The 72,089-nt window shown below is 35.0% G+C and overlaps 1 long non-coding RNA gene across 1 annotated transcript; it reads right to left on the bottom strand.

The window, feature by feature from the left end:
* Nucleotides 1-599: 599 nt before the first annotated feature.
* LOC149071753 (uncharacterized) lies at nucleotides 600-41,869 on the bottom strand. The gene is made up of 3 exons (XR_016194585.1): nucleotides 41,482-41,869; nucleotides 3,543-3,611; nucleotides 600-1,019 (listed from the first exon to the last, which is right to left on the bottom strand). It is a non-coding gene; the product is annotated as an uncharacterized LOC149071753 (long non-coding RNA).
* Nucleotides 41,870-72,089: the final 30,220 nt, after the last annotated feature.

Consider the following 72,089-nt stretch of genomic DNA (forward strand, 5'->3'; position numbering starts at 1 on the left):
CGCTGCAGATCTGAAGATGTGCTACAAACTAGTCCACCGAATTGTTTATCTACCATCGAGAGAGCCTTTCTTTGAGATCATAGACAGGCGAGTTAACCTACGTAGGCATCGCTTCCAAATAAGAATACCAACGGCTAGAAGGGATTGCTTTTTCCACGGATATAGATGTCGTGTGGCAAGAATATGGAACAGTCTTCCATCAGAACTTGTATGTGCCTCCTACGCAAGATTTGCTTCCACTATTGGGGATTTCGACCTGACTCCGTATGCGAAGTGCTTCCCGTACTGACTATTATTATTATTATTTTCTTCCAGTTTAAGTGCATTTCATGCCTTCTGGGGTTATTGTAAATAAATAAATAAAATATAGAAGAAAGAATATCTTGAACCTTTTTTTTTTAATTCAGATACAAAAAATATCAAGGTTTTAAACTATACAGTGAAACTTCGGCTAACGAGTGATTTGCATAACGAGTAAAAATTTTGAACAAATTTCAACTCGGTTAACGAGCGATGACTCACATTACGAACACAATTTTTTTGCGTTTTGTTTATTTATTTCCACGTTATCACAACTGAGCTGATTGATTTTCCGCTTTCATCCACACATGTACTGTGGAATTTTGGGTAATATTCTCCCCTAAAAATAACATCTCCCGAAAAAACCCTCATTCAGCATGCTTCACCCAGAAAATGAATACACGTGCGAGCATGACTCTATACGAAACTAGAAGTAGCATTGTAACCATACGTATGTGAGGTTGAAGTTTTCTTTTTTAGTTCTGCGTGGAGGAAACTGTGGGCAAATTCCATTATTGAACGTAACTTTGAGGCGCCAGCTCATGAACAAGAGTCATCATTTGTCGAAGGGATTGAGTCCTTGGGGGAAGACATGGCATTGGAGGTGAATGAGAACGACATTCAAGAACCAGTGCAGGAACATCGTCAGGAGTTGACCGTAGATGAAGTGGTGGATCTTCTTTGGACGCAACAGCAAAAGTTTATGGACGATATCCTGTCTGAGGAAGAGACAAGTCCCTCACTTCAAATGATATTTTTAAAAAAATGTATAGAATGTGGGAATCTGTGCAAAATTTTGCAGATAAAGAAGAACCAATCAAATAAAGTTGTAACAAAGCGATCAATAAATCTTTTCAACGACACACACAATGCAACCCATTTCTGAAAATTCTAGAAAGGATTCAAAAGCAAGTTTTTCATTGGAATTGCATTATATATTATATTATTATCGTGTTGTATTATTGATTGGGGCCGTGTATGTTGTTGTTGTTTTCAATCATGTGAATGAACTACTTAATTATGTATGAGTAATGAATTATCCGAGTTTTTATCGTTTCCTACAGAAGAAATTGATTCGAATAGCGAGCGATTCGGGTAACGTCCACGTTGGTGGAACGAATTAAGCTTGTTATCCGAAATTCCAATAGTAGAATTACCTTTATCTTAGAAATGAGGAAATTATTAGCCTGAACGTCATAAAATCTAAGCATACAAACTAAATATTCATCGGGATCATTTTTACTCACATTTCAACGAAAAAAAAATTTTCTGAAACTTTAATAAATGATTTTTATTTTCCCAAATCGATTAAAATTCCTGGCTCCTAGGTGATAAATATTCTGGTAATCGCGAGGAGATTTCTTTTCCAGCTGTTTTATTCATATATTTTTGCGTTTTCTTTCAGTTCATTGTTTCGTTACTACACATGAATGGGGGGGGGGGGGTGAAAAAACACGTATTTTCATTTTCCTGTTTTGGCTGTTTTCTTAGCAATACTGAACTCTACGGACGTTTGCGAAGCCCTTCAGAAACAGCAACGATTACTTACGAGATGTTCGGGTGAAGTCGTTTGAACCTACTTAGCAAGAAACGTGTCCGGAATCCAAAAATTTCGTTCAGTCCATTTACTGAATCGTAAATCGTCAGGTTTTTAACCGTATACGGGGTTAAAATATCTTAAGTTTTTCAACCTGATGCTCCGAATAAGGTTAAGAATAAAAACACAAAATATCTGAAATATTTTCGCGTGTATTTTTTAAAAGAATTTTTCTGAACGTTTAATAAATAATAGTTGTTTTTTCAGATCGGTTAAAATTCCATGTTTCTAGATGATAAATATTTTGGTAATGACGAGGAGATTTCTTTCGATATTTAGTCATTTTTTTTTCCATTTTCTTTGAGTTTGTTGTTACGATAAAACACATGAATGGAAAAAAAATCATTTTACTTCTGTGGTTAATCTAATCGCTAAGTTCTATTTAATCTCCCTCTAAATGTAATTATTATAAGGAGTAGTAAACTCTTGTCAACTTTTCCGATTATTCCTATTCGAAACATGGTAGAGAAACCTGAACCTGTATTTCTATAAAATTTGGTTTCTTTACGTTGCATTAACGAGTGTGTTGTATTTACTAATTCTAATTGTTAATTCGAATTGTTCAACAACAAGCTTTAATGAGACTATGACAACGGAAAATGAACGTTTCATTGCACTTTTGTGGTTAATCTATGATGTAGTGTGGTAAGTATGATGTGGTGGGGTCATAGTTAATTTATATAACAATCACAAATGCAATCTTTCCATTCTGCCTCAATCTAGCCTAGGCGGATTCACAGAGAACAGGGTATACATTATTTCTAGGCCTTTCTTCTTTGTGAAGAGATATTCTATCCAAATTCAGATAATTCTTCTACGTTGTAGTAAAACTTGCCAACTACCCAAAATTTCTGTAGTTTCTACGGATTTCTGCCGTAAAGTACGGAAATACGGCAAATCGTGAAAAACGAATAGTACCATAACACAATTTTTTTCCTGCATAAAAGTCCGAAATACTTTTTCTTTTGTTTCTTGAAGAGTTTGTATAGTTATTAAAATAAAAAAATAACTTTTTATAGTTCCCGTGTGCCTCGAAACCCAATTAGAAAATTGTTGCCCTGTCTCTCCCGATGTCAACAAAAATATTCACTGAGTAAGTACAATATTCACTGAGATATCCGAATTCGAAAGACAAAAAAGAGAAAAATTAGGGAAAAACACAGTATTAAAATGCGGTTACAATAGTTTTCCATTACCTGATAAAGTAAAAAAAATAATAAAAATGCATCGGTAGACACTTATTGAATATACAAAGCCTTTTCGGGACCTGAACTTTGAAAATTTAAAATACACACGTAAATATGTTGTGTTTGGTCAGAACATAACTCCAAAATCACATTTTTAGGATATAAACATTTTCCCTGTCATTTAAAAATCAAAAATAAAGCATACACACAAATATCAATGAAAGTATCATACATCAGCATGTTTGGCGGTATACACGTAGTTGCGAATTAATCTCACTTCGAATTAGTTATAATTAGCTACTTTCAGATAGAAAAGCTGTTTTTTTGTAGATGTTATGTCCTGAACTAACCCCACAAAAATATGGATTTATGTTCCTCAAGATTTCTAAATTCGGAGATGAAATGTTGAAACTCTTAACTATACCTTATTTTTATAAAAAAATTTAAAACATTATTACCTTTCTTTGTGTGTGTGTGTGTCTCTCTCTCTCTCCATGTTGGCGAGCCTCACAATATCACAACCCCAGCTATAGGGGAATTAAAAAACAAGCTATAAGTCGCTTAAATGATTGACACAAAGTAGAGGAACAATTAAAAATTCGTAATACACACAATACGTATTTTTTTAACATTATTTTTTTCCAAGAGATTAACAGCAACACAACACGCCAAAAAATAAACATATTTTTTCATCTACAAAATGAATTTAATCCAGAAGAAAAAAAATTACCTGATCAATAAGCCCTGTATCTAAAAATCGGTTTAAGTTATAAAATACAGAAATTAAGAACTAAAATTAATACAATAGCTCTTTTTCTCTCTGAGAAATTCTTATAAATATTAAAAATGAATCTTGAGACAGAAAAAATAATTATATATGAAAGAGAAAAAAAGAAAAACAAATCCTAGGTAATTAAGGGGATGAAAAAAAAAAAAGATCACGTAAAATATTAAAAATAAAATAAGAATCAGTGTTCTTTCAAAGAACTTACATCATTAATCACCGTTTGCTTGCTACAGTGCTTTGAGCTACACTCTAGAAAATATTGCTGTAAGATGTAAGAAAAGCTGCTTCTCTGGATCCCCCGCCTTACACCTTCAAGAGGCTAATTAAAGCTTTAAAAAAACACTTTTCTCTCTCGAAAAAAAGAAACACTTTCCTTTATTCTTTTTGTAATCTCAGAAACAAAAACAGAGATTTTTTGTTAAAGAGTTCCTTGAATGAGAACAATTTTTCTTACGAGGAAATAGCCAGTCGTTGTAGTACGTAATTGAGAATCTCAGGCATACACCCACACATAATTTGTTTTAAGTCCTTTCGAGTGAACCATGTGCTTATTTTACTGTGTTTATGTTAGATAGAAAATCGCATTATTAGTTTTAGTTGGCTTTTGTCTTAAGGGGATATTTATGAATATCTTGTTTCAAGATATCACGGGAACAATAAAAGTCTTTCGGTAAGTTATCAGTGAAAATAAGTTCCAATTTAGTACATGTATAATAGCGCATATTCCTGTATATTGACAAGATATTATTATTTTGGAAGTAAATTACTTTTTTTTTTTTTCTTTTATAATTACTTTTTGAAAAATAGATTGTTCGCTGGAAGAGATTTATAAATAATTCAGGAGTTTAGAAACAGGGGTGTTCCCCTAAAAAAACAAAAACTATGTTCGAATATTTTCATTAAAAATATATTTTTAATCATTGGTTTGCATAAAATTTGGTGCAGATATTTTGTATTTTCTTATTATATCATATACTATGCTTCTGGTTTCAACCGTGTTGCCCACGCAGAGCAGGGGAAGATTCTATTTTTATAGCCCTTCTCTTGCAAGAAGAAATTGGCAAGAACTTGGGATGCTGTCCATTTGACGAATCGGCAATAAATATAGTAACCATGTCGGAACTCAACCGCACGTTACAATTGGTCAAATTTGCCAAAAACGTTTCCATTATGTCAGAGCATAAAACAAATTATATCGGTTTTCTCGATCAGGAGAAATTAAACTTTTTGTTTGCAATACATCAAGAAAATCGGCCTTTGTCGTGAGCGTAATCAGCGTTTCATAAATTTTACTGATTTGGTCTAGGATTTAGCACTTGGTGGTTGGACCGCAACTTTTGATCCGTTTGACGCTCGTTTTTCTGGTGACTGTTTTCTGGCGTGAACATATTTCCTGGTGACGATTAATAAAATATATACTTAATTTTACGAAAAGCCGGCAACCACGATTGGAGAACTGGTCAGCGTAAGGGAAAAATAGTACCGAAGGTTGAGGGTTCGTTTTCCACTCAAACCTCTGGCTCCCTCTTTCTTCCCTCACTTCCATCTTCGTTTCTTGATGAACTAAAATTTATATTTATTTCATTTTCTAATATTAATAAAATTCAATTTTTATTACATTTATTACAATTTTTTCGAAGTCCTTCATAATATTATATTTACCAGCAATCCCCAGATGCACAAGGTAACGGGGTTGTTTCCAAACAGTTTACGTATCAAGACGGGGATACGAAAGTTGAAGCCACTGTAGGGAGCCGACCAATCCCATAGTTATAATGAAAATAGATTCATTCGGAAACGAAACATTGAATTTGCGTTGCGTCGACCCGCTGAATTTATTGCAAGTCAATATTAATATTTTTATATTATGCAATTATTATCATGACCATTATATTATTATTAAATCATATATCATTGTAATATTATCACGAGAAACGCCATGACAAAATAAAAGAGGAATCGTTAAAGAACCCTAGTGTTCCGCGATAAGTTGCCAAACGAAACAGCCGGAGACACACTTTACTCGAAGAAATTGCCTCCTCTGATATTGCGCAAGCGCGTGAGTCTAGATCAAAAGTTGCGGTCTCGGCGGCTAAAGTCTTTTGTTGGCTAGAAAGGACTATGGAATTGACGATCAAAAATGGTGTCAACAACTCGATTTTGAACCTCGCCAATCTTTCAGCGCTTGTAGCTCACCAATATATTCAGATATCTCTATGGAGATGATGTCACTCTTCATAAGATTTTTTCTGCTCAGTTTGCGTGTAGATCTCCCAAAAACTTCGCGAATTTGAGTCTTGTCAGACTTTTTTTCCATAATCAGTTATAGACCATAATTCGAAAACGGTTCGAGATAGGACAGGGTTGGTAGGAAGCGTCACGCTCCACTCAGGTTTGTCTGTCATCCCCTTTCGTTTGGCAGCAGAGGACACGTTCAGCCTGTATATGTAAAATTTGGCGACCGTCGATCTAAAATTGTAGATTTGTATAAGGAACACACACACACACACACACACACACACACACACACAGAAGATCAATTTTATATCTGTAGATTTATATCTCCTTAGAACGCATGGAATTTGTGTATAAATTTATTTATACTCGCAGTCCCATTCATTTTGCAGAGCTGAAACATCTGATATTCATTCAAACAAATGAAAACTATTCATACTACATGCGTCAGACATCGATCTAATCCAATATGACAAAATCACGTTCCATTCACTTTGATTAGATTCCAGGGACTTGTTCGAATATAGGATTCATCTCTCATTTCTCTCTCCACAGAATATGGGGGAAAAAGAAGAAAAGAAACTATGAGAGAGTCGAATATTCCGGATCCAAATGTCTATCTGCATTCTTCATTATACCTGAGCGATATTGTATTATTCCTTTTCCTATTTTTCCATGTCACAATTGTAAAAGGAATGTCATGGATACATGATAGACAAATATGCCGTACAGTCATCACACGTTACCGGCACACCCGTCATAAAAATGAAATGAAAAAAGCTCTAACAAATCAAATACGAATACCCTCCAACACATAAAAGAAAGAAATCATCGAACAGCCTTGAATAAATGTTCTTCTATCCCTAGAGAATACAAAAAAAATAAAGAGTAGAAAAAAACGGCATGCAAAAATGCGATGCAAAACAAACGCTGATATAAGAGTAGATGTAGGCGAAAAGCATCGTGTTTTGGCACTGGTGAAATAGCTCTAGGAATAATGGTATTGCCTGTGGTCACGCGAACAGGCTTAACATACATAAATCTTTCTGGAGCAATGATTACCTTTTGCGCAAACTATCCCAGGTTCGAGGATTTTCAAGATAAATTGGAGTGGAATTCTAGAAACAAAAAACGCGTGACTTGTTGCAAAGTAGTTCTCGAATAAAATTTCCAGACATTCGTCAATATGTAATGCGGTCATAATCAGAGCATTTATTCCGCGAATACATGAAATCATGTATAAAACCCATATTTCTTCACAGAAATAGTGTACGCACTTTAGATTTAAAGTGTTGATGTTTGGTTTCTCCATTCGAACAGGCATTATTTAACTTTATTGGTTGATAATTCAGTTTACAATATTTCTAAGCATTATTTAATTCTCGAAAAGCTTCAACCGATGATGAACTCTCTGAATCCAATACATATTTTAAAATTTATTCGAAATTCCGTCTGGTTAAAATTGTTTGGAAGACATCGAAAAAATTAGGAAAATTCGAAGTTCGTAACAAATTTAGAAAAAATAATAAATAATCAACAAATTTACACATAAGAGTTCGGTTATCAGTAACATGTTTGAAATAGAGTCTTGAAATTCAAGAAAAAATTCCTGCAGAAGCTCAGTTTAGTAGTGGACATAGGATTTTCTGGAGTGGGGGCGGCGGCCTTGTGTTTTTTTGTTACTACTACTACTATTTGTGTGTAGTGCTTCTTATATGCAGTGCTGATAAGTTCCACCAATATTTCTAACTATAAGCGAAGCGTAATGTTTGAATAATTGTACCGTTGTAGGCCTGTTGCTCTCTGCGGAAAGGCTTTTTAACTGAGAGATCGACTCGCATTTGCACCTCAAAGTTGGGAATCACAGAGTACCAACTTCAGCCGACCACCAGTATGGCGCGACAGTGGGGTTCGACATGAGTCTTCATGATGCGAGTCCGTCATGTTATTTTATTGCAAACACACACCATAATCTCAAAGGTGGAAGGCGTTTAACCTCCCCCTCCTTCCCGTGTATGCTTATTGTTGGGCTTAACATCATTATACTCTGATTTTTTTTTTATGAACACGTGCTATGTTGGGGAAAAAAATTGTTTTTTTTAAAAAAGTGAAAATAATCGCTGTTTAGGAGCACACTAACTGCAAAATACCCTATGATTATTAGAGTACGTCCTAAAAAATTCCCCTAGATTCATTTACTGCCCCCCCCCCCACTCCACCCGGTCAATATGCACACAATGTGACACCGCACGACCATTTTTGCTATGAGAAATGATGCAGGATGAGAAGTTTACAAAGAAAACGAACTTCACAATACAGCTGAAGAGAATGAAGAACACAATTTAAGAAATCGTACCTAAAACCCGAGAAAAAATATATTATTGCTATCTCATAACATGCCGGAGTGGGTACCAGCTCACGTCACCACACTGACAGAGCCTGTTAACTGCCACTGGTTACCCTTGTATTTGAAGGTCGCGTTTTAGTTAAAAGGTATTAGAGCAGTGACGTCACACACCTGAGATTTGGGACCATGCCTACTGAGCCAAAGCGGAAAGAACAACTCCAAAGGGATGAGACAATCCTTACTATATAGCTCTTGTCTTTCCCACGTGCGTACTTGAATCCAAGCTTTAATGTTTGGTTCTGCTGAGTTAATATTTCTTCCAGGTTTCCTGCTTATTATTATTATTATTGAAACTTCTATAGCGACATAGAAGTGAAATTTCGTTAGGGAAAGGAAACCATTACAAAAAGAGAAACTTTTTTTTTTCCACAAAACCTACTCCATAGAATAGGGAATGGAAATACAATAAGAAATAGAATTGTGTGATGAAGTTCCAAGAAGCAGATTGGTTGTGATAGTGGTGGAGGGCGGTCGGTAGACATTCGGTCATGTAAGAAGATAAAGTTGGTGGAGGGAGGAGTCTGTTGGACAGTTTGCGTCGTACAAAGACAGTTTATTACGTTCCTTGCCCGAGTGGCGCAGTGGTAAAGATGCTCGTCTTCCACTGTGAAGGTTGCCATCAAGGTCCATGGGTTCGAATCCGGGCATAGAACATCAGAAGCAAGTTCGAGCCTGGGGCGACCACCGATGGATGAAGCCTGCATTTCCCTCCCAACTCCAATGGTGGGAAATTACCGTATGGCGATATATGGCCGGAGTTGGTGTGCGGTGAAGTAGTAGTTTGTTACCTTCCCTCACCCCCGCGACGCCGTACCCCTTGGCCACAGGAGAGTATGTTTCGCACGCGAATACAAGTTTTGTGACGTCACAGTGAAAGCTTCTAATTGGCTGTTCGGTCATAACATTGTATATCCAGAGCACTTCACTTTTTTTTTATTTTTCCTCTTTTCTCTTACTCTTCACTCGTGCACTAGACCCCTGCACTAGACTTCAGTCAGATCGCGAAAAATTTTTAGTGAACAAATTCGCCACACGTAGGCTTTATTATGAGATTAATATGGGATTTCATTAAATTTAAGATTTTTAAATTCATTTTTAAGTAACTAAAATTACGTTTAATGGAGGTGAATCTAGTCATGTGAATTCTAGAAGTATCTCTTCTATCGCGCGAGATTCTCATGCAGATTTTTATCTTTCTTTTTGTCCATCTCTTTTGGATTGTTCTCAAACTGAGCATCGTGTTTCCGTGCATGACCAAATGAATCGTAAAAAGTCTTCACCTAAGCAAACGTTAACCCAGTGCTGATGAAAGTGGAATGAAATCTAAAGAGATAATCGCGTATTTGAACTTTATTTCCTTATCAGCAGAATAACCCGGAAATAACAAGCATTTGCCTCACATGCCCACTACAAAACACAAACAAATATACAAAAGAAAATACTATAAAAAAAAGTAAACGTAATAGTCGGGAATAGTGCCGCAACAATTTCCAATTATTGCTATATGAGGCGTAATATAGTGGGAGAGAAGAAACACAACAGAGAAGGAAAGAGCGCTTTTCAGGATTAATGTCAAGCAATCGCGACTGGAATTCGGAACTCATGAGAAATTGTGTTGTTTCCTTACAGAATTTTTAAACGAATAAGCAGGAGAAACTGCTGGTTCCGCAAAGTCAAGCTGGGACATAAATAGATACAGTGGAAACACTTTAGGCGATTTCAAGCCATCAAACATATTGGGCATAGCAATATGGTGGATCCGACATTTCACCCCCGACATTTAGCACCTAGAAATACCGTCTGGACATTTGGCCTGCCCTGACCGCATGACTGATCATTGACTGGGTGAGTGACCGTATGAGTGACCATATATGTAAGTGGCTGACCGTATGTGAGAGTGAATGGCTGTATGAGTGACCATATATGCAGGTGACTGACCGTATGTGTGAGTGAATGACTGTATGAGTGACCGGCTGAGTGACTGTCTTTCACTTGGTAACTCGTACTGTAAGGGCAGACGAAAATAGTGAATGAATGTCTAACTCAATCACTGATACGGTTTCTCACTTTCGCTACTGCCGCCATCTGGGGGAAATTTTCTGAAGTTATTGGTATGGGAGGCTACTGAGCTTCTGCTTCAGCGCATTACGCCACAGTGAGTAAATATGAGAGTAATGGCCGTGGCTCTCCCGTGGTGTATATGATCAGCGCGCCTGTCCGGTTTGCTTGAGAGCTGGGTTCCTTTTCCGGCGGAGACCAATAGACTTTTCTTTCCGAGTTCATCTCGGCATAATATCCAGAAAATAGCCTTTCAAAATCAAAAATCATCTTACTCTCGCTTTTCGATCTATGTTTAATTTCAATTTTCCACTGGCAGAGAGATTGCGGATATTTCCCTGTTTTAACAGAACATTTTAACTATTCAGTGATTTATGAAAAAATAAATTATTTTCCAAGTTAACCGTATAAGACAGAAAAAAAATGCATATGGAATTTGAATTTCTTTCTAGAACATAGCCCCGATGACATTTATTCCGGTTCAAAGTTCCAACGGCAGCATTGACCAAGTGACAGACTGATTTACTCTAATGGAGTTGAGGAGGGATTTCAAACCGGATCTGTTCCTGTGGATTCTTTTTCCTCTATATTCTCCTTAACGTATAAAAATATCCACTGACCGAACAGGAGAAAGGGATTCCGGAGTTGTCTGTTAAGTTGAGGGCAGATCCAAGTTTGGCAATCAATCAACTGCCAAAAGAAACCATAAATCCTCTTCCTCCTACTTTCACATTTTCGTAATCCTTCCCTTCGTATCAGCCATTCTTATTTAAACCTGGACCTTCACTATCTTCAACGTTTCCTCTTCTATTTTGTTCCAGATAGGCAAAATAAAAAGTCTCAAACACACGTGATTTCTTGTCATTCATTATGCATGGGAATAATATGAGTATGAATAATTTTATAGCTATGAATATTTTCCACCTAACAGAAAACATGACCTGGAGTGGGAGACACGTTGCTTTATAACGTCATTATGGAAAAGAAATACCTTTCTGGCCTCGTTTCTTCCAGGACCCCGAAGGCTTCGTGATATTATTTTTCACATCTCTTTGATAACGTGAAAAACACTCCATCAATAAACATTAATATTGCATTATGTATTTCATATATTGCGATTTCCTAACCTGTGGCGTCGATGCGAATGAATTATGGTGTCTTCCATTACCTTATCCAAGTATACATGGCGTATTTCGAAACACATAATACGTACGTCAATCATTGATGCATCTCTTAATGCATTTTCTTTTCCTGTGATTGATAAATATAATATGCTATTATATTGGTTCCATGAAACATGAAATAATGGAATCATTGCAGCGTATATATTGCGTGACTAAGATGAGTGAAATGATTTTTCTTAGAAAATATTTTGGGTGTTGAATTCAAATATAAATGTAAGAAAGTCTCCATCACGTAGTGTTTTTCTCTACGCATGATAGACATTTTTTTAATAAATGTGTTACGGTGAATGTGATAAATCCGAACATTATATATAATAACCGATCATTATTCATAATTGTCGGGCATTTTGGTACGTTTGACAAATTTCCCTAGATTAATCATTTTACCGGTGTTTATGCATAGTACCAGAGCATCGTTGTGTGGTAAATTCAATAAGTACTAAAAAAATTATCACTTTCACTGGTGATTATGCATAATACCAAAGCATCGCGTAGTATAATTATTTTCTTCATACACATGCATACAATATCTAGTGTACCCATGTGTATACACAAAACTGAAATAATATGCATTTTTCTAGTATTTTCTAAAAATAATTCCTTTTTCTTCTCTTATGAATCGCGTTGTTGTCTTCTTTCTGCGAAAACCAACAGTGATAAGTCATCATTGGAGGGTCCCCTTCTGCCTCTTCCACGGTTTGAATCTTTGTGTTGGTGGAACCTTTCTCATTGTTCATCACGGACAGGTTGGCAGAGAAGAAAATCGAATTTTTTTGGAGACATTAGATATCCAATATTTCTTTCTAACAGCGGAGAAGATCTTGAAAAAGCTGTTAGTAATTTTCCTCTTTTTGGTTTCTTAAGAAAAATCTTTCATCACACACTTGAATGATTATCATGCAGCGAGTTACTTTATACTCAGAACATCTGTGAAATCAGGCCTTCATGATATTTTCCCATCAGTCCCAGCGGCGTACGCAGGAACGGCTTAATAGTAACATAATGGTTTTGGAGATGATGGTGGTCATGTGTAACACAAAACTTCTGTAATAAACGATTTGGAGGCATTCTGTTCGTTATTTTCGTACCTTTTCTTCCAATTGTGTCCGTCAGCGCCACCTATCGGCGGTTCTTGGAGTTATTTTTTTCCTGTCTTACAAAAAATCCCCGTGACATAGTGACGCTAACCCTGCAAACCGTTTTTTATTTCGGTTATTTTTCCGGTTTTTATGAAGTTTTAAAGTTTCTACGCGGACTTTTTGCCCACTCTGTACTATAAGGAGAAACCGTCTTTGAAATAGATAAATCTAGTATGAAGACACTTTTTCACGTAATCCTTTCAAGTGATTTCTCTAATTTAGTTTCTTTTTTTGCCTGTTCATTCTAGATAAATAGACATTGATGAACACTTCCGTCAATATTTGAACTAGATACTTGTTTGAAGCGTCCATTTCATTGATCCCTGACATCGTCTTTTTACGAGATTCTCTATGAAGAGAGAAAAATCAAAACAACGATTCTTCCTTTAAATCCTTATCGGCTAATTTGTTTCCAATAGTTCAAATTTTATTACGTAATTTTCATGTACAGTTTGCTTACTTACTGTCTCAATCATTCATGAACAAAATATTTTTCGTTTCCCAAGGTGCTATATGAAATTTTGTTTCTTTAGATGGTTTTACATATAATTACCAATGATAGTAATATTTTGCAATCATTTTGGATGTTGTCAAGTGACTGTCTGTCAGTCTGCCGATAATTCTTGGATTGTACTCATAAATTACCAATGAAACATGACCCGTTTTAGACCGCTCTCCCAATTCGAGATTTTATTTTATATAGGGTGTCCTGTAAGTGTTAATGTCGCTTATCCCATCAACCGTCCGTCGTAGAGTAGGGATTTCAATTTAACAAAAATATGTTCAAAAGGTGATCAAAATTACCCTGTACCAGTTTTGAGAGTGAAAATACAGTTTGTCACAAGCAAAAGAAAAATTTTTTTTTTTACTGTTCCCCTGTTCTCTAACTTCGGACCAGACATTTTTTACCCTGCCTCTCCAGAGGCCAACAAAAAAAAATTCAAGTTTTGATAAATGGAGGAAAGTTGGGAAATTACAGCATAAATGAGGGAAAGGAGCGGTGCCCGTTAGTTTTTGCTGAACTTTGATAACTTTTCTCTGATATCTGAATTAAAATATCTTAGCGAATATTGCACTTCTCTTTCCATGTAGGAATCTCTCTCTCTGCTTGTAGGAATCTCTCTCTCTGCTTGTAGGAATCTCTCTCTTTGCTTGTAGGAATCTCTCTCTCTGCTTGTAGGAATCTCTCTCTCTTCTTGTAGGAATTTCTGTCTCTCTCCTTGTAGGAATCTCTGTCTCTCTCCTTGTAGGAATCTCTGTCTCTCTCCTTGTAGAAATCTCTCTTTCTCCTTGTAGATATTTTATTTCCCCATCCAAAATTATTTTCATCCATTTTTCTTAGCTCTTGAAAATCATAGATACGTAACTGCAAACAATTACTAATCGCTTTAATATATATATATATTTTTTTTTCATTTTTGACTCTCAAACAACTACGTAGCTTCAATTATTGAAGCAACTGATTATGTTTTTGCCCTTGAAATTCACAAAAATTAACTCCCACACGATAACATCACCACAACAAACGTCTGAATCTAGCTGAAGTTTGATAAATGCGCTTTAAAAATATGTTTCGGAAGTTAGATTCACGGGAATATAAACTTTCTTTATTTTCTTGTTTCTTCCCGATAAGGTTTTCCGCAAACAAAATAGGATTTAAGAGGAAAAAAGAAAATTGAAGCAAAAGAGAATTTCATACACACAGTAGTACTCAAAACGCTCTACTTTCAGCGGGAGTAAGTGGGCGTTATTAGCTGAATTCGCACCTTGGAGAAAAGTGAATTTACCGATAAGAAGATTTAAATAAGATTACAAAGAAATTCGTGTTTCGAAACCGGTTGAAAATTCCTTACATGCATAACATAACGCAACATGATTTATTTGTCCCCAATCTATTACGATTAAACTATAAAAATAGAGTTTACAATCACAAGAGAGAACTAAATTATATTTGAATTGACACGGTAGAACAGTTAATTGATAATGTGATGAAGAAAGCTGGGACAGGGAAGAGAGCAGTACGAAAGTTTTTAACAACTGGCTGTTGCGAAGATGAATTTTGGGAAGGGAGAAAATTCAACTACATTTGCGGGAAATCAAACCCACGTCCTTTCACTTTCCGCGTGGACGCCCTAGACTACAAAGGCAACGAATCTCTCAATCTTTCTTCTGAGCTCGTGTGCACTGAAAAGGACCGTACGCGGACGAACGGACCTTACTCAGGCCAAGCTCACAACTGCTGACGCTGCTTGATTCGGTGCCTTTGTAGTCTAGTGGTTCAGGGCGTTCACCCGGAAAGCTAAAAGACGTGGGTTCGATTCCCCGCAAAGGCAGTTTAATGTTTTCTCTTTGCAAACTTCATCTTCGCAACAGCCAGTTGTTAAAAACCTTTATAGCAGAGAGTGACGTCATACTTTCAAGACAGCAGTAGCAAAATGCTTTCGAACCTATGACGACATCTCTGTACTTGTGATACACATAGATTTTCGTATTTCTTTTGACCTGATTAAAAAATACAAAGAACGAAGTATATATCTATCTCTCGGCCCATTACGTGTAAATATATTTATTAATTAAATTAAAAAGTGAGTTATATAACAACTAAAAGCTCATATAATAGAATTTTATAATATAGATTTTTTTTTAACATTAATTCAATGAAAATTGTTAATAATATAGAAGAAAGAAGAAAAACTAGACAAAAGTAAAAATTAAAATAAACTGAATCTACACGTGATATTAACTCTCTGAATAAGCAAATCGAGTTATTGTTTCCATTTTAATTTGCCTGTCTATTCATTTATTATTTGATATAGCAATTAGATATCAGGTTAAATTAATTCTTTATTTCGTAGTATTTGTTTAAATTTTATTTATTTTCTTTTTATTCATTAATTTGTTATTGTGACATTGCTATTGCAGTACCTCACTAACTGTAGTTAATGAAACAAAAGGGAAGTTTCCTTCACAGTCAAAGGAGTTTAATCTGATATATATATATATATATATATATATATATGTACATTTGTTAACAATGACCGAGTAGGTCACTTCACAAGGCGTGTTGATGGGGGAGGTGGGAATAAAAAGGTATGGAACCTATAGGGTTACTTATGAGAGCACAAACGGAAGACATCATGCCGTTTTAAGACTTGGGGGATAATGGGGTGAAGGAAAAGAAAACCTCTTATCAGTGGTGACACAAGTGCTTTTGTATATAGATAGCAACATCGACACCAAAATAGTCAGAAACACACTCGTTTCACAAATTTATAGATTCGGACACATTTGTAATAATAAACAGGAATTCAGTACATCACTCCCCAATCTTTTCAAAGCTTCATCTGGCAACAGTATTCCAACCGCCTTCTTCAACGACATTTTTAAAAATTCTCCTCTGAACAATCTTTGTAAAATATTCCCTGTAATTATTGTATTCCTGTAACTTTGTGTATATTTTTCTGATGCTTCTTTGAGCTTATATTCTGAAGCTCTGTATATATTTTCCAAATATTGTATTCTTTTAACATTTTTTCATTGTCTTTTTTTCGTCCAACATATTTTAGAGAAGGCAGGCGTCGGGGAACAAGAGTTGGCATTTTTAATGCAATTACTCATAGCCATCCTTCAGAAACGCCTATACTTTTCGAACCATGCATGGGGTTCCCCCGATGACGATCCACTGTATAGGTTCCATTTCACTCTCATAAAATTCATTTTTGTGTTTTTCCTTTGTCTTAAAATAATACTTTTTTTGCATATTTATATTTTTGAAAGAACAAGTGAGCAGCACTAGCGCTTTTGTCATTCAAAAAGATACTTTTTTACAACCTCTTCATTTTTTTATCTTCATTTCTCTTGTATTTTATCCTTTATTACGAAGTCATTTCGCGGGTTTCTTGGAGTTCGTTATAACGGGATTCGACTGTATTGCAATTTCTGACTAATACATGCTAATTAATTACTCATAACTTTTTCCATTATTTTGAACGATATTAAACAAGCGATCTTCCACACTGAAATAATTAAACTTTGTAGAAGTTGTGAGTTCAAATTATACTATTCAGTTTCTGTGGCGTTCACTGAGCTGAACTGTCACTCATTGAAGTAGACTTAATGAATACACTGCTGAGAGATCAGTACTCTATGGTGACGAGTCCCTAGAGTCATATTTTTTTATTTTGAAATAAGTTGCACATATGGAATGGAACACTTTCTTGCTGAAAATAAGAAAAAACTTCCGAAACCAAAAATTCAACCAAAACGAATGAAATGATTTTCTAATGTCTCTATGTATTGCATTCTGCCTCCTATCCAGAATAGCTAATGATGCGCGTCCATTGAATGTGGAGGTCGCCCATACCACCGCGCAGGCTCCACCCTGATGTATGCCAAAGTATGAGCGTACCTTATCAGATGGTGATATATTGTATATGCATCATTCATCTAAGTTAAATTTTTTTCCGTCATTTACATCGGTATCTCTCCATAAGTAACGTGGTTTTGAGTCCAATGTAACCTCTCAAAACTTGCGGCGTTGTGTGTATCACACATACTATTCCAAATGAGTCTAAAAATGTGTGATGAATAGAGTCGGGCCCCTCATTATAACAATAGCAAAGTTCACGATCGTACGCCGATGTAATGGTATAATACATGTTTGAATTACCATTACGATTTAGATTGTTTAACAACGACGCGGCACTTGGGTATTACGCATTATCGCCGGTTAAAGTGATAATTTTTTAGTACTTATTAAATTCACGAACAACGCTTGGGTACTATACATAATTGCCTGTACAAATGATGAAATGTAGAGAAATTTATCAAACTTACCTCAATGCAATGCAATTACGCATAACAACCAGACATTATGCATAATACTGAATTTATCATATTTATCGCTACATATGCAAATACGACAACAGGAAAAATGTGTGTCAAATGCAATTTGTATGGCTCAATTGATTTTGCCGGTAAAATGTAATAATCTGACAAGCTATATAATTTTGAAATCATTGAAGAGAATTATTATTACGCCATTCTATTTCATTTCACTTATTCAATAAAAGACAATAGAATTCAAACATCTTCAAGGAAGTAAATTAGAATTTTTTTTTTTCCTCCCTTCGTGATCATCCAACAGGAACATCCAACTCTATTGAATTATTTATGACATCTTTCTGGAATTTCCATTCCTATCAAGGATTCCAAAAAAAAAAAAAAACAAACCTTTCCCTTGTAGGTTTTTCAGCAACATCAATGAGGATTGTCATGGCTTGCCTTCCTTTCAAATACTATTGAAAAAAAAGAAGACACGGGACTTTTCTTGAAACGTCTGTTTCAATAGTATATTTGACGATTTTATTTCCGTCTCAATATTTATAACTTATTCTGAGCGATTTCCATTACATTCTGATTCAACTGTTGGACAGAGCCTTGTTTTATGTGTGCTCTTTTATGATGTACGCCCTGTGTTAAAATAGTGTTTCACGAGGTAAAAAGATCATTCCTGCCTCGTAAAAGGAAACGTAGGAAATTCAAGGACAACATCTGTTGAGCTTAAAAAAAATCCTGGTTGGTTACATACCTGCAGTATTTTGTGCGTGTATATGTTGCAGTAAATACGATAAACCGTATGTTTTACTTCTAATGCATACCAATCAATCACCTTGGTAATTTCCATAAATTTATCACTTTTAACGGTGAATATGCGTAACACCCAAGCATCGTTGGTAAATTTGATAGATAACGAAACAATTTCCACTTTTACCGGCGATCATGCATAATACCCTAGTGTGATTGGTGAATTATGATAAATATGAAAAAAATTCCAAATGTGTTTGCTGAACATAGTAGGCCCCGATATAATGATAATGAATTTTACAATCACACCTCGATTTAACGTCAAATTAGAAAGTTATTGCCTTCGCTTTCCTTGATGACCAACAAAAAAAAAATCCCACGTTTCCAGTGCAATATTCGCTGAGATATCTGAATTCAAAAATATGAGGCAAGTTGAGAAAGATCAGGATAAACAACGGACAACGTCTCTATTCTTCTATAATGCTGTTTTTCCCAACTCATCTCAGATTTTTGCATAGTTATTAAAATTGAAAAAATAGCCTCTTTTATCTTCTATACGGAAACCCTGTCCTCAGAAACCCAGTTAGAAAATCGTTGCCCTTTTCCTCCTGCGAGAGGCGAACGAAAGGAATTCCACGTTTCGGAAATACTTCAATTAAAAAAATAGAGGAAAATTGGAGAAAAACTTCCTCGCATTTTCCGTTAATTTATGTCACTTTGTTTTTCCGAATTCATCTCCATTTTTTGAATTCGAATATCTCAATGAATATTCCACTTAGAAACACAAAGTTTTCCGGTCTTTCGTAATTGCTCCAACGGTTTCAAGTTCAGCTCGCTGTGCTAGAATACAAGAAACAGCCGAAAAATTAGATATGATTTAAGAATCAGGAATGTGAAAAATCGACCATCGCCGCTCACTGTTGGCAAGAGGGACAAATTTCAAGAAGCGAGACTTTTCCACGAAATTAAGTTCACAACTGATTTAGATTTCTACGAGGGCACATATATTCGCTCCTTTAAAAGTACAGGGTGGACAAAAAGTTCATAGAAACTTTAAAAATCCATAATAACCGGGAAAATAGCCAAAATAAAAAACGGCTTGCAGTATTAGCATCACTAGGTCACGAGAATTTGGGAAAAATAACAAAAAAACAGCCGATAGGTGGCGCTGACTTATACAAGTCAAAGAACGTAAATAACGAACAGAATGCCTCTAAATCTTTTATTACAGCAGGATGTGTTCCACCAGATCACAGGGGATAACATATTTCAGGCGAGACACAAATTCCGCAACGGCAGAGTGCAGCAGGTCCACATACATGGTTTACAACGGTGAACTGATTGTGGATTAGAAGCGCAAGTTCTTATAACCGCCTCATTTGTGTATTTCCACCGTTGCTCGTACTAGCGCAACCTATCGGCTGTGTTTTAGTTTTTTTCCTGTCTTAAAAACATTTCCGTCACCTAGCGATGCTAACCCTGCAAACCGTTTTCTATTTCGGTTATTTTTCCGGTTTTTATGAATTTTTAAAGTTTCTACTGACCCTGCATATTAGTAAACTACGATAAATAAACATCATCGATCACACCGCCATGACATAGATTCATTACGAGCGGAAATTCTAAGAAAATCCGGATACACCAATCAGGTAGCTCCATTTCACAAGCGTCCAATCAGGACGATGCATTAGTCTTACACGCAGGCTCTCAGGTTCATTTTGACCACAACGTTTGAAGTGAACAGACGTACTTTTTTTCCGCTGAGCAACCGAATATCAATACTTTGAATGCAATCTAATTGGAATCCTCGGTCAGCATATATAATGAATGATTAAATATTTTTTCCTCTGGACGACACCAATTGTTTCTCGATATGCATTAGGTGTTTATGAATTTTTCGTGTATTTGCCTTATTCGTTGGTGACTTTTTAATATTCTTGGACAAAGTTGATCCACTGTTCCATATACGTTCCCTTACAATATGAATAAAGTATCTAAGGCCCACACGTTATTTGGATACTTTTTCTAATTAGAAGTATGCCTCTAGGATCAACGGTCACTTCACAAGGATCAAATGTCAAACACCCTATTACCTATGCACCCTGAATATAGTAACTTAAAAATAAAAAAAATTAAAGTAAATTACATTTTCATCCCATTTATGTCTTCATTTAGTTCAGTCAACGTCAAAATTCTGTAAGCACCGTACTATATGAACTTTGGGCTACCCGAGTTAGGTCCGTTCCTCATTAGTTTGGATTGTCAGGCTTGTATTGTATACTCTTTAATTTCGATAATAAAACTCGGGCATTCAAAAATAAAACAAAATTCGAAGTTCTGATATTCAATTTTACAAGGCCAAGAAAAAAACCTCCCAAAAAATATCAGCAACCTATCACAATGACTTCCAATTGAAGCAGAGGATAGCAGTAATCTTAATATCGCCTTGAAAACTGCTTTGCTTCGGTGTTTTCTGGGTAAAAATAAAAGCTATGGTATTATTTTCCTGTACATGCCACCTGGTTCTGGGGAAGGAAAACGAAGAATTAATAACACTCACTGTCTCTTCTGTGCGTCGTGGGGGAAATATTTTCTTATTTCCATGTTCTTTTTTTCTTTCCTGTCTTCTTCTTTGCTTCTGCTTTACGGATCCGAGAAATGAAATCTCAATTACTGGGATTCCGGAAAAAAGCTGCATAAATTGCACTTTGAGAGATGGTAAATGTTCGGTTTTCCCTAGAAGTTGGTAAGCAATTTCGCAAACACACTCTCTCTATATATATATAAATATAGATACGCCCACTTTTATACCTCGCTAAGATTGAGGGATAAGAAAATTAAAATGAAATCGAGAAACGTAACCGTCAGAAAATGATGAAATTTTGATAGAAAATTATAATCGAAGAAATTTTTGGAGTTGTGTTTCAAGAAGCGCTTTCCTAAATTAAACAGTATGAAATTTTGGTTCCAATTATAGTGTATATTCAAATGGTCGAGTATTTTAGAATGGATGCGACAATTCAGTACTAAATTGTTCATTGATATTAGCAGCAAATTTCGAATTGTTAGAAGTTTATGGACTATAAGAGTGTGACAACCCCCTCCGTCCCTGAAGTCGATTGCTGAAAAATGACTTAAAAAAATAAATCATTCAATTACCAATCAAATGCGAAAAATTTCGTGCCAATCGGCTAATTTGCTCTGCTTTTTTTAATAAAATGGAATAGTAATTGATTACAGTGTGCAAGAGAAAAAAAAATTGATCGAGATTTCCTCATATTGCAGTTTTTGAGCTGATTCGTAAGATTAAATAAAATAAAAAAACTATTTTTTTTGTTAAAAAAATCTGAATTCTTCTAGAAATGAAATGTTTATTCGACATGTGTTAGTAAAGTGTTCCTCTAACTTGGATATCTAGTCGTTAGAGTTTTATGAATTTCTAAAACTTGAAAACATTCATTAAATTTCAAATTTTTTTTAATACTTTCCATTGGTCAATTGCAATATCGGAGTTTAATTTTACTAGAACATGTTGAATTAAACATTTTTGCAATATTTTCAAATTTTTTTTGAGGTACTTTCTTTTTCTAATTTTTAATGTTACGGGTGAGCTCAAAAACTGCAATCTGGGAAAATCGCATTCAAAGTGTGTGTGTGTTTTTTTTTTCCTTCTTTTGTATACATTTACACTATCATTCATTACTAGGGCTCAGATTTTTATGGACTAAAGGTGAAATGCCGTTGCTGATCGGTTAAAACGCATCAGCAAAGATGTTTCATTCTAAGGAAATAAAAATCCGAGCCCTATTCATTAGTATTGAATTTTATTTCAAAAGAGAAAATTTACCGTTTGACACGAACTTTTTTTCAATTGGATTTGCAATGGAATAGAATATTTTATGAAGTCATTATGAAAAATCGATTTCAAGCATCACGACAAACCTTGAATATTTTCATCTCTTTTAACATTTAATCTAGTAGAGGAATTCATCGATCAGGTAGACCAAATTGATATGACATCCACCAAAATAGAAAATAACGTTTCAAGCCTCTTTGAATGTGTAAATTAACCTGATAATGCAGTTAAATTTTAAAATTACTGAGTGATATACTTTTTTTCACGAAATCATAACTCACATTCGATTTCTCAAGTTATATCGAATAAATATTGATTAATATGAGTTTTGTTCGTCCGTATATGCAACTTTTGATGTTGCATCACAGTCCGTGCTCTCAAATTTCCATGTTGAAATCGGAAATATTTGTGTGACATTTTTATTGCTAATTTACTGATTTTGTTGAAATTTTGGATATTTTGAATGTTTTTGCACAAAACCGAATGTTTTTCTATTAATCCTTGTGTGATATTTAGATTATATCTTTCTAGCAGTGGGAGAAAAGCGCATTCCGTAAGGGTTTTTTTTTCTTTTTTTAAATATAAGTAGTTAATATGACAAAGATATTGATGAGCGACACGTTTATTTTTCCCCCATGCAGTGTTTTGGGTTAGCTTACTGACTAATCCAAACAAGCGTAAATTCTAAAACATCAATACATGTACGTGTTATAAGAAGATATAAGTACGTTATTAAAACATAAATATGTAACATACAGCACAAAATACGTTCTGGTATGAAACCTATTCGTTAAGAAATTCTCCAGAGGGATACTCATCAAATAGCAAGTTAGTAATGGTTTCCTTGAACTTCCAATCAACCAAAAGATAGGTCACATCCAATTTTATGAGAACAAGCAATGAATGTTTTAAACATACACGGAAGCTTTGGTTTCTACCTCCACTCGGTAACTCGATGATCTCATTTCCCATAAAAAAAAGTATTTTTCTCATCCATTATCTAATTTTTAACCGAATCCCACAATGGTTTGGAGCTTCATAAGATCTAAATCTGATGGCGCTCCGTAGATTAAAATTTTGGAGGCATCACACGATGTTGTTGCCCAAAAATCCGTACTCATCACATACTTTTATTCGTGATTCATCAACTGTCACTGATAATCCGCTAACCGACGTTATTTTCTTGGAATTTACTAAAGCTTTTGATTATGTTTTCCACACACGAACTACTCTTCGTCGAGATTGCGGTCAACATGATTTTGTGATTGCATTTACTGAAGCCCAAATCGTCAGTCACATTATTATTACATATAATGGTCGGAAATGTATCCGCCATTCCTGATCTCATCGGTTTCAGTTATCATTCGGTTCTGTTTCGTTTGTCAAAATGAAATAATCTAATGCTAGATCCAATCGCCTCTTCTCTGATATGATCAGATGCGCATTTATGGTTTTGCCGCGTGCGGGCTACACGAATATCGTCACTCTTCTCCCATTCTAGTCCAATATATTTTCTTAACTACTTTTTTCCTCGAATTCGTCACCTTGTATTATAACTCACTTGACCTCCCCCTCCTAATGCAAGTACACCTGTCTCTCTGAATCACTCTTTTGGTCACTCCCATGCTCACACACTCTCTAAGTCATTCTTTTAGTCACTCACATGGTTGTGCACTGTTTTCGTCACTCACATGCTTGCACACTATTTCCGTCATAAACACGCTTGCTCACGCTTTAGGTCAATTTTTTCGTTGCTCCCTGACATGTGTTCTTGCTTTATGGGCTACTCTTCCGGTTATTCACATGCTTTAACACTCTGTCTGTCATTCGCATGCTTTCACGCTCTCTAGATCACTGTTTTGATAATTCACATGCTTGCACACTATCTGGGTCACTGTTTTGGTAATTCGCATGCTTGCACACACACTGTAGTTCACTCTCTGACATGATGACTTGCACTGCGGGTCATTCTTTCGGATATTCACATGCTTGCCCATACTCTCAGCCACTCACTTTAGGTCACTTTTTTTGGTAACTTCTTCATCTCGTCCTAGCCATCTGGGCAGAGGTGAATTTATTGAGGGTTATACTGTTTATAATTTTTTTTTGCCCTTCTCCTGCTCTAATAATTTTCTTGGTAAACTCATTTATCAAATATGCCCCCCCCCCCCTCTGAACTTACCGTCCTGGACTACAGCCCGCTAAGCCCTCCTGTAAATACGCCACTCATCATGATTCGACGATCTTGCATCAGCAGATTCCTCCCCTGGTGTGTGTGTGTGTGTGTGTTCCTGATTTTGAGAAATGCCTTAAATTTATCACTTTCACCAGTTATCATGCATAATACACTAGTGTAATTGGTGAAAGTGATAAAGATAAAAAAAAATTCCTTCAAATAGAAGTTCCTTACAATTGGGTCTGATTGTATATGCCCACATGCTTGTAAAAAAATTATCGAATCAAAGAATTTGTTAAATGAGAGTTCGTTATACCGGGTATCATCATGAAATTTGTTGAATTACAGTTCATTACATCGGAGTAATATCGTAATTTTTTTTTCAAAATGAGAGATCACTAGTATTGTCAATACCAGTTACTTCAGGGATGTTCGGAAAAATTCGTAAAATCAGTATTCATTATATCCGGTTCAGACTTTGACTCAGTGCGGTCATCTAAATCTTATCACGGCAATGGGAATGATTCATCATATTTGCCAATACGATTATGTATAATTACAGGTAAAATTGGTAAATTTACAACGAAAGGGCCAAAGTGTCATCCTCAAAAATTTTCGTGAAATGACCTCTAATTCTACTCATTTAATTATGTACAAAAATATAAAATATAAGGCGAAATCATTATGGGTCACTCAAAAAAAAAATTGAAAATATTAATATTTTACACGCCAATAGAGGCCAAGAATGAATTTAAAAATCCGGCGACTCTAAAGTCTTCGAGAGACGTCATTCAAACACCACAAGATTAGATCCAGCAGACAGAGAATGAGGGGGGAGAAAAGAAAGAACTAGATTTTTAAAAAAAAGCTCTAGAAAAGAAGGAAAATAAGTTTTATGATATCGCCAAGGAGCGCGAGAAGCGATGAGTAGCTAACTGTTGCCAATTTTAGTCATGTTTGTAGCCTAAATAAGTGCATTCCGTCGCTTATTATTATTATTATTATTTTTTAATGTGTTTCTGGGTTAGATGGATATACTCAATTTTTTTGAGGATGAAACCGGTGAAAGTGATAAATTTAGTAAAATTTATCATGTGTACTAACGAAGCTAGGCATTATGCATAAAATCTGATAAAAGTGATGATTTTGTAGTATGTATCTAAGCACCCAATTTACACCTGGGAACCATGCATAATCGTTGGTAAAAGTGATAAATTTAGGGAACTTCATCAAATTCACAAAAATGCTTGGTCAGTATGCAACCGCATTTATCACAATTTACCATAACATATATTAAAAGCGTTTGAACATCGGGAATGGGAGACGTTCTCAAATACTCGATTCTTCTACTTTTTTTGGGTGGGTGAACTTAAATGCACATTAAAATTACATTAAATACGCCTTATCTGTTGGATTAAGTTTCCTATAAAAGATTGAATGGTCAAAGATTTACGTTTAGGAACCATTAGTTTGAACTGAAAGGAAACGGAAAGATATATATTTAGAAGGAAGAAGTAACTTCTCTTCAATTCTTTATTCGAATTAATTTCTTTCCTAAAATTCTAAGAAAAATATATGGCAATCAAGGACAATTTGGTTTTCGTATAAACACACTTTTCGATTTGAATATTGAAATGTTGAAATGAATGCACAGACTGTACGCAGCACATATGCACTCGAATCCCGTTTATAACAGACTTCAAGAGATTCGTGAAATCGCTTGGTTATAACGAAATTTCCTTATAAATGAATTCCAGGTTTTTGCATTGTTCCTATGTGAACTTATCTGGGGGATTAGAAAAGTGTTCGTTAAAACGAGATTGGATTGTATTTATTGAAATTAATTCTGAAAATCGAAAAGGAAAGCATTGATTTGATATGAATTTGAAATTAATTCTGAAAATCGAAAAGGAAAGCATTGATTTGATATGAATTTGAAATTAATTCTGAAAATCGAAAAGAAAAGCATTGATTTGATGTGAATTTGAAATTAATTCTGAAAATCGAAAAGAAAAGCATTGATTTCATGTGAATTTGAAATTAATTCACTAAATGTTAAAATGAATTCACGGTATGTAAAAAGAAATTCACAAAATTCTAAAAGGAATTCACAAAATGTTAAAAGGAATTCACAAAATATTGAAAACTGATGCAAAAGATAATGAGATGATGAACCCACAAAATATTGAAATGAATACACAAAATATAGAAATGAATACACAAAATATAGAAATGAATGTACGTTAGCGAAAAAAATCTTTGATTCGATATTAATTGGGAATGAATTCACGAAATATTGAAATGAATTCACAAAATATTGAGATGATTTCACAAAATATGGAAATCAATTCACAAAGTGTTGAAATCAATTCACAAAGTGTTGAAATCAATTCACAAAGTGTTGAAATCAATTCACAAAGTGTTGAAATCAATTCACAAAGTGTTGAAATCAATTCACAAAGTGTTGAAATCAATTCACAAAGTGTTGAAATGAAATCAGAAAATACTGAAATTATTTCTCACAAAATTGATTAGAGAAATGAATTTTAATTCAAAAAAATCCCCAGTAATGTCTTTATACAATTGAACATCATCCATTTACTTATAATTACTTTGATATTTATGAATAAAATACTCCCTATATCTCATACCTTTGGTAGAACTAACCAAAGATGTTGCATGGTTTTTTTTTAAATTTTCAACAGAGATTTTATAATAACGCATTGAACTTAATTACAAATACAGACTCTAATGTGAACTTTCTTGAAAAGGAGGACAACGTCCTGCACATTTGAGCAGAGAAGTAACGTCTCTTTCACAGGGAAATGCAAAGCGCCAGGTTTTCTGGACGCGAATGAGAGAAAGGGCACTACTCTCAGTCATTCACTATGAAGACAGAGACAGAAAAGGAGATATCATTACGGCAGCCGGCATATTTCACAATCCTTTTCCAGAAGAGACTTTAATTGGCTCACATCAAAAGCGTCTCTGAAGATTTGTGAAACCCCATTTGTGTGTGTGTGATGTCCATTAGAAACTCTACTAAATATCCATACTGACGTATTCAGAACTCTTTTCTCTTGACCCGAGTGAGTTAATGTCTTCCTTGGAAAATACCAGTTGAATAGGTAGGTTAGCGGATTGAATAGGGCGTTTTAAGAGAGATCCATAACCCTTGATGCTTGATGAGAATAATTAATACCACACAAACATATATTATATTCGTTCCATACATGTAATGCTTGTATGAGATACCTTCATGAACTTCAATATTTGTAATCTCAATGTTAAATTAACATTATTTCAGTCGAAGGTAAAATAAACAGTGTTTATTTAATCTTTAATATGCAGCGTTTATGTAATTTTCCTTTTAAGATGCTTTCTAATCTGGAAATTCACACTGAATGTAGTATTCATTTCTCTTCAGTTTTTTGACGTGAATACGTCTTTTAAATCTGCTGATGATACTGGGAGCATTTGAAAAAAGTTGCGTTAAAAAATTCCGAGATTTATTTTACCCTAGAACAGCCGTTGGCGGCATTTTGACACCAAATATAAATGCCATAAATTATAAGTTAAAATCACTTTGAAATGCACTTTTTTAAAATAAAGTCGTTAATGAAATGATCATCGATAGAGGATTCCCATATACAGAATTGTGAGGAAAAAGGTGATGTTTTTCTCCGAGAAGTACCTTAAAACTTTTTAAATTATAATAAAGATAGATCATTTGAATGGATGTGAGAAAAGGATGAAAGCTATTAATAATCAAATAGTCTTTACTAGAGTATTAAGGTGTTGAAAAGATTGCACATCACACTGGCAAAAAAAGTTTGTTAATTATATTCATGTCTATTAGCAATCCATACAATAGTAGACAATCTTACAGCTACATTTCACACAAACTATCTTTTTACAAGAATTACAGGATTTATTGGTCACATTTCCTTTGAATTTTTTCACTTCACATTTTCTGCATTCTGGGAAAGACTCCTACGTTAGTTTAGGCTGAGAAATTTTAACCTCACTAGTTTATTCTTTTTCCTGTTCAATGTAACGAGCGAAGTTCTTTTGCCAGATTCTGCAAGTAATTTTTCATTGAAATTCGTTGTCGGGACACAGAGTTGTATATAATCCAAGAACTTATGGCGGCATTCATTTTTGCAGTAGAATTTTTTTTTTTTTTGTTTACAGACGTTCTGGACAAGCTGTATACTATAGCCATATACAGTATAACCGCTCTTTCTCAAAAACACGATTTCTCGAAAACCTCTATAGCTCGGAGAAGAAGAAAATTCTAGACTCTAATAAATAAATGCATTTCACCTCTCTGTCTCGAAGTAATGTCCGAAAAAAGTAAACTATTTATCGTGAAGACCAAGCCACGATGGTAGTGAAAGATAACAATGAAATTCCTTTTTTGCCGCGTGAATCTGGCTTTTTTTTCCCCCGGAGATGAAAGAAACTGATTACAAACTATTATATTGTGCAGGGCTGCAACCAGTGGCTGCGGGGGGTGAGCAAGCAGGTCTGGTATCCCAGGAATCGGACCAGAGAGGATAGTCACCATAACGCATGCTTGCCCCTCGGCTGACCAAGCAGTTCTAGTTGCGGTCCTGATTATTAGTATTAGATACCATTGTATTGATAGATCTTGTCGTGATCGCCATTTTCTCCTTTGAATATTTAAACTTTTTGACAGATTTTCTCATTCTGATTAAATACATTTTTTTATCGCTTTCGCTCTTTCGCGATCGTCTCTTGCTCACCACTTTTTCCATGTACATGATTGAAACTGGTACGTCACGATTTAGTTTATACTGAATGATGCCCAGACATTAAAACATAAATATAGATATCATTTCATTTCCACGGTTCAATTAACCAATCAAATTAGAGATTTTTTTTTATTACGATACATACAGTTAAAAAAATCTCTTTTCGGACACCGTCGGCACAAAAAACTTCTGCCGTAAAAGAGGACAGAAAAAAAGCCTTTGGGGGGGGGGGGTTTAATGTATCTCTTAGTTACTTTCACTTGTTTCGCGGCCGTTCTGCTCGTAGGATTCGAGTTTTCGGTAGTTCCCTGGAGTGCTCATGAATGTTGAACACAGGGGGACCCCCCCCCCTAAAACATTGAAAATGTAGTATATTCAGTGCTCATTCGCTGCCCATTGTCCGCAAGGGGAGCAAGTGAAGATGAGAAGTACCTTGGCAAGTTCAATATATTTTGTGTGCGTGTGCATTCGGAAAATATATTTTTTTATTATAGTGAACCATACTTACTATTATTGTGAACCATATTATTAATTAATTGAAGTTATATACGGCTCCAACACAATTAAATATCTGTTCATTTTGATTAATTTTAATTATGGCAGGTTGACTATGTATGTTTGAATTCATCTTAAGAAATTTATCCAAAACTCATACTGCAGTAGACAACAACGCGTTATAATGTGTAATTATTGTTTGATTTTATGATTTTGTTGAATATATTCGGAATTTATTCGAAATTATTAAATTTTTATGTGTGCACAAAACGTCAATGTTTCTGATATTCTAATTGCGTATCTATGCGATGTTTATTTTTAATTGAAATATTTCACTATTCGGCTTGTAACAATGTTGTGAAATATAGGCGGATAATATGATTGTGACGAGGGGAGGGTCCCGTAAATGGCTTGTTCATCGTAACAAACTACTCAGCTAACAGACAATTCAGCATTGTTTCAAGGAAAGATGGATTTGGAACCAGTCATCTCATCAAATGTAGGATCAGACCTGGTGTCTCACTCAAATTTCAACGATTCCCAGAACATCACTGAAGATTAAATTTCAGAATCTTGGGGCATTACTAAAAGTCCTTTGAAGCTAGAATTTCATTTACCGGCTTTGTGGAAATGGACAGCTCACTACGACCGTGCATTACCTTGACTGATATCGAAGTTCTTACTGAATGTACACTGAAATGCCAAAAGCCATGGGATACCTCATAATATCGTGTGGGACCTTCTTTTACCCGGCGAGGTGCAGCAATATTAAGAGGTATCCCATGACTTTTGTCACTTCATTGTACACTGTAATGAGTTACTATCACATTTTGTTAAAAAATAAATATATTAGCCGATTGGCACGAAATTAATATTTTGCATTTGATTGCCGACTTTTGACATTTCAGTGTATGTCCGACTCGGGTGATGGAAATACAAAAGATGAACCGTAGGAATGGGAGAAAAAGTGACGATGAAAAATGCTTTGAATATGCTGTAAAAACGTTGTGTCATTTTCTGGAGCAAACTGATACAAGTTAGGCCTGTATTGTTTACAGCTCTTGTTAGTGTAGATGACACTGTAAAGGCTCAAAGAGCAAAAAATATGCATAAATCTAAGCTTACGGTAATTAAGGTAAGCATATTAATTAGGTATGAAAATAAAATTAGAACAAAAAGATATTCGGACGTATTTTAGTATATTCGCATAGACCGTGATCGAACATTTTAATTGTATAACTTAACCAATAATTTCATTAGTATGTTTGAAAATATAGTACAGTAATTTAGTTTTATCAATAAAAAAAATTTTTAACTTTTTTTGCGTATTTCCTTTTTTTTCCAAAAACAACTCTGTTTCTCGAAAAACTCTATCTCGATAACTTTTTCGGTCACGTTATTTTCGAGATATAGAGGTTTTACTGTAATGCATTGATGTGAATAACTGAATGCATTTATTAATGAAAGATCTGAAATGACCCCCTGAAAAGTATCTCGAATTACGAGTCAAATCAACCAAACTTTATAATCACTCAAAATATCGACATTCCAGTTTGCAATGTACCATAAGCGATAATAAAATGGCTGAAGTCGGTTGCTGCCCACTAGATAAAGACAGAATTCAAAACGTGTAGGATTTTCATTAGCAAATGAATGCTATTTGTGCAATTAGAAAAGTCCATTTATAGAATTGACTGCAGGAAGTAAAGCTATATATTAATTGGTTAGTGTAGGCTGTGGAAATGTCTTAGGAGAATCGAACAAAAGAGAGATAGAGAAAGAGAAAATCAGTTTTTTCTCTTGATTTTAAAAAATAACCTATACGTTTAGCATAAAGATAAATAAGTGGAAGATTTGCATTACTGATAATAGAATTGCTTTTAATAAATAGATGATGATAGAACAGTTTATAGAGTTCAAATCGTTTGAAATCGTTACCTCTTTTTCAAGAACCAAATCATTCTACTTAGAGACGATGTTACATCATAATTATTCGTTAGATATACGTTTGAACGCAGACTTCAACATAAACCCGAGCTCGGGCACGTATTTATATAGAATTAGTATTAAAAAAATCCAATGCACATGTTAGAGTTAGATTCTTTCATGAACAACGATAAGATCGTTAAGTGGAGCGAAACTATGTACTGGAAAATAAGATATGAGCTACATAAACTCATTACACTCATGCAAAACATGTTTCCCATTCAAACTATTGCTGCATTACACTTAGCCTAAAAGATATAGTTTAGGCGGGTTTGACCACTACAGTATATCGATTCAAAGAAAAAAAAAATTCCATCATCTTTGAAATAAATTGTTTTTCCTTCCTCAGTTTATGAAATACTGGAATGATCTTAGCGGTACCCATGGCAACGAAACATTATTCAAGATTACACAGCGAAGATCAAAACTCCTTTATGAAGCTCATCGGTTGAACTCGTACCACACGTTGAGGACAAAAAGCTCAGGACCAACATCATCTAAAGCAGAAGGTCTCCGCGCGAAGCTCGTGACGTTGCTGGAGATGGTCATCTTACCTATAGCCATTGATATACTACAAAAAAGGTCAAACACGGTGCATGCGTCGGCAGTTTCCAACCAGTGGAGTTGGATGGGAAATGAAGGCGTTATCTATTGGTGATCGCCCCAAGCTTGGTGGCTAAGGAACTAGTTTCGAATTTTCTTTCTCGGACTCGAATCCGTAGATCTTGACGGAAGTCAATGGCTATAAGTGAGATGGCCTTCTTCAGTGACGTCACGAGCTTCACGCGAAGATCTTCTGCTACAGATGGTGTTTCCAAGACCATATAACAAGGAATGTCTCATGAGGCGCTGAAGTCGGCACCAGTGAAGTCAGGCGTGACGTCATTAGCCTGCGGAACGGCTTTGCCAACTTGTTAATTGCAGTAATTTGCACAATCGCTGTGACCCATTTAACTGGATTTTTTTTTCTGAAATTATATTTTCGATTATTTTGTTTAGTATCTGTTTATTGATTGGCTTGCTTCGTTCAGGTATTTGAACATTTAAAATATGAAGTTTTGCATTTGATTATCATGAAATTTTACTACGAGAGAGAATATTTTTTTGGAATCTATTTCAGTCGAATCACTTACGTTAGTTAACTTCAAGGGGTTGATTGAAAGCCAACTCAAAAGAAGTAATTTAAATTATCTTCTGAACACCTTTTAATAGTTTTAATTGTCTTTTTGTTTTCATTTGAATTAGGTGCAGCATTTAAAAGCCTTGGGCTTCATTATTACCATACAACTACTTTATACTGCGCATGATCATACATTGTCATTCGGTAATTTCCTACCAGTGTAGTACGATGGGAAATGAAGGCGCCATCTATCAGAGGTCGACCCAGGCTCGGTAGATAAAGAACTTCTTTCTGATTTTGGTCGCCGGACTCGAACCCATGGTTCTTGATGGAAGCCTTCATCCTGGAAGACGAACATCTTCCCACTGTACCACTGGGCGATACCGACGCAACTGCAACATGAAAACATGACAAACAAAAAATAGTGCTAACAAAATGTTTTAGGTACAGTAAAATTCATCTTAATTAACACCACTCAAACGCGGTCACATCTCTTTTACGGCGAAATAATAATTTACCCATGTATAATTGAAGTGTGATTTCCCAAACCCCTGATTAACGGCCACCTCTCTTTTATGGACGGATTGTTTTGTCCCACTGGTGTAAGATGGAGAAAATTTTAGAAAAGAAATGTTGCTGGAAGTATATCTTTACCGCGGAAGTTACTAGCCACCTCCAGTGGAACTAATGGATAACATATATTGATGATAATTGATGCAAACTAATTAAATGTGATAGTATGATGCAAACTAATTAAATTTGATAATATGATGCAAACTAATTAAATTTGATAATATGATGTAAACTAATTATGTTATACTATGATGTAAACTAATTATGTTATAATATGATGTAAACTAATTATGTTATAATATGATGGAATTATATGTGATAATGCGATGTGTGAATAAATGCTGATAAAGTTTGCTATGTTCACTAAGATTTTCAAGATGCAACATGTTGATAGGCATGCAATTAATACCGTGTGAACACGGTAATGGAGCTATGTAAATCATGACATGAATAATATTTTGTCTGTGGTAAAATGGAGTATAATATGTGTAGTCACATCAATTATTTACAATGACATATTCAATGTATTAATTCTGGCAGTACCAGAATGAAGAGAATGAGCCATATGTACAAGTACATGTAAAGTTCAGAAAATTGGGTCTAGGTCATCTGAAGAAAATAATTAGGCTTTTTAAATCTAAAAGTATCAGTGATATTATAATTTAATATTTCATGAATTTGTTCATAGTCAGAATTGTGTAGAGAATCACAGCAGTTTCTGGAGAGCCTTTTGACATAATCCATGATTTTTTTTTTCAATCTTGTTATTTCTGCGAGTATGCTTATTTCTGATGAATCAGGGAGACCTGGTAAAACTACGGTGTATTAGGGTTCTGGAAACGTTCAAGAGCAATGATATTAGGATTTCTAGCATGCATCCAGGCACGACCTACGTAATGTAGGACGTATGGTCATTAAATAATTATAATGCTTTTGTTCTGTCACTCCTTGAAGTTTTGCCAATGATTTTTGCATCTTCGTGTATACAGCAAACATGTAAGGAAAAACTGCCCCCGGGTGTTCCCCTCTGTACTCACAGCACTCTATTACTTTACTTCATTATTCATTGCAAAATAAATAAATAAAACAGATTACAATCAATGACTTTGTTGGTAAGATATTCTTATTAACAAAATTACTAACTAATTTTTACTATAAAAACTCAAATCTTGCTTACACGAGACTACAGAAGGTGTATTGAAATCTAGCTCTAATGAGACGCAATTTTTTGCCATAAGTTGTGAATTTTTTTTGGAAATGCTTAATGATGATGAACCAAATAAAATATCACTTGAACAGAGATCCGAGGCTAAAGAAAAGAGTAAATGTCCATAATGAAATCGTTCGAGTCATTCCTTATAGCGCGATTTCTTCATTGGCTTAAGTGTGAAAACAAATTATCAATACAACAATCTTTCTTTCCCTTCTTTAACACATGAACGTGAACGTTAATCATTAAAATCTTTCGCACTAAAACAAAGTTAATTAGTTATGCTCCTGATCATTAATTAAATTCCTTGTTCAAATGTTTCATAAACAAGCCTGAATTTCTTCTTCTATTCGAATGAGTGGGAGCAAAATAAAAACGAACTGAATGGATTGCGTTAAAAATAACAACTTCCTAAAGAAAACCATTCAATTGAAGTGAAGGCCGTCGTGTGTTCTCTGGCACTTCCCATTTCTTTTTTAACTGCTACTTAAATGATAAAAATCATTCTAGTCACGTAATATCAAACCAAAAACCAACATCTTGAACACAAACTTTCTTTCGAATGAAATTCTTACGAAAACGTCATTATAAAAGCTCTCAAAATTACTCGGAATGATTCGCTGGAATTTTTTGATGAGAAAAATAGAGAATCTTATCAGGAGAGGGGGAAAAAAAGAGTGAATTTCCCAATCTTTTACTCGTATTTATATATGCAAAACTTCGAAATGTTTGTACAAGTGCAATAATTTATTTAATCGAAAACGCTATGTATGTATTTTTATTCTATTTTCTTCTCTTTTCAATCTTCCCACTTTAAACATATGAAATGTTTCATTAAAACCCTTTTTATTTTTCGTTTTTGTTTCTATATTCTACGAAGTTTCGAAATTTAAGTAATCATTTTAAGAATTTTTACATTTTTCAACTCATTTATTTACTCTTTTTTTTATTGTGAATGATCAATTTAGAAGGAATGTGTGTACGAAGATGAAGTAAACAATTTTCGAGAAAATTTCCTGAATTTCACTTATTTTGTCTCCTTTTTTTTATAGGTAATTATTTTGAAGATTTTTCAAAATTTTGTTCTGAAGTCAAAATGGTATTGGACTTCTCCGTCTTCCCCTAAAATGAATATTTACTTTCGATTAAAACATTATATTTCATGAATTTAAATATTTTTTGAATTTTTGGCACACGTGGTTTGTCAATTAGTTGAAAAATTGTTTCGAAAGAATGAGAAAACTAATTCAATCGCTTGAGGTTGCTTTTTTTATCAAATTTTCTCTGCGTTTTTTTGAATTTTTTGAAATTATTTCCGAGTTGTACAGAATAAGTTGCCTTTTTGTAGTGCTGGAGCTAAAATAATCAAGAATTCTTTTCGTATGAAAATAACTGAAAAATAGCCGGTGAATTTTATTTTCGCCCAAAGGCGTATAAACATGATTTGAATGCCATTGGCTGGAATATGTAAATGTTGTGAAATAAATTTTTATACATTGCATTTATAGAAACTTGAGTTTCGACAGATAGGGTACCATATATAAACAGTAATAATTGTTTAAATATCGGTATTCAACGCATTGCCCTCGAAGCTTTTTGCAGTGGCTCGATGGCCCGAAGACAAAAAGGCTGACATAGTTACCAAATCCATAAAAGATGCTGAGAAAAATATGCCCCAATAAATAAAAATTGGTGAAAATAGTAGTTTGACAAATTTACTTGAAAACATTTCAGAACTATTTTGAGAAATAAATTCAGAATTCATCAGAAATGATTTAATAATTAGTGAAATAAATAATTTTAGAATTGGATGAACATATTTAAAGTATTTAATTGTGCGCAAAATTTCGATGTTCATGAAAATCTATTATTAATAAAGAGCATTTCAAGAAATAATTTTACAATTGGTGAAAAATAATTTCAGAATTTGTGAAAGAATTAATGTTACAATTAGTGAAAGAATTGTTTCGTAATTCATGAGAATTCATAATTTCTCAAACGTATTTCGAGAACTATCGAAACAAATATTTTCAGAATAAATGAAAAATATTCCCAGAAGATAATGAAAAATATTACCAGAAGATAATGAAAAATATTACCAGGAGATAATGAAAAATATTCCCGGAAGATAATGAAAAATATTCCCCCAGAAGATAATGAAAAATATTCCCCCAGAAGATAATGAAAAATATTTATAGAAAAATTAAGGGATATATTTTAGAAACATATATGAAGATTTCTATTAAATGAAAAATAATTTCAGATTTAATGAAAACCCACATTCAGTGAAAAAAAAAGTTTTTTTTTAATTTATTTAAATGATTTCAAGATTATTGAAATTTTTCGAATAACATGGATCCCTCTTTCTTTGACTCGAAACACGTAAGCCCCGTTGAGATGCCACTGTGAATGTAGATACCACAGTAGGACTTGTTGACCATCGAGCTTAATACGACTTTTTATTTGGCCAGAAATAGTGGAAATGTTGGTTGAAGATCCCTGGGTTTTGAATGCATATAGACTGCGGGAAATTTCACGTCTGCTCCATGTCTCGAAAATTTTTGTTTGGAAATGAATCCATTTTAAATTGAAAATAAAAATCATAAACGTGTATAGAAATGCAACATCATTTGGAAGAAATGCGAATGAAGTTCTTCATTTGTCACACCACAGAATATTGATTCATATTCAAATGTAAATTTATGGTATATGGAAATCTCTATACAAAAGCACGCGTGCAGCCATCATTAAAGAGCGCAGATTGTAAAATATACACAATTAAAAAATACGTACTCAATCTTAATTAAATTTTATTAATTTTTTCTGCTATATAGAATTGAAAAAAATCTTTAATGACATTATTTCACGTGCATTGCTAGGCTGTCAATGCAAACTGAAACAAAGAGTAGAGAAGGCTGTCTTAAGAATAATAATAAGCATATAGTAACAGAAAACTAAAAATAAATTTCCACGATATTTGTACTAAAATATTGAACAAAATGAGACTTTTCCACCCTCATATATGCATATTACGTCTGAAAATACATCATCGAAACAAATCATAACCATCGTTTCGATGTTTTAAATCTACTTTTCCAAGCAACAACTTTGGTCATATCGCTACATTGTCATTTACTGCCATTAATGAATTGCATTGAAAATGAAGGTGCCATCTTTTCGTGGTCACTTCATGCTCGTTAAGGAAAATTTATTTTCTGTATATTTAATTTACTGCCTTATTATATGTTTGCTGTCATGGTCCCAGGTTCAAACCCGGGGAGAGATAGAGATGTTTTACATCTGTGTCAAGTTGGAGTTTTGTAAAAATGGCGAACGAAAATTTTCTGATTATTCCGGAGTGTTGTGAACAAAGAAAGTGTCGTATGTGTCATGCATTCATCGCTTTTCCTGAGATCAAGGTATCGATAAGATTGATAACAAATTCCCAGGTGATGTGAAGTTAATGGGTGTAGTCGTTAATCCTGGTGATAGGAAACAAGATTGAATGCTATCGCAACATGATCAGATGAATAGAGCATAATTTTTATCGTTGACAAGCTCATGGTTGCTCATGTCTCTTCTAACAAAACTAATGCGCTAAAACATAGTTTCTCAATCTGTTTTGTCCCATCGCCCCCTTCTTCAGAAATGCTTTTCTCCCGTCGCCCCCCCCCCAACGCAATTTAACCTATAGGATCCTATCCTTACACGCGTATCTTCTATCGCCCCTTGGAACATTCCATCGCCCACGTTGGGAATCACTGCGCTAACACAACAAAACCAATTCAGTTTCTTCTGGGTATTTTTTGTTAGTATCCTATACTTTGTAATCAATCATGGAGCTATGTTGATTAAACATGATTCTTGAATATTTTCTTTTCTTTCTAAAATCAAGCTTCATTCCGTTCTCTTCTTGCTAGCCAGTGTTTCGAAAAAAATGAAATCTCTACGTCATGAAATTTGAAAAAAATCCACATTTTAAAATGAAAAATTTTAATTCACGTAATAATAGAAAACTATAGCACTATAACTACAGATACGACAACTTCTGTTGTGAAAACGTTGCCAATACTACACCTACTGACGTTACTTTGAAAATTACCAGCTCAGATATTTTTTCAAATTCAATGTAGCTTAAATTTTCATTCTTTCTTATAATTTTTCCATATACCTCTAAGTAGCTATCAAATACATATATTTCTGATTCCCCTTCAGATCCTGGTATCCCAAATCAGCGGATTGTGGTTTCTCACTGCAGATTTTTGTCTTTACAACAAGAAAACTTGCTAATTCATCTACACCAAGATACGTATACAAGGATTAATAACATCACCAATTCCAATTTCTTATGATATAAGACTATTTCTATAAAAGTCTTGTTATGCCAAGATACATGGAATCAAGTAACTTATCCAGAGTATCGTGAACCATATGAAAAAAAAAAATCTGTGAACAAGAGGTGTGAGTTTTTTGGCCGTTTTTTCAATCAGACAGAAAGCAGTCGAGTTCAGAGTTCAAACTCTGACTTTACAGAGTGTGTAAGTTTTGAGTTGGGAATACATGAATATGAACTTTAGGGACTTTCATCAGAGGGAAATCTTAAAGTTGAACTTCCAGGGTATTTTTAGGATGACTTCCAGGAGAAAGTGCCTGCGGGAAAAGTGTGATTTATTACATCAAATTTAGCCATAAAATTCAAGAGAAAATTTCATGTGATGATGAATATACCCTGCATAATCTTGGCCGAAAAAATTTGAACGAAGTGAATTTGTTCTTCACAAAAAGATGAATTTTTCAAAAAAAGAGAAAATAAAGATTTGCTGACATTTATGTTTTTATTGCATTTCTTGAGTATCAAAAATACAAAAAAAATTTCAAAAATTCCAAAAAAAATGAATTCTCATTTCTGAAAGGAATATATTGAAGGATCATCTTACTTTAAATATTCATTGGAAATGAAGAACTAAAATAAACCATAAAATTAGCAATTCATACTTGAACTAGTAGAGTTCAACAAAAAAATTTGATAATTCTTCTATATCAAGATGGATTGTATACATTATTGATAAAATTACACAATTCCAATTTCTTATGATACAAGATTATTTCTATAAAAGTCTTGTTATGCCAAGATACGCGGAATCAAGTAACTTATCTAGAATATCTTGAACCATAAGGAGAAAAAAAAATCCGTATACAAGAGATGTGAGTTTTTTGGCCGCTTTTTCAATCAGACAGAAAGCAGTTGAGTGGCCATAGTTGTTGGATGGATTCCGCATTTCTTGTTCTACTTCTTTTTCTTATGTCAGCGATATTGTTCCTTTATCATAATAGAAACCGTCTATAGTACATATTTCTTTTCGTTCTTATTTTCTTTTCTCTGTGTTCCCCCATCTTTTTATCTATTTTTCTTCTTCTTCTATGGATCATCTTATTCAATATTGTTTGAAAGATAGAGTATCACGATCTCAGAGACGTTTGGTTGTCCACTCAAGGACATCATGAGAGATTGCATTCGGCCGGAGTAGGAAAAGGAAGAAAAAAAAGGATATGCACCAACTCCTCCAATCCACCGCATATAAAGAAATATTCAACCTAAAGGACACATCGGTGGTTTATAAAAAAAAAAAGTAAAAAGATGAGACAGGACAATTGCGAATGGAGAAAGAAAAATGGAGAAGAAATAAGAAAATAAAGTTGGGAAAGGAAAAAAAAAGCAGGACCTGGATCCCGTAGGCATCGATCCTAAAGACTGGGTATCGTTTGCAAACTATCGGAAAACGTTCAACATTCCGTCTTGTATTTTCGTAACGAAAATAGTCTATTCACTTTTCGATCGATTAGGCATATAATGCAATCTTTTTATTCTACTCATTGGAAACCCTATAATAAATTATCATGAGCGATTAATTTTGACTTTTTTTTTCTCTTTTAAAAAAAAAGAAAAATCCAAAAACTTTATTCATGTGAGTTGAGCTGATGAGATAAATTATAATATATCTATCATTATTGCCTATCGTTTATTCGAAATTGCTCAGTTCAGTTAAAGTTCAGAACTTCAATTTTTATCTTTGTTGATGCTTTGTTTAGTGGATGTAAGAGAGGGATTTATTAAAGTCAGAAAAGTTTCGTGGTGAACCGTTTCTATTTGTGTTTCTCAACCTTTTTGGGCCCAATTACGAAGTTTCTGGTGACCAAATTTCAAGGGAAAATGTCTAAAACATTTTGCACTATTAACTGACTGCACGAGTGGATTGACCATATATCCTGTTAAAACAGAACATTTAAATTCAGGAATAGAATACAGTAGTACACAGTAATTCACCGTATTTCGCGTAACATTCATGCATTTTTGGTCATTCTGTTTTTTTATATATGCTTCATGTTTTTTCAACGAAGCATATATGAATTTGCAATCTTTACAAGAACTGTGAATGAATATAATTTTCATCACTTATAATTTTTATTATGATAATTATGTATAAATGAAATACTAATCTAAAAATACTTGTCATGTTTCAAGTTTATTTTTTTTCGTAAACTAGTTTTGTATTCCCTGCTGTCATGAATAGTCATGAGCGGAGGGGAAATACAAATCAAAGAAAACCTTAAAACAATAATTCACATTGGACGATTCAGAGCTTAAGACGTTCTAATGTGTCAAATATTCCAGGTATTCATAATGGGTACATAATCAGAAATATCAGCTATTCCAGGTCACATAATTAAAAACTATTTGTTATGCATGGTAAGATTAGGGAATCGAAATTAAGAGCTCTTAGAAATTTAAATTAACATTTCACGTACCAGATCTGGTTGTAAATATTAGTCGGTTACATCGGTGAAGCCAGAGAAGAGAAGATCCGGAGTGGTGATACTATGAAAAGTCCCGGGGCACGGAAAACTCCAAGTACGTCATACTTCTGGAGGAAGGACCCATGGATGACGAGGTTCGGGTAGATCGTGGTCGAACCGTTGGGATATCATCTGCTCGGAACCAGTGGACGGACCGCCTGGTTGTAGTCATCTCTTTCTATCGTGACGCCTATGGGCTCGCCGTACAACTCAACGTAATTCAGTCCATTACAATTGGGTGTTTACCCATTTCCATACTTTATTTCCTGCCTTTACGGTAGCTTAAACCCGGTTTTACATTTTTGGATTGTAACGCATGGTTCTCTTATCACTCATTGTACATCGTCTCAATTACCAGAGCCGGGGTAAAGACAACCTCGCTCGATAGCCGTTCGAACGACACGAAGGAAAAACTTGTACTTTCTCTTTTTCTTCCTGCCCGTTCTCCGGAACAGGTTTTTCTTTACGCCAAAACAGCCTCTTGGCGACGGTGCGCAGGTCGTTGGCGGGAAAGTTGTGTGACTTCACAACACTGCGACTGCTAGTATTTCTTCATTTGTGTTCTTCATTGCCTCCTGATAAATAACTCTCAGGCAATGGTTTTAAACATAATTTCAAATAGGGCTACCATATGAACGAAGGCCTAGTTTATAGAGAGAAACGATGCACTGTCCGCTGTTCATACGAAGTACGAAAACCTGGATAACCAAGCGGAGATCGAGATGTAGATCGGAAAGAAAATTCACATTCCTCTGCGGGGAATCGAACCACAAATCTCTCACTGTCCAGGTGAGTGTTTTAACCATTGAAATACAGAGGACAGACATTTTTATTCCTTAGAGCATATGTGCGGATATTTAACAGGACTGCGCATGGACAACCTCCTAGCTCAGCTAATACATCTTAACGACGTTAGCTCCCAGATGACAACATATAGAGAGAAATGGTGGTGTTCGTTGGTGTTTTTGGTAGTTTCATTCCCCACAGAGGAATGTGAATTTTCTTTCCGAACTACATCTCGATCTCCGCTTGGTTATCCAGGCTTTCGTACTTCGTATGAACAGCGGAGAGTGACATCGTTTTTACTATTTTCAAAATCCAGCAGAGCTGCCCATAGAGCCAGGATTAATCGATCATTCTGTATAATATGTTTGAAGAATTGATCATCTATTCAATACTTCCAGTTTTCTCAAAAATAATTGAAAAATGTATAATAAAGCCAGATTCTTGATTTCCTAATTAGACACAAAATTTTCTCAACTAACCAATATGGATTTAAAAAAAAAAAAAAAAAATCAGAAACGTCGATACTTGATCAAACTATTTAAACAATGATTTCAAAAATAATAATTTCCCATAATTTTGTTCCTAGATTTGAAAATAGTGATTTTGTGGATTCGGACGTTTTAAAAATTAAAATATTCGCAATAGGAGTGAGAGGAAACATACTTGACTGATTTAAGTCATACTATTGTAACACGAAACAAACAATTGTAATTTTAAACAGTTACTACTTTTGAAGAAGTGAAAAAAAGTGCACCCCAAGGTTCTGTTCTGGTTCCTATATTATTTTTAATATACATAAATGATTTATGTAACGCGTTTGAATGGAAAACTAATAACCATTGCAGATGTTAAAGTGATTTATGTGAACGATACTAATAGAGAAAATTTAATTTAAAAATTAGAAGTTGATTCAATAAACATTAATATCTGTTTAATTAAACATAAATCAAAAGTTACATAAATAATTAGATACTCAAAAAACAAAATTTATCTATATGAAGACAAGAAACAGATTATAACACACACAAACATACATCTAAGAATACTTAATCACTGTTGGTGCCTGAGGAAAAGTCAGTGTCATTGCCAAGAAATAGATATTGTTCGTGAGTACAATTATTTTGGTAACATAATACAGAATGACCTTAAATGGAACTCGCACTGTGATATTTTAATTTAAACAAATTAGAAGATGTGCAGTGATTATTTAAAAAATGAAAAACACTTGGTCGATGAACGTTTTTTAAAAGATGAATATTACGCATGTAATATTCAATTCTTAATTATGCAACAAGTGCTTGGGGAGGAGCATGTTACGCGAATATTCGGAAATTGGAAAATATATATAATAGAATAAGATCTAAAATATCAATAGATGGTTCCAACATCCGATGCCATAATTTAAGACAAAACCTTCTATACAGGATAACAAAGTTTCACAATTAAATGGAAAATACTTAACGAGATATCGAAATAAAACTGCAAATAGATATAATTAAATTTATCAAGATGCAAAACCTCATAAAACATTATATAAAAAAAGATTTTCCTACGCCGTCCTTAGGTTATTAAACGTGTTTTTCACATTGAAAATCAACTTTATAATAATAAAACATAAATCATATAATATTTGAGATAATCATTTTCGTAATCATAGATTTCGAAACTATCTTGATGAATGTATTCTAAGAATATATAAAAACAACATCGAACAAAGTACAAGTAAAGAGTAGAATAATAAAAAAAGATGTATGGTAATTAAATTATATTGATCTCTTCACGATAAGTAACTTGATTCTGAACTTTATTCAAAAATATACACAAATGAAAATACGTTTGAACACATATCTAATAAATATAATAACGCAGTTGCGAAATAGTATATATATATATTCAATAACAAATTCTTTTTGGCCTGCTGGAAATATTTTTCAGTCCCTTGAGGCTACAAAATGTTTGTTTTTAGTTTTTATTATGCGTGTTATGTATTTGTTTATTATCAAATTTCAAATCAAATTTATTCATTTTCAACATACACAGATTTAACATTAGTTTTGTAAAACATATTTATCCAGAGGCTGTGATGCCTGTACGGATGATTGAAAATCTATATGACAATTAATGAATAGAATATGTAAAACACACATGACATCACTTCGGTTATATCGACTTTGAGAACGAGTTCGAGAGACCCTTTCGACTTGTTTAGTCAAATTTTCGATTTGGCTCTGCAATGATTCAAGAGTCGTACCTGGTGGACCTACACTAGATACAACTGAGTGTGAAGGAGAAGCATCGATAATTTTATCAGCTATAACAGCCAATGATTTGAGTGGGTCCTGACACACCGAGAGAATTTGTTGTACATTTATTGGTAGCCGTTTTTTGCAAAGTGTGGCTAAAGCCTCATCGGAAACTTGATTCCCCGACAAATTTTGCATTTCATTCAAGAGCTGCGAAGGCTTTTTATCACCGAGTTGTAGTTCTTGAAATAGCAATTTCAATCTCGCAGATTCTGACTGTGCGAAACAACTCAAAACTCGATCTTTAAGAGTCAAGTAACAGTTTTCAGTGGGAGGAGAGCGAACCAGATAGCTCACGTACGAAAGTACCTTTGCATCGAAAGCTGATACCACGCAATGAAATTTCGTCAGATCCGCAGTGATTCCTGCTGTGATAAATTGTCTTTCAAGTTGTAAGAACCATAAGTCAGGATCTGAATCCCAAAAGGTGGTGCGCGAAAAGCGACGCGAGCAATACCGGGTTCTCCAACCACGGTGTCAGATTTATCTGGCATTGTTTTGCAAAACTTTTTTTTTTTTTTTTTTGAATTTAGAATAAATTTGAGATTGTAAACAAATTTATCTACGGTAGATAATTTCAGTGAGATGGCCAGCAAACAAGACCGAAAACCGCGATCCACAACGAAAACCGAGACTGGCACGTGCCTCGAGAAAAGACCAAAAAAACTTTCACTTACCGACTAAAAACTGCCCTTCTACAATACTTGGCAACGTTGACGACGGACACAATCGCTCTATCAATTTGTAAGTTCGGGTCTACCATTTGGAAGTCCGGTGAATCGTCCTCCGGACGAATTTTGTATGTATCGTCCTCCGGACTCGTGGGGGAGTATTGTAGGTGTCGCTGTGTGAATGTTTTATGTTACGTTTTATGTGGTAACGTCATCGCACCTTGTGTTATGTCGATGTGACGTCACCGCTAGTGTTGTATAAAATACGGTTGACGACTCGCTCTTCTCTCTTTTCCAGTATTTAACTTTTTACATTATGTATCCCCGTTATCCGTTTTAAGTTATATAAGTTTTTAACATGTTAACCAGTTCTGAAGTTATGTTTTTAATAAATTAATTATTTGATTATCAAGATCTTGAGTAGTGACAATTCATGGAGTCAGATGAGTAAATTAAATAATTGTTATCACCATGCGGATCTAAATAAGTAAAATGAGGCCACATTCATGGTGGTACAAACATATACATTAAAAAATACACATATACAACATAAACGAGACAAAATTATCAACGTCAAACGAAAAAACTGTAAAGATAAAAAATCAACAACGAAAATACATACACACAAAAGACTGCTGTGAAGTCACACAACTTTCCTGCCAATGACCTGCGCGCCGTCGCCAAGAGGCTGTTTTGGCGTAAAGAAAAACCTGTTCCGAAGAACGGGCAGAAAGAAAGAAAAAAATACAAGTTTTCCTTCTTCTGGTTCCAACAGCGATCGAGCGAGGTTGTCTTTACCCCAGCTCTGGTAATTGAGACGATGTACAGTGAGTGATAAGGGAACCATGCGCTATTATCCAAAAATGTAAAACCAGGCTTAACGCTACCGTAAAGGCAGGAAATAAAATAGGGAAATGGGTGAACATCTAATTCCAATGGACTGAATTACGTTGAGTTGTACGGCGAACCCATAGGCGTCACTATGGAAAGAGATGACTACACCCAGGCGGTCCGTCCACTGGTTCCGAGCAGATGATGTCCCACCGGTTCGACCACGATCTACAAGAATATCGTCGTACATGTTCTTCCTCAAGAAGTATGACGTACTTGGAGTCATCCGGCTCACCGGACTTAGTATCACCTCTCCGTATCTTCACTTCTCTGGCCTTCTCACCACGGTAATCGATTCTCATTACAACCAGATTTGGTATGCGAAATGTTAATTCAAATTTCTAAGATCTCTTAATTTCGATTCCCTATCTTACCATGCATAACAAATAGTTTTTAATTATATGTGACCTGAAATAGCTGATATTTCTGAATATATACCAACTATTATGAATACCTGGAATATTTGAAGCATTAAAACGTCTTAAGCTCTGAATCTTCTAATGTTAATTATTGTTTTAATGTTTTCTTTTGAATTGTCTCCCCCTCCGATCATAGTCAATCGCATATCTTCCCCTCCGTTCATGACAAATCATGACAAGACAAAGTTATTAATGCATGACGAGAAATGTAAAGTGAACAAAACATTAGATAAAAAAATATATGAAAAAAAATGAAACTTGCACATACATAGACAACACAAAGAACATTTTGGTGAATTGAAAAATATACATAATTAAAGTGGCGCAGCTGAAGTGAATAAATACTGTTGCTCCGCCTAAAGTTCAAAATAAGAGTCTACATCGTCTATTGAAATTAATAATTTGAATAACGAATTTTTAAATGCCGCGTGTGTGGGTATATTTTATATTGTTAGTGGTAGTGAATTGTATAATTTCGCAGCTAAATAATAAAAATATTTATGAAAAATTTCTTTCCTAAAAGTAGGAATACGGTAAATCATAAGGTCTCCGTTCGGAAACATTATCTTTTAAACTGCATAATCCTTTATAAAAACGAATTAAGAAGGGTTATTTACGACATAGAGAAGACCGCCTCAGCCGAAGATCGGAAGTACAGACGGATGCTGGGAAAAATACTTCAAGTCAGAAAAGAACAAGTGGCTTAAGATGACAGAGGAATGTGACCGAAGAAGGCAAGTAATTGGAAAAGCTTTACAAACAAGGGAAGTAATTTTGAAGAAAAGAAAAATATATTGTGAGATGATAGTGATAGAAATTATGGTTAATATTAGTGATTGGCATCGATGATTACTATTACTTACCCGTACACGCACCTAGTACACATTCCTCTGTGAAATTTATGAAGAATCAGTGGAAGTCGGAATGTGTTGTGTATGCATATGCATGGCCCTAACTTACTTATGTTGTCATAGTTTGACTTGCTTGTTCTGTTCACTTTTCATTAAAGCATGCTGAATATAGCATTCTATGTAAGCTGAACAACAATGCTTACGTAACGAATGATATGTGGCATTTCTCGCAGAGATTTAACCAAAGAGAAAAAGCACGAGTAAATGCCTTAAAAACAACTGTATCTACAGCGATTATGAATGTATAAGTACTTATAAAAGTAAATGTGCACATGCATGCATTGTATCATCATTAAAAAAATATATATATCATCTATCTAAAATGTCGTGTTTGAACGCTTCCAAGAAAATACTCGTTAGGGTCGTAACATCTGATGAATCGCATTACGTGTTCCCAAAAGAGCTACTTAAAAAAGTAAAATAAACAGTACTTTATGGAGACAACTATTGGAAACCACTTACTTAATCAACCAAAGTTCTAGAAAATAACAGGCTTTCCTAATTTATTTTTCTTTCCTGTTTTTTCTTTTCTTTTTCTTCTCCTCTTGGTGAAAGCACCTCACAAAAGCTAATATACTTATTATTGATCCTGTTAAAGGGATTTTTTTTTTCGGGTTTTCTATACTTTGGCGAAAAGTTTCTCGGATCTGTGTTTCAGAGCCATTAGCGTAAGAAACTATTCAAAAAGCGAAATACAACTTATGACAATTATTAATTATATGACAAGTATTATAGGAAGGACTCTATCATCGTTTATTTTGCGCAATTAAAAACACAATGTTTTTTATTTCACACGCACGATTGTTGTTTTTTCTCTGAAAATTATGGTGAAAGAAGAATTTCCCACACATACAAATTTGATAGTTTTTATTTATTTTTACTTTAGGTATATAAATATTTATGGATGTCGGGAAGGGAAGGGGTGTTCGGTACATGAAAAATTACCCCACAAAACAGAAATTTTTCATTCTATTTTTTTTTTTTTTAATTTTTGGGTACTTTAAACTTTTTAGCTTCTGTGTGTGTTTGTTTAACTCCCAACTAAAGTACATCTAACATATTTTAATATGATCTGTCATGTACTGACCAGTATTCGCCAATACGCATCTAGATGCATGATTCAATTTTACGTCTCGAAATTTCGTTGGGCAGTGAAAATTCTCCTCAATTAATTCTCCTAAATATTAGGTAATTCTTTGTGGATCTATTTCACACTGGTAATTAAATATTCCTTACGATTTTGAAAGGATACGAGATTACTCTACAAAATTACTTTCTCTGATACATAACACTGGTACCGATTGTAGAGGAGACTGGGGTTAGTTGGCATAAGGGGTAAGTTGACAACAGCTTCTCTTTTCTACCGCGGTGAGCACTGTTGTAATTGTCAAACCACGAGGAAGGGAGGAAGGTCAGCAAGTTTCCTGATTTTCTGTCACAAAAAAAAAAAAGAATTATTTTCTTTTTTTTTCTAAATTTTGTAGTCCACGAATCTTTCGAGGTGATTTCAACAGTTTTGATTGCTAAAAGACGTCAGTAACATTTTGTATTCAAGTGCTGAAACTTTTGCTAAATGTTTTGTGGAACAATAAGACAGCCCAGTTGGTTAATCATGTTGGGGCGAATTGGCATCGCAGCTGAGGGACATGGTGGCATAAAGCATGTGTCCAACCTACTGATTCGGTACAACCTCAACAAAATTGTGCAAAAATTACAACAATAAGTTATAGTGAGCGATCGACCAACTTTATTGATTGACATGAAACTGTGAATGATGGCATTCTCTTTGTTTCTTTGGTTTTGTGTGTGCAACTTTTCTTTTTACATTCGTTTTTTACTTAAAAATATTGGGTTCTTACTAGTACATAATTTTTTTCTGTATTTTCTGTATTTTTTTATTGAAATAAAAGTTTTGTAGTTATTGACTTTTACGTTTATTCCTCAGCAGACATGTAGCAAGTTGGCATAGTTGGAAAAATTTTTCAAACAATATTTTTCATGAATTCAGCATAAACTTTTTAGTGATATTTCCATAACTATTTTGTGGCCGATAGGTTCTGATATCCGCGGCATCTGACGCATTTGCTGTAACTATTCCTTGACAGAAATGATCAAAATCATAAAGTAAAAATTATGCCAACTAGCTCCGGTCTCCCCTACAAAGTTTTTCGACAAAAATGTTTATTCGTCCAAAAAAACCACTATACTTGATCAGATAAGGCATTTAGTTGAGATAAGGCATTATTATTTTTCAATCACTACTTGGTCTTATGTCTGCATATGAAGAAGCACCAAACTCCGTAGATAGATTTTATTTACAATTTTCATAAAGTACAGTATAAAATTACTGTTCGCAACATCATACCTATCACAAATAAAGTACACCAAAATTTCAACATATTTCATAACGAAAGAAGCGGAAGTTCCTGCCAATAATCGCAAATTAGTTTCGAACAATATTTTCTTCTGAACAATATTATGTACCGTTGATAAACAAAATCGTTCCAATCAATACGTAGTCAATTTGAACTACACAAACGCTTCGCATTACCAAATAACCAGTTCGTGGTTGTTTAATATTTATTAGCTGCACTTATAATGATCAGTCAACTCCAGTTTGCCATTCGACAAAGCAGCAACTGTGATACAAGTTAAATTTCTGGAATTCCTTACAGAATAAATGTTTCTGCATTTATATTACCTGAGAGAAAAAAATTGAGTAAAACGGAATATATATATATATATATATATATATATATATGCCCTGTATCTGCCAGAGAAAAAAGAACTAGTGGTGATTGTAAATGATATATAGCTCTTGTTCTTCTGTTATATATATATTTCTGTATTTCTTCTTTTTCAGGTTGAACCCTTCTTAGAATGAAGAAGAAAATCGCGAATTTTTCATGTCTGAAGACACGGAAATAAATTGAAAGGAAAAACTGGCATCTGTTATTTCGATTCCTGGGTCCCACATGCTCCTTTTCAAGTTATATTGGACTTTCTGGATGTATACGAGGAGGTAGAAAAAGAGACACACACTCTAGTACTTTCTTTCTTTCTCTCTCTCTCTCTGTCTCTTTTCCCAATACTAATCTCTGCTTCCCGAACAGTTGTTCTGCCTTTATCTTCTTTTCTGAAGCCAAAACGTTAGCAATCATATCAGGTGAGAGTCGGCATAAAGCACAAGAAAGAAATACTAATATATTAAGGAGAAAGAGAGACAGTATAGAGGAAATGGGTTTGCATCAAGAACTTGGATACCGACAGGAAAGTACGGAAAACGGGCAGATACACAGACAGTACACACACAGAGAAAAGACCAGATGAAACCGATACCGTATCGTATATTAAGGAAATTTCTGTTCTTGTTTTTTTATCCGACATTCCCCTCTACATCAACCCCTCAGCAGTTCCGTTTATTTCCTGGAACCTTTCCCCACAGGAAAAAGGAAATGTTTCATCTCTGTATCTAAGGAGGGGTAAAAATCATTTTCTGTACTTGGAACGCGAATATAAATATAATATCGAAGTGGCTGCCTCTTATTCATCATTTTCGAGCGTTTCTGTGATTCAAGTACTTCATATAGATTCGTATGCATGTTATTCTTGTTACGATATAAAAGTGAAGCTTTTATAATGGCTGGTTATGCCAAAAGCATGAAGAGTGTAGTAGTTGACCTCTTGGCAACATGTTACGTAGAATGGTCGCTCCGTAAATAAAACTGTAATGCTGAAGAACTTGTGTCACAAGTGTCTTTCGCTTATAATCGATACATTCAGTCCACCCACCCCGTTGTTTCGCAACAATACTCATAGTGACTCTTACTTGAATGAACTATACTTTTAGATACATGCATGTTTCAGAGAACGAACATTTGGCATATCCCATCGCGCATAGGCCTATATATCGGCATATCCCATTGTCATGTGTGCAGAGGTTGTGATTATTTTGAGCTACATTGTTAGTGATTCAGCTCAGTGTTTGATACGAATGTTTCTTTAATAGTACCGTACTTTTACCTAGACTAAATAGATGTCACGAGCAGCTTAGATGCTCGACAATGGCGAGAATAAGAAAACAGAATGTAGCGTTAATTCCTTAGATATTTTCAAACTTTACTCAACCAATCTGTATTTGAAAGATGAATCACAAAGCAAGCAGCCAGAGAAAATGTACACTACCTGCATTTGTATAGTACCAGCAATTAGTGTAACCACTGGCACGTAACGTCTGGCCGACCTCATTATATTCTTTTAGAAGAAAATCTTCGCAATATTCACAACAATATATTAGCGCAGGCCGAGAACGTGGGCCCTACATATTCGCCATCGTGACTCCCAATAACAGGTCGCTCTCCACCAGTGACATGGACAATGACCAGGAAAGGGACACTATCTCAATGAAGTCAACAAGTTAGATACCATGACAAAAAATGAAGGAGGTGCTGGTGGTTCTGTGAGCTGACTACACCGACGTGTGTAACGGACGCTTTGAATGATTCCAGAATTTATCTTCTTTGTGCCATCTTTGATTTCTTGTGTAGACTTTTGCATGCGATATCGACGCTTCACTACGCTTCACATTTATTGCGTATTGATATTTGTTTAAGTTTCCTAATTCAACTTTCGAAAAGCATTTGGTAGAGTCGCTCAAAGGCAGGACGAAGAAGCTTATGTGAGCTTGTAGTGTTAACATGGAAAAATATGCACATAATCCACTGGATACGTATGTGGTAAGTCACAATGGGTACTGACGAACTAGGAAGTCTACTTAGAAAGACGTTAGACATGGAGAAGAAAAGAAAAATAAATATCACTGGTCTCACAATATATTTATTGTTTCTGTGTACTGTGTAACTAGAAATCTCAGAAGTCAACGCCAAAAATAGAGGGGTGATGTACAAGACAAACAACTGCCACTATGTAACGTAGAGTTGCAAATGACTTTCATGTTCAGCGCATGTTAAAATTGTATTAAAGTAAGGGCACGAAACTCATAGAATATCCTAAAGTCACCCTGTGGTTGAAAACAGATATGCACTTCCAAACTCATGGACTACTGTTTGAGACAAAAAAGGGACGATATAGTCTTTTCCTTCGCATTCGACTTCACATAGCGAATGCAAGGAAGAAAACCATCTGTCACATCTCATTATTTTAGAAAAAATGCCATATTTTGCCCACGTCTGAGGTGGGGTCAGGATGGTATTCGCCCTAACAAGTAGGTTGCGACTCAGCGTTCCATTGAAAAGTTTTTTTTGTTCACGTAGATGATCAATCATTTTGGTGGTGCAGTTCCGATAGATTGCCTCATTTTTGTATTTTGACCTAAACTTGATCGATGTTTGAACGGGATGTTGACGAATACAATTATTTTCTGACTGAGAATAGTAATTTCAATTCGATCGCAGCATGGGCAGATGAATGAAGTATGGTGATGATTGCCACTGTGCGGTCACGTGGGCTCAAATATTCTCACCGCAGATAGCAGCGAAGGTCAGAGCAGCTGTGCAGTCGTCTGGACATCGATCGCGAGAATCCAGGTTCAAACCAAGTTGGAAGCCTAATAGTAGTCGTCTAAAGTCGGTCTTCTGCGGTTTCCTAACATCGATGATTAAATGCGAGCCGGTCTCCTTCAAAAAAGTTTCTCGTTTCTCCCCAGAGAGCAACCAGACCTTCAATATGATACTTACATAACCTGAAAATACAAGCATTTTCAATTTCTCTTAAAAATATGGAACACAGAGGGCAGTACAAGCAAAAACAAAGCAACCACAACTCTGAGAACACAAATATGTTATGGCCACGCTTATACATACACAAAACGTTCTGGCATAACCGATTCGCTAGAACGTTTGCGGAGGAATGTGTACGAGGTGCATATACGGTAAAGTAGTATGATAATGATATTTTAATCATGACTATATGCTTAGGGATGGCCATCCTTTTTCCAAGTCTTGGCATAATCAAGATTATTTTCGATGCTCATGCCACTCTACGTATTTTAAAACGCAAACCATACGCCCCGTTTTCATTTAACACGAGAATTCTCTCCATTACTGTTAAATGCTGCTTGGACGTCCTCTTTTTTCACGCAAATGGTCAGTTTGTCTCTCTTTTCAGTTCTAAATTGTTTTAATTTTTGAATCATGAACTCAATTATCGCAATGCAGATTGTGTATGTACGAATGCATATCAGTAGGAAAGTTCAAAAGTTGAATTTATTTTCCTTACTGAATCGAAACGCCCACCAACTACTCCCAAAGACCAAAAACCGAACGGAAACGCATTGAATAGAAAGTCATTTCTATTAGTTTTCACGTATTAACGAATAATATGTTAAAATTTATTTAATACATAAAAACCGTTCGCGTGCCACTTCTGTTATCATGACCACGGTTTGGGCACTCCTGCTCTAAGTAAAGACAGTTTTTCCTTGCATCTGTTACGTTGTAGTTTAACGTACTCGCCCAGATTGCGAGGGGACGGCGGTTCGATTTAAAACAATTGAACAGTGCATGAGTATCACGCTAATACCATCTCCAGAGAGACAATCCCTACAAACAACTATGTACTCATATTTCAAGGTGTAAATGACATTGTTTTCAAGAATTTTATTCTGGATTTTCCGATTTATAAGTTCATAAACTCGTTTTTGTTACAGTACGGGAAAAGAAAGGAGTATATATTTATGATCATAACTCTCTCTCTCTCTCTCTCTCTCTCTCCATGATAAAGAATGTGAAGAACATCCAGCATCTCAAGGCAGTTTAGAGATAAAAAGAGAACAGTACATCTTCCGTATATATGAACCGAAACCCATGCGTACTTCTAGAAAAATCTCAGTTACTTCTCTTAGTAAACATAAATCACTACTGAAGCTAATTACACTTGGAAGAGGAGGAGAAGAAGAAACACAATTTAAAGCTTTAACATGAAGAAAGAAATGTTTCCCAGGTTTTTTTTTTTTCCAGGAAAACCTTCGCCTTTTTTATCCCTCCTTCAGGATCTTGAACAGCGTCAAGATGTCTGCTTTCACAGATTATTTTATGTGGAAAAAACACAGTTTTCACACATTTCTATTTTTTAAAACGTAAATAAACAGGGTTTTATTTCTTAGGACACATATGTAAAATTGTTTAAGAAGTTTTATTTTCCCCCCTTCAGGTTTCGTGCGTGAAAACGTATTGCATTCTTACTTCAACTACGCAATTTTAGAAAAAAATTGCCTAGGATAAGTCTTTTAATTATGCATAATGTTTATATTAATTTCCTGAATGTTTATAGTCATCGCTTGTAATTGCATTTGCAGATCTAGCCGAGGAAAGCAATATGGGCTGATTAGACTTCCGTCGCAGCGACAGTGAACTTACCTGAAGTAAGCTGCTTGAGGGTGAAATTGGCATGCTGAGAAATTCATTGAATTTTTTCAGACCCTTATTTAGACAGTTCTGGGGGGAAACATTACGCTGATTGGCAAAAAGAAATCGTGCACCTAGGGAGAGAGGATGATATGCATGATATTTTTTGGATTACATTGCACACTTAGAATGTGCAAATGATTAGAATTACAGATTGAAAGAATAATTTATTACTGGGAAATTAACAATGAAGGAACAAGTACGCCGTGGCGATACCTCTAGAATCAATACAAGATTGTATACGGGCCGACATTGATGCAGAAGCTTTTTCTTTCAACTCAGATCTATATCGCTATGGGCAATTTACTGCTTAGTGAGTTGCACCGGAAGTGTAAGTGTATGTGCCTAACAGTCTGAGTGCGTATCTAGTGCTGTGTCTGATTTTTCAGTGTTGTCATCTATATTTCAGAAGTGAAGTGAGTGAATTGTAATGATTGAATACTTGTACCGTTTGTAAGCCTGGTGCTCTCTGCGGCGAAACTTTTTAACGGTGAGTTCGGCTCACATTCGCGCCTTGAAGTTGGGAGCTATAAAAGCCAACATCAGCCGATATGCTGTGTATGTAATCCTGCGACATATCCGCCAACAGTTCCTGTAATTGCGCTTCTAGTTTACTCACAGACAGACACGACCGATGACGGCACAGACAGGTCAACTTGGGATGATTCGTGCTATTTCCGAAAGGGTTGGACGATCCCGGGGAGCCTGATGATTTGAGATTCGATGAATCACTACCGCAACCCTGCTAGCATTCACCAGAAACTAACAACGCGGTGCGTTATAACACACCACGGCATCATCCACATGCGCGTTAAACTCACAGCACAAATCTCTGTCCCCAACGCACGTCTGTCGTGTTTCCGGCTTCCTTTCTTCACTGTAGTCTTGTATAATATCTTGCTTGACGTTGATCGCCATCATAGTGTTTGTCTTCAGAATCCGAAACAACCTCAAGCTAGCCCCTCTGCTTTCTTATGAAGAAGGACGTCGTCGCGTTGCTCTAAAAAGGTATCATATCGTGTATTTTGTTGATGGGATATTTGAGAAGTATATGTTCCCAACCTTGGGAGCGATTTTCAGCTCGTACATCTACGTAGTAGGACAAGGTGTTCACGCACTCGATGGTGTAGTGTTTGAGGTCTCCCTATTGTCCACATACACACGTTATAGGGGGGGGGGGGATGTTGGATAGATGCGGGAACGACTGGAAGGGCCTGTGATTAGTTTCAATACGTTGCTTCACCTCTATGGGTGGTTCTTAAGGTCAACCCTTTGTGTTGCGAAGATGGATCTTCCTGTAGTTGTGCGTGTCCATCTCTCCTGCCATGCCGAGAACAGCTTTGGAAGGAGGGAGCAGGCATATTTTGAAATATCAATTTAACCTAGTGGCACATTTCACCATACCATGTCCAAACGAGGGCGATACGCTTGTTCATCACTAAAAAAAAAAAAAAAAAAAAAAAAAAAAAACACTTGTTGAAAAACTTTCGGATGTTGATATATTGTCGAAGCAGTAGAGAATAAAGTCACATTTTGAATCTTCTGACGAGAAAAATAAAAACGAATCTAAGAAAGCAACAGTTTCTTTTTCCAATACTTGCATAATCAGAGGCTACGGGCATGTCAGAGAAAATAAAGCTAAAGCTCGAAAATTGCATCTTTCATTCTGTTAATCAACTTGCAGATTCCATGCGATGTTTAAGAGCATGCAACAGAAATGGAATGCACGAAAGTAATAGTTTTGTTGTACATTAGTTGCATAAATGAGGAAAATTGTCATAGTAATTAGTAATTGGGGGTATTCAATACATTTTTTATATTTATTGAGTGTTTCTTTTGCTTTTTTAGTGACTGTATATTTATCCTATATTGATGAATTAATGATTAATTTTTGTTGTTCCCTTGAGCTTCGAGTTACCAAGTGCAACTTTAGTATAGACACGAAACACTAACAAGCACTCTACAACGTAACCACCGGTTGGCAACCACTGTATACAATACAATCAAAAAACAAGCTTATATGTTTGTAATTCAAACATCCCGTACAACAAGAATTCCAATATATTTTCACGTGTATTGGAATACACAAGAAATAACTGTGTGTAGGAATAATAATAACAAACAACCAGAAACTCTTGGTATACACACACGTATATACAATCGAACGTGGGAGTATCTATAGCTCGTTGAAACAAGCTCGTTCAACCAAAATCCTGGGATTTCCGGAACTTCTGTTCCGGATCATCTTCCGCTTCAATTCCTACTTTTACACACGTTCACACAACAATCCGAGCAACAGCAACACAAGGGAAGAAAAAAAAAACCACGGCTAAAATTCCAAACGCAAGTGAAGGAAAAGATGGGGCGAAAATTCCGAGAACTCCGGGAATGTTCCTTAAGTGGGTGATTACGACCGAGCGGGGATAGGCTGGAAGCTGAGAAGAAGCCCGTTTAGAAGTTTTGCCCCGGAGAACAAAACTGTTCGTGTAAGCAAAACCTTCCCCGCACACATTTTAATCTCCTCACCGAGTTCTTCTTTATCACATTTTTATGGTTGGACGAAATGTTACCTTAAAACTCTTTTACGGTCTAAATTTTGTTGGTTATTCGATGGTCCCCTTTCTCTAGCGCATTAAAACTACTAATTGATTCATTAATTTATCCCTTCGCCGTCATCATCTTCTTGTTCCTTTATTGAATGCAGTGTCCTGTTGTATGAACGGCTTGTTTCTGTGTGTTTTAATTTAATGGTATGGGTGTGTAATGTGAAGCCTGATTTGCTTGCAATGGTGATTAATTTGTTAATAACTGTGAGTCTTGAATAAATTATACTTACGAGACGACGTGGGTATGAGAGAACGTTGTCCATTTAAATTGTTACTAGCTATAACACCCGGCACTTTTCTTCATCATATAAGTGGCAAACCATTTTAAAGGGATAACATTTTTTGAAACGTATTGTATGAGAACAATGGTGATCAAAGTAAACATTCCAAAAGTCATTGTTGAGGACCAAGAACAAATGTTGCCTGACATTTTTTTGCCCATGGCGGGTATTTGCACTTCGGTGACGAACTTTTAAAGTTAACTATTGTTCGAGTTGGGCCCTGTTATATATATATATGGAAAATTGGCCGAAGATCAATCTTAAATTATAGATTTGTATAGAGATACACACGCACACACAAAGAGTAAAATTCATTTTATTATATAGACTAGCTATTATACCCAGCGCTTACTAGGTTCTCTTCATGTGCTGGCAGCATTAAAGAGCCACGGTAACCTAATTTAGGAAATATTCACGAATATATATATATATATATATTCACACAATATATATATTCGAGTAGAAATATAACCTAGTGAATTAAAAAACAAGTTACAAGTTTACAAGTTCAAATATCAAAGCCCCCCCCCCCAGGCAGTTGGAATATATAGTATGATAGAAAATATACAAAAAATGGACGATTTGCAGTGTGCCAAATTGTATATGGAAAATTGATTGAATTTTTTTTAGGAATTTGAATTTGTTCTAGAGTTGGTATTGCATGATGTTGTTGAGATAGATCAAAATCAAAATTTCTTTTTTGAGTTGGTGAATGTGTCTAATGTATGTGTGTCATCATTGCAGAGCGAAGCAATCGTTATTATTGAAATTTTTTATTGTACTCTCAATTTACAGGAATTTTGAGTTGTTAATAATGGCATTTGTGCTATTGATGTATATGTTTAAATTTTGTGAATGTGTATTATTTGTTCTGGTGTCACTCCCTCTACTCGAATATTTTTGGTATATAGTTGCATGCAATGTCTCTCCGAATTGAATATAAATCAAAATTTTGGCAAATCTGTACGGCAAGCAATAGTCTACAGGTGGTAAGTGTGGAGAGGGAAGGAGTAGCCGCCAGGAGAGGTGTTTTGTTCTGTAATATATCAATATAACCAAGAATATTTTTTTTCCTTTTGAAACATGTACACATCCATACTGGAGCAACGATGAGCTGCTGCATATTGACCATGCCACACCAGGGTCAATTTAGGGTATATAGTCACTTGCATTGTCTCTCCAAATTGAATATAAATCAAAGTTTTGGCAAATCTGTACGGCAAGCAATAGTCTACAGGTGGTAAGTGTGGAAAGGGAAGGAGTAGCCGCCAGGAGAGGTGTTTTGTTCTTTAATATATCAATATAACCAAGAATTTTTTTTTTTTCCTTTTGAAACATCCATACTGGAGCAACGATGAGCTGCTGCATATTGACCACGCCACACCAGGGTCAATTCATGGTTTGTCAAGTCCTCACCATCGCATTCATTACGAGCGAAAATTTAAATTTATGTAAATTTGAATTTTAGACAATTCGTACACCTCCATTTTGCAAGCGGGAAATGAGGGCGTTGTAGTAGACTTGGACGCACGCTCTCAGCTTTCTTCTGACCGTGACGTTTGAAGTGAAGAGGCGTACTTCTTTCCACTGAGCAACCGAGAGTAAACATTTGGTATCCAACCCAAGTGGGATTTTTGTTAGCTTGATTAGCGGTAATATATTTTTCCTCTGAAGACGATACCCATTGTGTGCTGAAATGCAGTAGGAGTTTTGTATTTTTTCCGTAAATTTGCCCTTTGTAGATGATTTTTTTTGTATTCTTGGGCAAGTTTATCAAGTGGGTGCAATAGGTGAAATACAAGAATTACAGGAGAAAAAACAATTAAGAATTAGAGTTATATCTAAATATAATGTACAAGGAAATTTGAACTGGATATTGCAGGTAGAACGTCGAGTGTATCAGACATTAATATCTAGAAGAGGATTTTATTACGGCTGGCGTCGATATAAAGTAAAAGAGTATATTCGTCCATTACAGTGCTTCAAGTGCTGGAGGATAGGACACCTAGCGAGGAATTGTAAGGGTCAAAGTAGATGCAAACGATGCGGCAAAAAGGGACATGTGTTAGTAAATTTTTCAGCGGATATTAAGTGTGTTAACTGTGAGGACCAGAACAAGAACAGTAAAACAAACTAGGACGTTGACCACATGTGTATTGCAACTACATGTAGAACCCTACAAAAAAGAGATTACTAGAATAAAATCTAGTACTAACTACGAAAGTAGTTGAAGTGTTGGATTAAACTAATTTTAAATGTCCCACTTAGTAGCTTGAACTGGATAATGTAAATATATAAATAACAATTATGATGTATATTGCAGGATACAGAGTTTTTAAACCTGTTATTGTACAAATAAAAGAACTCCCACCCACGAGGTCGAGTGGGAATCCGGGCGCAGGGTGTGAGTTTTTGAAATGTTTAAGTTCTTAGCGTTATTTTCTCTAAATTTGAGTTAGGCCTCAGGGTTTGGGACCTACTCGACTGAGCGGGACGGCTTTGTGCCGTCTGATCATCAGATTAAAGCGTATATCCTTAGGGATGGGACGCAAGTTTTTGTAAGCTTATCTACTCTACTATGGGATCAGTGGTATTCTGTTGAGCTCGAGTGGCATGGTGATAAGATGCTCGTCTACCATCCTGAAGGTTGCCGTCACGGTTGTAGGCTCAAACCCGAGGAAGAATATTTATATTTATATTTCTCTCTCTGACGACCACATCGCAAAATGGCAATAGGGGGAGTTGGTGTTTGATGAAGTGGTATTGTGACGATAGTTTAAATGGTTTCGTAATTGGAACATATATATGTATACATTGGAAAATACTTTCTTATAAGTAGACATTGAAGATCATACTAAACTGGAAGGATATATGATATCAAAGACTTCGAAATTTCCAATATCGTAATTCAAATATACTTACAGTACTGCCGGTCCAAATCATATAACCAACAACCACCCAGAAATGCATTTCTACATTTCAAAGTAAAGTTTAAACTAATACTCTTTTCATTATACTCACCAACCCAGTTTCACGTCACAAGTCTCTTCCCAGGATCACAATCAAAAATCCCAGACGAATAAAAATGAATAAGTACACCAGGAAAAAAGAAGTCTTATTTTTCCCATTCATATAGCACACGGCAACTCCAAGAAAAGCTATTCCGGTGGAATGTTCGCAATTTATCTTCTTCCCAAAGCCAAAACGTTAGCAATCACAGTTAGATGCATAAGCATAGAAGTAAGAGAAATGGAAAAAGAAGAAAAGAAAATGTCTTATATAATAAGAAAGCGAAGTAGTAGGAAATGGAAGACATCAACTTATGGATAAAGGGGGGAAGGAAGAAAATGGGAACGGATTGATGATATCTTATATATTAAGGACTTTCTTTTCATCTTCCTTATCTTTTAGGTGCTTTTGCGGGATGAAGGAAATGTTTCTTCGGATTATATCTGGCAGCGCTTTCCTTCATTAAACCCCGAGATCTCTTCATCTCTCTCTTTCTGTGCGTGTATTCCTAGTGGATTATAATGCCTGGAATAACACTTATATGGCTTTTGTTAGTGCAGTTGTATGATCTAACGACTTACAAGAACGAAACGAAAATGTTTAAGGATGAAGCAAAATTTTAATGCACTCATTTGGATGCCGAGAAGATGGTCAGTCTTTTTTCTGTTAATAAATCTGTAGAAAATTCAAATATAGGTAGGAGATTCGGAATAATTGATGTTGGAATGCAAAACATCAGATATAACATATGTTGATCACTACTTTTTGTGCTTCAAGTGCACCATACATGCTCAACCTATGGCCCACGGAGAAAATGTGGACCTCGGAGTCATATGGTCCCTCGACCTTAAACCAATTTTTCTAAAAATTTAATGACTGCCAAAGCAGTCAAAACGACTGCTTTTGGCATATGTAATTATATATATGTAATTGTACATGCAATAACTGCTATATGTAATTGTATATGTAATAAGTGATATATGTAATTGTATATGTAATAAGTGCTATATGCAATTGTATATGTCTTAAGTGATATATGTAATTGTATATGTAATAACGTATTTTATACGTTTTCTTGTTGGGGCAGCCGAAACATGTTTTTTTTAGGTATACATATTCCATATCATGAAATTATTTCACACACAACACAACGCATGTTCACTAGTAACTTACATAAAATACAAAAATAATATTATGATATTTGTAACATCATGTTACTCGCTTCCGGCTCACTAAAAATGATATTTGCGGAGACAGCAGAAGTTCATGTATTGGCAATCAGGAGACACCACTTCCTATTTAGCTGTATAGTCCCGGTTGTCAAACTTAAGGATACTTTTTTTCATCCTTCACTTGACAAGCTTAGCTAATGATTCAGTGAGACTTTAGATAACTCTTCATGCCACCATCTGCTTTGAAAGCTTCCTATGAAACAGAGGTTAATTCACAATATGTAGGAATGGTTCTTAGAAAATGAATGTGTTTGAACAACAAATCTAGTCCATCAGTAGTAAATGATATTTCGGACAATGAATCTCTCTCAGAGACTGAGCAGACTTACGATACAAACTCTGACAACGAAGATCATGATTTTATCTACGTCCACCCCGAATGAGAAATTAGCGATTCCGAAAGCGCCTGGTCTGGATCCGATAAACACTGACAGAAAGAAAGAAGATGTATTTTTTAATTTGTGTAATCTTCATAAATTAGTTTATAGAGTGAAATTCTAGTAATGCGCTAGTTTTTCCTCTATATGAAAATTTATGGTGACATAATGTATGTCATTCATAGCGTTTAGTTATAGCGTTAGTTATTGAACATTTAGGTTTGCCACCATGCGCGAAGAACTATATAGTCTGAATAAAAATGACCGTGATACACATACAAAAAAGGTGCACATAATCAAAATAGAGCTATGTACGATGTGAAATACAAGATATAGAGAAAAACTGGCTAATTTTGTAGAGATACTGATTTTCGAGGTACAGTTTCCCCTACCGGGACTCGAACCCGGGTCCCTCGAATACGCTACCAGCTTAGCTATAGTGACAGATAGAATGTCTAACCAATGGAGTGCATGTGTATGCTTAATAGTACTGTGCATGGTTGGTGACAGCAATCGGCTAGTAATGTTGCGACATCAGGCCACCAGAGGGTGACATATATTTAGAGAAAGATGCACTCTGCAATTGTAAATACAAAATCTACGGAAAAACTGACAAATTGTGATGATGTAAGTATTCATCTAGGTTTTTAAATCTTCTTTTCACGGTAAATCTTGTCTCTTTCAATAGTTTTAATGTCACGTTTTTTTACAAAATTTCCCAATGGAAAATTTGAAAACAATATTATGACAAAATGCAATACTATGGTGTTTTGAGTTATTACAATTTGTCTTCGTTGCCTCATAAACTGAAAGAGAAAGACGGAATTTCGCCATCTTCCAAAATTTGGACGATCGAGACTCCGGAATACGAACAACTCAGTTTTTTGGAAATAGTGGCATGATATTTTGCCATCTGAGCACAGAGTTCTCTTTTATATTTTAATATTTAAAGTGGAAGTCATTTTATGGACATCCTCTATGCTTAAGAAAACGTAAATTTATTCAAAATTAACAAATTAACCATGTGAGACAGTGCTTGTGTTTAAGTATATTGTATTAAAACGGAGGTACATTCACTCTGGATCTTATAGGTACAACGTATATCCCAGCCTTTCCGGTATTAAGTGGTCCACTACAAAGTTCCAGATCATTCGAGGCCTACGGTAATTTTTTTCTTCTTTTTAAAGGGCATTTGACATACATATTTTAATAGCCGAGATGTGTGTGTGTGTCGGAAGAGCTTTTTTTCTAGAAATAGTCTAAAATTCTTCCAGTGAAAATCAATATAATCGAGCGTTTTCTTTGTTGTTGCTCTATTTTGCTGATCCGTGTCCTGGTTTGTTTCTTATTTTGGGCGAAAGCATTTGGAAGTTCCATGTACCAAGTTCGCAGTGACTGCATCAAATTTAATCTAAACAATATATACAAATAAACTTCACAAAAAAAATAAGAACTTAATGTTTCTGTCTTGCCACAAACGTCTTCAAGATTCCTAGAGTTCGCATGATCACTATTTGACAAATAATGAAAGCAGCACCTTGATCAAGGTTTTTTGAACCTGAGTCTTACCAATGTCTTAGTTCGTGACAAAACATTTAGCCCAGGTAGGTCCAGTCGAACCCTTTAACCGGAATTCGTGATTCATCTCGCCTTCGCAAAATTATTTTATTTATGAAATGACAAGCCGACACATTTTTTAATTCTGATTTCTTATCGGAACACTTTTTTCTATACCTCCCTACATTGCATCGTTTTTGTTTTAATTTGGCTTTTCATTACACTTCATCTTCTACGAAAGCATCCTAGGAAAGAGAAGTCCATTTAGAAATAGCTCTCTTATAGAAGACAGATACATTGAATAACGATGGATTGACATTCCAGAGAAAGTTTGAGCCACCACTCATTCATTTTGGTATTGGCAGAAGAACTACGAAAACGCCATTCCACATCTAGCGTGAAGCGCCACCAGAAGCATCGGCTACTACTGTACAATATCATCTAGGAAACTGTTAGAGTGCGAAGTTTATAGATGCATAAAAAGACATCGGAAATATGCAGTGGATGTCATAAGTTTGCTTGCAGGAAATGCACAAAATCCACATTGAAAAATGTGGCTTGCTTAGCGTGCACGACCAACCACTTCTAGTCTGACTAGGAAAAACCCTGATATAAACAGCGTGTCCTGTAAGTCCTAATTGCGCCTTTAACTTTTAAAGTGAAAGAGATAGAAAGATGAACTTCTAAGTACCTTTCTATAGATCGTTCAATAATTAGTATTGCGCTTGTCGCATGTCAGAGTGCACTTATGCTAATAGAGTTACAGTGAGTAGGGGTCGTCCCACACACGAATGCTTATGAATAGCGTTGTGATTTTAGAATGGGTGCAAATTGCAGAAACAGAGGAAAAATTGCAGTTCTTGGTGAAACGTTTTCCGCTGATCAAACACAATCCTGTGGATCTCAGAAAAAAATTTGCCTTCTGCGATTATAACAAATGTCGAATGACAAGATTCTGTTTCACCCAATGTTAGAAATTCATGTGTATGGATCACCGCGGTTTATTATGTGTCGATTGCTCAGAATAACTATTGTGTTGATTTTCATTTCAAAAAATTAATGATTAATAAACAACTTTTCAGATTTGAAGGGTGTTTTATTGTTCCTCGTATTCTATAAAACAAAAATCATCAATATAATATGTTCGTCTGAGAGACGAATGTTTATGAATAGTGTTATCTCTCATGCATGTTTATGAATCTGGAGTTAAATAATGCTCAAAAAGTGTCCAAGAATCGCATTGTACCAGCTTCGAGAATGAAAATGCAGTATGCCATAAAATTTAAAAAAAATCTAAATTTTTTACATGTTTCTCCCTGTTCTAACATCCAGTTAAGAAGTTGGAGAAAAGTTTAGATTATGTTACTTTAAGACACACTGTATTTTCTCTCTCTCTCTCTCGAAGCTGGTACAGCGTGATTCCTGAACATATTTTGAGAATTTTGAAATTATAACCACACCTCTACGATGAACGGTTGATGAGATAAAAGCCGAATTAGGACTCACACGGCGCCCTGTACATAAAAAAATATACACTTCACCAAATTGGAGAAATGTACGACGTCTTACATTAGTATAAAGGCGCCATGATTATTCATCGATCTTTATGGGAAAATATTGCCATTGGCTACCCCTTGAATACTAAATATCCATCTCTGATTATAGGCTTTTTATAAACACCCTGTATGCTTGAGGACAAAGTTAAATTCCACATCAATATTCATAACGTCACAATGTGGTGCAATGCTTTCCATTCTTAAGCGTGATCAAATACGTTGTGCTTAAAAAAGAAGCAGCAGTCAATATGAGCCGCTGTGGTGGTCGAGTGGTCATAGTGACGGACTCGCATCGCGAGGATCCGGGTTCGAACTCCACCGGCGCCACAGTGGCTGTCGGCTGAAGTTGGTTTTCTCAGGTTTCCAAAGTCTCACCACAGAGAGCAAGAGGCCCCTACAACGTTACACATATTCAATCAATACACTCACAGTTTGAAGTATAGATGGCAGCACTGAAATATCAAACACAACACTAGCTACACACTCAGACTGTTAGGGGCACTCACTTTATCTCCTACTCTGCCACGTAGCTGGGCTGGAAGAGATCTCGGCAACGGGATAAGTCCGGTGGCAGAGCTCCTGGCGTTCATTCAGCAGTCAAAATGACTGCCGGTAGCCCTTATAAGTAGGGGGACAGAGCGGGAGCCACGGTTGGTCTGCAGCTAGTCCTTGTAGGCCCTTTCAGTGTTTTAAAGTAATATTTTTTTATCAAACACTACAATATCGACAGATAATTCATTTCAAAAAATGTCTGATTACATCGGTAATGTCAGTGAGGAGAGTAATCAATATAATACACGATATACAGAAGACTGGATGTTGTGAAGATATTTATTATTTGAGATGTTAATTTTTTAAGGAAGGAAAAAACTCATCTCTGCCTCTACCGGGAGTCGAACCCGGGTCCCTCGATTGCCGGACGAGTGCTCTGACCACTAAGCTACAGAGGAGATAGAGATTTTCCTTCGCTAGAGCGTATATGTGTATATCTATCTCCTCTATAGCTTAGAGGTCAGAGCACTCGTCCGGCAATCGAGGGACCCGGGTTCGGCTCCCGGTAGAGGCAGAGATGAGTTTTTTCCTTCCTTAAAAAATTAACATCTCAAATAATAAATATCTTCACAACATCCAGTCTTCTGTATATCTTGTATTAACAAGTGGAGAGCGACATTCATGTCATAATCAATATAAGTTATTCCAAAAACAATTAAACAAAAATATCTTCTAAATAAAATATAACATAAAATACGACGGAATATTCTATCTGTTTCTCGAATAATTACAGATTAAAACACTTTCATAATGAAAATTCCATATTTGAAATCACATTGACTACGTTTTTCAAAATTAAAACCAAGAATAGGGAGGGAAAAAGAATCACAGGTGCAATTAAATTAATAGGAAGATGGATGGGAATTTAAACAGAGCAAAGAGGAAATCATGGAGATTAATTAAGATCGATGACTGATGGACAATTTTATGGGATAAACAAATTTATTTAAAGATGTCACGTTCACTGCATTCGTGTTCATACTTTCAATTACAAAAAAAAAAAAAAAAAAAAAAAATATATATATATATCTGTGTATGGTTGTATAAGTATAAATAAGTTGTATAGTAAAAAATATATATAATATTTTTTGTGTAAACGAATCCACATGAATTACATATTTGATATATATATATATATATATATATATATCAAATGGATTGCAATTACTAAAAATGTTTTCAATTTGCCAAGGATTCGTTTACACAAAAAATTAAACAAACTAACTTTCTATGCATACTCTCTGTGCTTAAACGTCCGATAAGTGAAATGTAAATGCGGCTCTGAGAAGTCATTTACAAGAAATATTCACATTTTCATATTTTTTTTCAATGCGATACTGATTGAATTTGGCATTGGAGTTTTTAGCATTCGTCGCCAATGATTGAGATGTGATTCACAAGTTGCGAAATTTCTGTACTATTTATATATTAAAAAAAATAATAAATGAAATAAAATGGTTGAGTTCATTGATTTATTACTGATATTTATTGATTTATTACTGATATTTATTGATTTATTACTGATATTTATTGATTTATTACTGATATTTATTGATTTATTACTGATATTTATTGATTTATTGCTGCTATTTATTGATTTAGTACTGGTATTTATTGATTTATTACTGATTTAGACACGTGATTTTATTTTACATATTTTATTGTGATTTGATTATACTAGCTAGAACTCGCTGGCGATTTGCACGATTGCACCTACCCGTGTATAAAAAATTATATTTGCTGCCAGCGATGGCCGGTCCGACCCCAGTTCACAAGCGACATACACCTTAACTCGGTCTCGGTTGCGTTCATCTTTGTTTGAGTTCAAATCCTTATAATGACAACTTTAGAGCTAATGAAAACTACCAAACACAGTGTTAAGTTACCAAAACACATAGTGATTCCATATATCTAATATCTCGATAAATATTTCATTAAAAAATTTGATTTTTTTTTTGAAAATTACTTCTCAGAGCGGAGTATACATTTCTCAATAATAGGAAGTTTTAGTGCACAGGGACAATATAAAACGTTTAACTATTTACTTACGTCAATTATAATTAACATAATAATTTATATTATTAAATGTTGAAACGTTTATTAATTTTTTATTTTTCTATGTATTCGACCCCCAAAAATCTTTGAGATCTTCAAGTAACTGCACGTCATTTGAGAACTTTATTAATTGAACTGATGTTTCTCAAATGTCAACTGTTGCAAGGATATCCACTGCACAACAATTTGGGACGACCTGTATAAAATTCCATACATGAATAATTGAAAATCAAAGAGTTTAGGTTGAAATAATAAATTATAGTTTAAGATAAATATTATATTTTGGACCATTTGAAATATTATAATGTTCAATCGCGTGGGTAAAAGATAGTTTTTCTTTCGTTTTTCTCTAGGATGAAATTTCAGGAAAGTATTTCAGTCTGATGAGAAACTTTTCTGGATCGATATCCCTCTTTTTTCTCTCTCTCTCATTTATACAAGAAAGGAACCAATCAATTCATCTATTTTTTTTCTCTGTAAATTCTTCGTTGTTTCATTTCTGAAATATTTCTACTTTACGTTATCCCAACAAATCATTTTTCTTTTCTTTTCCAACACCCTCAGGAAGTTTTACTTTCTCTTATATAAGTTTTCAAATAATTTTTATCTTCAAGAAGTTTGCCAAAAGGGATGATTGGATAGCGTTATATAGAAGTGGTTGGTCGTTGTATCCCTGAATAGACCGTAGTATAGGAATTTCGATTATTTTTCTTGTTCTTCGGAATGGTAAAAAGTGTGAGATTGGCGAAGAAGAAATCGATTTAAGGGATCAGAAAAAGTTTTGGTTTGTATAAAAATCTATAATGTATGCATCAAAGTATAACTTTCCCATTCAATATACGGTCAAACCAATGGATGCTACTAGTTTTGGCGTTGTAATTTGGCTGTTCTTTTTTTTTTTTCTAAAATAGATTTCAAATAAATCATTCCCTATGGAACACAGCCATCCTTTGAATTGGCCACATAATTTAACTCCTGCATTTTTTATTTCGAATACTATTTAAAAAAATTAATAACCATGGAAATGTAAATCTGAAAAATATCGTGAAATTATTCAATGTCATAATCATTTACAACTGGCTTCTTCAATCCGTTACTCGCGAGCACAGCGGTACTTCCTGGAGTATCCAGAGGGTTGGATGCTCGTGTCCGATTTCCTGCTCACGAGCACTTGGTCAGCGTGCCAATTAAACACCTTGTTCAAATTGCATTCAAGTATTGAAATCAGTCCTGATTTCATGCATTCGCATTTCGACGTTGTAGTAAGGGTACTTTTCTTTTAATGATGGGTAGGGGCAGTGCCCGTGACTAGAAAAAGCTTGAAACAGCTAATTATTTTACGACTTAAGAACACGTTTCATTCAGTGCATGTGATTTGGTTGGTTCGTTTGTAAGTTGGAACCACCAATTTCGGTAGATTTCAGAGATTTCAAGAATATTATCCCTTCATCTACACCGAATCATAATGCAGGATGTGGGACTGACACAATACTATAAGGGGTCGTATCTAACTCGCAGGTCGTCAGTCTGTAACCCTTGCGGTGTTTTGTACTCTTTCCGTAATGTTTATCATTTTCAGTTGCGTCTGTTTTTCATTCCATTGAGGATTATTTTTCAGATATCCGCAAATGGCTCGTCCCATTCTCCACGGGTACGCACACAATAGTTTCGAGCCACTGATATGGATAATGAGAGAAAAATAATAAAAATTACGAAATTTATGTGATAGTTTACGTGGTTCATGATTTCAAAGGCTGGGATATACACTGAAAAAATGGTACACTACCTAATATCGTGTATGTCCCACTCGAGCACTCAGAACTGTTGCAAGAGAACGTGGCACGTACAACATTAAAGTGTGAAAATATCGTGGAAGCAATTCATATCTTAATTTTTCTTCAGGCCAGTCCACAATTCCATAACGGGGAGAGGTGATGAAGATCCCTTTCGTACATCTCGTTCCGAGGTATCCCTTACATGCTCAATAATGTTCTTGGCTGGAGATTTAGTAGGCCAACGGAGGATGCTAAATTCAGAAGAGTGTTTCTGGAGCCACTCGGTAGCAACTCCCGACGTGTGTGGTGTCGTTGGAATTGTTCTATTTCCTTGAAATTCACATAGGATATGAATGTGTCATCGGAAAGGATGTTTACGTACAGGTCGGTAGTTGCCTGTAGCTTTTTCATAGGTTTTGAAATTTTTTTTTCCCAATGTTATGTATATATTACGGTAAATGGATAATTAACCAGTTATTACGATCACCGAGCAAAATGGTAAGATTGAGAGATTTCCTTAAATGTATCTCTTTTACCGGCGATTATGAATTACCCAAGTGTTGTTAGTAAATTTTATAAATTTCTCCTAATAAATCACATTTACTGGCGATGATGCATAATACCCAAGTGGCGTTGTTGAATTTAATAGGCACAAAAAATTGCCACTCTTACCATGCATTACCCAAGCGTCGCGTCGTTGGTAAATCTGATAAATCGTATTATATTATATATTACGCATGACCATTCATAAATATATTGCATCATGATATAGAAGCAGGATCGTAAAATTTGTTATCATTAAAATCGGAGTCTGAATATATTCATCTCACATACTAGTCACTCACTAATTTGGATTTCTTTTAATATAGAAATCTATTATATACAAATTCACCAATTACACTTTGGTATTATGCATAATTCCAGATGAACGAGATAAATTTCAACTGATGGATATTGTGGAATATTTGAAATATAGCTTCATAGAATTGATTGGTGGTTAACTCATTTTAAGTAGTTACCAAATTTACCAACGGCACTTTGTTATGCATAATCGCCAGTAAAAATAATTTTGGTTTAGTATTTATCGAATTTACCAACGACGCTTGGGATTATCAAGTCACCGGTAAAAACATTTAATTAATCAAACTTACCAAGACGATTTGTAAATATGCATAATAACCAATTTAGCACATTCAAATGTAACATATAATGCTTTAAATACATTTATATTTTATTATATAATTCCAATAAAACTTGATTATTCCAATTCGTATTAGATTTCAATTTACATAAAAGTCGAACACTTCGTAAAAATTAAAGGATCTTAAAACACAAATGCGGAAACTGCATTAAAAGCAACTACATCTTAATCGATAATTGGTTATTACCAAGAAAATATCATACGTTATGGAGAAGTTTCTCATTAAGCTCATTTACTAAAAACTACTTAAGAGTATGAAGCACTTGAATTCATAATTCCTCTTCTACTGAATACGTACTTAATTGGATGGAATGAATATTCAGGGACAAATAACGCTAAAAGATTCAAATTTCTCCCACCTATATATGCCCACTAACCAATCATTTGGATGTTGAACGAATGTTTCCAACTTATACTAATAGATGAGCAATTGAACTTGATAATTGAGATTTAATGAATCTCATCTTCATACTAAGATTTTACCACAGTAACACGCCGAATAAGATCGATAACATTAAACAAACTATCTACGAGTATGAATAAACTGCAAGTTTTCGAATGTTTTCCGATATTCAATAGACACGGTGTATCGAATTCACAGAATCGATCAAATTGAATATCGAGGAAAGAGAGTTAGCAGATAACCTCCATGTACGTATTATTAGTTATTTGTTGTTTTTTTTTCCTATCTGTAACAGCATTTCTATCCGCAGAAACTTTTTTTTTATTGAAATGCGCAGAAGATTTTTCATGGGCACAAGATGTAAGGGTTAGGTTGTTTCCATTCCATCCTGCAGGCTTTCTACCTAATATGTATAAGAAAAACAGGAGGCAATATCTCCAGACGCGCAGTTGAGTGGTCAACAAAACTGAGGGAGATTGGGAGACGAGTATAGATCGTGATATCCTATCCTCCAAACAATATTGAATAAGTGGTTCAGAGAAGAACTTTGA

Source organism: Pholcus phalangioides, unplaced genomic scaffold, assembly GCF_987345545.1.
Source record: "Pholcus phalangioides strain wild (caught in Gottingen) unplaced genomic scaffold, Ppha-v1.0 ptg000018l_1, whole genome shotgun sequence".
Classification (NCBI taxonomy): domain Eukaryota; kingdom Metazoa; phylum Arthropoda; class Arachnida; order Araneae; family Pholcidae; genus Pholcus; species Pholcus phalangioides.